Genomic DNA, 72,089 nt, shown 5'->3' with positions numbered 1-72,089 from the left:
ATTTTACCAAACTTGCCTATCTTTATGAGCTTGATATCAGTTTTAACCAATTCTCAGGACCCTTCCCACAAGTTGTTCTTGCCATTCCTTCACTGAGATACTTGGATATTAGGTTCAACAACTTTGCCGGCGACGTTCCTTCGAGCCTTTTCGACCTCAAACTCGACGCTCTTTTCATCAACAATAACAAATTCCAGTTCTCCTTACCACAAAACTTTGGGAACTCACCCGTTTCTGTTATGATATTATCAAACAATGATATAAAGGGTAGTATTCCATCAAGTGTGGCCAAAATGAAGGATACCCTTAATGAGATTATAATATCGAATACGGGGCTAACGGGTCCATTGCCCCAAGAAATAGGGTACTTAGACAAAGTGACAGTGTTTGATGTGAGCTTCAACAGATTGGAGGGAGAACTACCAGGAACCATGCAAGGAATGAAGAGCTTGGAACAATTGGTTTTAAAGCATAACAATTTCTCAGGTGTGGTTCCGACCGGCATTTGTATGTTGCCTAAGTTGAAGCACTTCGATTGTTCAAATAATTACTTCCATGGTCCATTCCCAAAATGTCCCTTCATTAAACGAAAGCACAATCGGGGAAAATGCATGGGTTTCTAGCTGATTCAATACGGATTATTAATATTTATACAAAACAAGTAAAATTTGTTATTGATGTTTATTTTTCTTTGTTGCCACAGTTGAAACTGCTGCTGATAGATATAGTCACATAGATAATATAGGTTGTATTTTTAAAAGGTAAAAACACTTAAAATATAAGCAAGTTTAATTTTCTAAAATATTAAATGATAATGTGATGACAACACCAATATCTTTCTAGAAAAAAAAAATTGTTTTAGCATTGGCGATCGCACAACAAGAAGAACAATATAAAAAGGAAATAATGTGATCAACTAAATGATTCGTAGATTTTATGAACATCCCGCTAGGTAATTAAGGGGTGATGAGTTTGGAAAACTTCAAATAAAATTAGTGATGATCAAACACTATTAATATAATTAATTACAAAATTATTAATTTGATTTCAATTCATATATGTTGATTAAAATAATTTTGCTGTGCAGGTTTTGATTGGGCCGAAAAGAAAAGAAAAGTTGTTGCAAGCCCAAATATGAATTTTACTTTCAGCCTTGGTTAAATTGTTTGGCTGAATCAATATGTTGTTAATGGGCCAGATTCTATTAACATTATTATTAGCCCAATTTAAAGTTTAGTTGGAAACCCAAGGTTTGGTCCGAAACCAATTTTGAGAGAAAACAAATGTTTTGCTTCATGCTTCCAACGGATCTCCTTTTTTTTATCATGTGATGGAATTCAAATTTTATTAAGTGGAGTTAATGCAGACCTTGAAAACATGAGAGAGAAATTATAATTGATTAGATTGATGGCCTTAATGAAGGCACGCTACTCCACAAAAGGGAAGCAAAAGCAACTCATCTTTAATTAATTTGTTCAAATTCATTTGATTGCTTTTCTTTCTAATCTCTCTTCTCTCTTATCTCTCTTCTTCATTCGGTTACTTCACAGAGAAAGCATGGAAGCTATGGCAAGCTACCGAAGAGAAGAAGAAGCAAGCAACAAGACCATTGCAATGATGGCAAGAAAAAGAAAACAAAAAGTATGTTGTGGCTGAGATTTTCACCAAAGGAGGTAAGATTTGGTGAAGTAGGCTCAGCCTCTCCATACAAAAAATGGATGAAGAAGATTTCGGTCAGAGGAAGAAGATCTCAGAGGGATGGCTCGTCTCTGCTTTTGTGTTCACTCATCACAGAAGGTAGCTAGGGTGGCTACGTGAAGGAGGAAGCAAAAGTGGAGCAGGAGGAGCTGTCATACATCAAGAAGCATCAAGGGCTAGGAGTCCTTCTTGGAGTGCAAGTCAAGTTGGATGGCTCGGATTGAGGAAGCTTGGTGTAAAGAGAAGACTCAGAGGTAATTGCATGTTGGTTTTAGCATTCGATTATCTCTCTTCTCTCTCTGGCCGAACCGGTTTTGCATGAAGAAGAAGAAGTTTAGCTTGGTTCATTTGGTTTCAACCATGGAGGCTTCCCCCTCTATATAAGGGAGAACAGCCAGGGCTTGAAGCAAGGAGTAAGAATGCAAGGCACAAAGTTCTCATAGCTACCTAAGCTAACAGAAGTTCTTCTCCTTCAATGTTCTTTATTTTGTAATTTTCTATTTAATTTTGTCTGTCTTGAGTCTCATGAAAAAAGGCAAACAGTAAGGTTTGTAAGAAAAAGCCATAGAGCGGAAAAAGGCAGAGAGTGCAAAATTAAAAGAAAAAGCCATAGATGTCCTTAGAGGTTCTTTGTACATTTGTGTTGTGTTTCATGATTCTGTGGGAATCCCCTTGCAAGTTGGGTTAGCACTTAGCAGTTGAAAGCTTGGTAGTGACCAAGTCAAGTTCAGGATTGGGGTTTAGATTCTGGACTTATTCTGGATAGGAAGGGTAGTTCCTAGGGAGAATTGGTGCTTGTAATCAAGGATGATTATAGTGAAATTCCATCATTGTTGTGATGGAGACTGGATGTAGGCTGCATTGCACTTGGCAGCTAAACCAGGATATATCTTGGTGTGATTCTCTCTCTCTTTCTTCTACTCCATTTCTGTTTCTGCTGCATAGGAGATAAAACTGAAAAATATCTCGTACCGGGTGACGAGATAAAAAGAAAAAGTCTCGTGGCTGGGTACGAGACAAAAATTAAAAAGTCTCCAGAAGTTGTTTCAAGGACCAGCAAGTTTTAATAAGCAAAAAAGTGACTAAGATTCAACCCCCCTTCTCTTAGCCACTGAAAACCATCAATTGGTATCAGAGCTTGGTCTCAAAGAGATCAAGCTTTGCAGCTTGGAGAAAAGATCTAGATGGCAGAAAGTAGTGGCTTAAACCTGGTGTCTTACAACTTGACAGAAGACAGTCAAGCAACAGACCTCCTCTCTTCAATGGAAAAAACTATACCTATTAGAAGGAGAGAATGAAGATCTTTCTACAAGCAGTAGACTACAGGCTCTGGAAGATTATCTTGGAGGGTCCTCAATTTCCAACCACCACAAGTGCTGAAGGAGTAGTCTCTCTTAAACCTGAAGCAAGCTGGACCGAAGAAGACAGAAAGAAGGTGGAGCTCAATGCCAAGGCTATCAACTTGCTCAACTGTGCAATCAGCTTCGAGGAGTACCGATGGGTATCGCGCAGGCTCTTCCTCTTCCGTCGGCGTCACTATGATAACAGGTTAGTAGTAATTCACGGTTTTAGTAAATAGAGGATGTTACTGATCTATTTTTGGTTCATATTATAGGGTTAGGCATTCATACAAGATGCATTTTTTAATTTGTGGATACTACTTTTATGTAATGTTAGCGAGATTGTTATATGAACTGAACTAAATTTTTATATGACATTGATTTATTATGCTTTGCTGGAGAGATATGGTATGCGTTGGTAATTATAGTTGTTAAGAGAATTCGAAACTATGGGATAAAAATAGGATTATAAGTTCGTTTGTATTTTTCTTTCTGGATTTAAATTGGGTTTGAATGTGATCAACTTAAAATTAGATTTGGAAAATAGATAGTTGTTATCCCCGTAAATACGGAGTGATGTTTCGAAGTGCTGAGTAAGAAATAATAGTTGTAATCTCATTAACTTACTGTTATTTCGAATGTGTCTTATGATCAAAATTAATTTGCATGCACCATTCCATTGTTCATATTATATGTATGGTTGTCACTAACTAAATTTATTTGGTTTCATTCAATGTTCCTTGATGTTCATTTGATTAATAGAGATTGCTATTGAATTACTTTATGTCTTATTATTCTTGTACCTTTGATAGTTGATTTAGAAAAATCAAAAGTTGAATCTTAGAAAAAAAATTTATGAATTGATTTTTGGTTTATAATTTAGCGATTAATATGTGCAATTATTTAAATTCTCTAAAAACTGGTATGTCTTCTGAACAAAATTAATTTGCATGCACCACTCCATAGTTCAGATTATATATATGGTTGTCACTAACTAAATTTATTTGGTTTTGTTCAGTGTTTCTTGATGTTCATTTGATTAATAGAGGTTGCTATTGAATTACTTTATCTCTTGTTATTCTTGTGCCTTTGATTTAGAAAAACCAAAAGTTGAATCTTGAAACTTTTTTTTTTCTAAATTGATTTTTGATTTATAATTTAGCAATTAATAGGTGAAATGGTTTAAATTTTCTAAAAATGGGTGTGTCTTCTGATCAAAGTTAATTTTCATGCCTCTATAGTTCAAATTATATGTATGGTTATCACTAACTGAATTTATTTGGTTTAGTTCAGTGTTCTTTGATGTCCAATTGATTAATAGAGGTTGCTGTTGAATTACTTTATGTGATGTTATTCTTGCACCTCTGATTTAGTTAACTTAGAAAAAAAAAATGAAAAGTTGAATCTTAGAATTATTTTTTTCTGAATTGGTGTTGGTTTAATTTATAATTTAGTGATTTATAGCTTCAATGGTCTAAATTATCTAAAAGTATTTGATGTTTCTCTCGGTACTGATAAACCGTTGAGTTTTTTTTTCCTCTCTTTTTACTATGGGGTATTGTTGATTGAGTTGGAATGTGTGTTTAATTTAGTATTAATTGGATGCTTGCATCGAATTTTATTTTCCAGTTAAACTAGTTTGCATTCCCAACTAGCGTCAGAAGCCCCCCACTTTTGGTGTGTTGCTGAAAATTATCTTGCAAAAAATGGGAAAACCAGTACTACATCGTCTACTGTTATGTGCTTCTCTTTTAATTTGTGACTCTATTTCCTTCTTACGATCGCTTCCTATATTGACAGAAATTATTGGAGACAATGTTCTCACCTTGTTACATCGCTGATATGATGAAAGATCTGGCCGAAACAAAGCTAGATGAGGTAGAATCGATGGGACATAATGCTTGATATCATTCTGGATCTTTATAATTCAGCGATTGACCAAGCATTGAATGCCCTCGACAGATGTCCTCAACCTGATGTGCGCCGCAACAATCCAAGGAATAAACATAAGGCGTTCACAACACCAAGCACAAAGAGCATGCTTCGGTGGGCTGGCGTATTACCCAAGAAAAAGACCTACCAATGAGATAAAGATGTGAAGAAGAAAGTTGGATAGAACATTATTGTTTAACTAGTTTTAAGACATTCTTGTTGAGTTATATTTTGTTGCATCTTGATATTTTCCTTGTGTTATATAAATGGACTGTGTCTTTTGGATTCATATGCCTTATTAGTGAGCATTTCTATTATGACCTTTGTGGAATTTTTGAAGTTAACTCCTGGATGTTGTGTCTATTGTGGCTTTGAATCCCCTGTTTGGACATTGTACTGTCTTTTTGCAAAAGATAAACACATGGTTTATTTTAACAGGTTAATGATTGGATGTGGCTTTTATGGATGAGTCTTCCAATAGAGGTGTCTTTGTTGGAAGCTTCTATTTTTAGATCTGTCTTCTATGGATGTTTCTATATATGGATGTGTCTTTTAACGAAGGTATCTTCTAAATTATATGTTTTATGTGGATGTAACTTCTAATGGAGGTGTCTTTTTTAGTTGTGTCTTCTGTGGATGTGTCTTTTAATGAAGGTGTCTTTTTTAGTTGTGTCTTCTTTAAATGTGCCTCTCTATGGATGTGTCCATAAATGGAGGTATCTTATGTGAATGTGTCTTCTGTTTCCTTAAATCGAAGTTCATTTACCATACTTGTGGGAGTTTCTAATGAGACTTTTGTGCAATTTTTTTTGGTAAATCTTCCACAATATATATCATATAACTTGTGCTGATTTAGATCCAAGTTTGATCATAGAAAACTTATAATACTAAAATTAAATTTAAAAAATAATGATATATTCTCAATTAAAAAATGTTTATTAAATCATATACCACAAGAATTGTGTTAAAAAAAGGAAAAATAAAAATTCAAAAACCAAAGGACTTCTTATAAATCCCTAAACAAAACTCTTTTAACTGTTTCCAACCGAGTTTAACAATGACATGAACCTGCCATGTTCCTACGATTCATTCTCCCAAACAGCAGAATTAACCGCTATATTCCAAATGGCTGTTACATCATTTTCCTGAAAAAATCACCACGCAAGAAGTAAATAAATCAAATTGTATCCAAAGTCATCTCAACAAAAGGAACCGAAATTCACTAATGCTAAACACATACTGGGAGTGTATTTTTCTTCTTTCTTTGTATAGATTTATTGATCGATCTGTCCAGTTTAGCTCCAAGCCTCTTCGATCTCGGCTAACCCTTCGTTGCCACCTTTGAAGGACCTCGAATGTGGTCTAGACCAACCTTTGAAGGATCTCTTGTGCCAGCTGCAAGGAATCAAATCGCAATCTTATGTAAGGGATTTTCTCTAGTTGAATTCCAGTGTGATCCGGCAACTACAAATTCATTCAGAAAAAATAACATTCAATGTCGCACATACTTAAAAATTGGTCTCCAATAACTCGTTAGTATTATGACAACAATTAGATACAATTCACACCTCATTACTCAACTCCATACCATTATTCTCCAACTCAATAACGTTAATAGCTTATTCCACTTGAAATTAAAAACACCCTAATAGAGCTAAGCGAATTAAACAAAAAACGTATCACATAAAGATATAAGTATCCACTATTCAACACCCAAAAACACTCTTCCAAAATTGGATGATTCATTGAGAACACCAATGTATAGACAAGCAAAAATCAACTAATTTACATACAAAAATCAAATAGATTATTACGAAATATCAAATAACAAACAAGAGTATCCATGTTAGTACATCAAAAAAAATATAAACAAAGTTCCAAAAAAATATGCAACTTGCATAACAAAAAGAGAAAAAAAACACATCATATATCAAAGTTATACCATCAGACTATCATGAAAAATATCAACACCACTCACTAGTTATACTTCACAAGTTGATGGTTCCATTGACGCAACACTCTCGAACCGCATTCAGCGACAACAACTACACCTTGTTCCTATATATGGAGGTGGAACACTATGGCTCCACGAGAGGGGGTTGTTTAGGGTGTTGCGAATTTAGGGGGGATGTTCGGTGGCACGACGACGGGGCATGCAAGACGACAACGATAACTAGCGTGGGGTTGGGATGCGATTGCGCTGAGTAAGGTTGAGTTTCTTTTTGACAAAACGGGTTGGATTATAAATGGAATCGGGGAGTGGCGATGCGCGTTTGATTGGTCTCTGCAGTGGCACAGCGATGGCGCAAGAACCACGACGGCGACAACACGTGAAGACGGGTCGGGATGCAATTGCGAGATTAGGGTTGAAACCTCCTTGAAACGGACGACGTGAATGTGGCTGTATTTGGCAACCATTTTTTTTCAAATTAGTAATTAATGTTGATCATTAACATATTAAGCATATTATTTTTAATAAAAAATAAATTTCTTTCATGAAAGAGTTATATTGTATGGTTGAAAGGTCGTTATTTTTAGTTTAGGGTTTATGCAACTTGAAAGGTCGTTCAGGATGATTAGGCATTAGGCTATACTTTTTCCTTTTTTATCCTATTTATTATCTTGTATGGTTGTAGTTTGATTGAAATTTTGCCTTTACAAATACTTGAAGTCGCTTAATAAGAAATGATAAACTTTGATTGAAGCTCATGTGGATGTGAAGACCATTGATAATTACACTTCGAGGATCTTTTGCATTGGGTTTACCAAGAGACTTTTAATCAGATGAAATGAACTGCTATGCTCAATCAAAGCCAGATTCATCTAATGTGTTAATTGATATGCCATTAAGTTATATATAGAAAGAACACAGAATAAAGAAGTAGTGCTTGGGCTTCACTTATTTTGTGAATTTCAAATAAAAATACGATAAAGTATTTTTTTATCTTTAAAATTTGTTAAAAATTTTAAAAATATTTGTAAATTTTATTTTATTTCAATTTAGTCTCAAAAATTTTCGATTTGTACCTGTTAGTTTTATGAAAGTAGTTTGAAATTGGTTTAGTGTATTATGGACTTAAATATTATAGTAAGAATAGCAATGATAGTTTTGATGAAGTAGTAGTTTAGAAGAATGGTTTGAGGAATTTGATAGTTATATTATTGATGGGTTAAAGAGAGAGTACAAATACTAGTGAGTATTGATGTGTTTGTTAGTTAGTTACAATGAGCACTACAATGGCCTATTTATAGGCTCCTTAAGTTATTCTAGATAATTTTAAACCTTAAATATTTCTAGATATTAATTTAGATAATTCTATATACTTATCTTAGATATTTATAGTATTTGATATATTTATTTATTTTCTAAACTTCTCCATTATAATATCTAGATATTTAATTTTACAAAAACAAGATCATGATAAATCTAGAGAGTTCTACAAATGTGTAGCATTATTAATACTCCTCCTTGATGTACATTTGTGTAACTCCAAGCATCTCTCGAAATAGTTCGAACTTTGATCTTGGTAGTGTCTTAGTGAATATGTTTGCCAGTTGTTCATCTATATTACAATACTCGATCTTTATCTTTTTCTCCAATATAGATTCTTGTATAAAATGATACTTGATAGCTATATGCTAGGTCCTACTATGATGGATTGGATTGTTTGTCATTATTATTGCTGACTTGCTATCATACAACATAGTTGTTGGTTCTTCTTGTTGTTCACCTATGTCTTCAAATATTTTCCTTAACCATATTGCTTGACTAGTAGCATTTGCAGCAGCAACATACTCGGCTTCAGCAGATGATTGAGCTATAGTTTCTTGTTTCTTTGATGCCCAAGAGAATACTCTAAATCCTAGTGTAAATGCGTATCCAGAAGTGCTTTTTATGTCGTCAATGGATCCTACCCAATTGCTATCAGTGTATCTAAGTAGTTTTGGATTTTCAATAGATTTATAGTGAATGTCATAATCCTTTGTGCCTTGTAGATATCTTAAGATCCTTCTTGTAGCTCCATCGTGCTCCTGACTTGGCTTTTGCACGAATCTTGACAATAGACTTGTTGCATATATAATATCGGGTCTTGTGGTGGTCAGATAAAGGAGGCTTCCAATGAGACTTCTGTATTATGAAGCATCTGCCTTTCCAGGTCCATCTTCTTTTTGTAATTTCTCATTATGGACTAGAGGAGTAGATACTGCTTTGCAATTATTTATCTTGAACCTTTGTAGCAAATTTTGAGTGTGTTTCTTTTGCGAGATGAAAATTTCGTCTTCATCTTGGCTTACCTCAATGCCAAAAAATAATGCATCAATCCTAAGTCAGTCATCTCAAATGTCTTCTTCATTTCTTCTTTGAATTCTCTGATCATGATCTCATTGTTTTCTGTGTAGATAAGATCGTCCACGTACAAGAAAACTATGAGAGTGTTTGAATTACCTTATGTCTTGATATATAGTGTAGGCTCACTTTTACTCCTCCTGAATTTATGATTAATAAAATATTTGTCAATTCGACTGTACCATGCTCACGAAGCTTGCTTGAGTCCATAGAGCACTTTCTTTAGCCTTAGCACCTTGTCTTCATGTCTTTCTACAACAAACCCTTGTGGTTGATCAATGTATACTTCTTCCACCAGTTTTCCATTTAGAAAGGAAGATTTCACGTCCAGTTGATATATCTTCCATTGCTTTTATGCGACTAGTGCAATGAGTGCCCTTATTGTATCCAGGTGAACTACAGGTGCAAATGTCTCTGTGTAATCTATCCCAAGAACTTGTGCATATTCTTTAGCTACGAGCCTTGCCTTATGCTTCTGAATGGATCCATCAGAATTGAGCTTAGTCTTGTATACCCATTTAACTCCAATGACACCTTTATTTGAAGGACGATCTACTAGCTCCCATGTGTTGTTCTTCTCAATCATCTTGATTTCTTCTTCCATTGCATTTCTTCATTCTTCGTGCTTTTCTGCTTCTTCAAAGCTTGTCGGCTCGATCTTGGCAAAATTGCATGTTTCGTATACATCTTGTAGAGGTCTAATTTTTCTTGGAGGAGAATCAATGGTTGCTTCTACTATTGTAGTACTTGTGCTTGCTTCTTTGTAACACCCTACCATACAGAGCTTTACACTTTAAGTCATAAAACAGAGGTGGTGTGGTATTACAACCTCTAAAATAAAATATATACATAATAATATTGAAAAGGATACAGTGTACAAGGAGCCTTGAAAAACGGATAAAGCAAAATTGCAAAATAAAAAGCGCAACGCTCAGGAATCAAGATTACTTGCGTGCGAAGAAATCTAAGTTTCATAAGCATAACTAAATAGAAAGTAGGCATAGAGGGTCAAAAATACAAAATAACAAGCCCCTAACTCAGCCTGCGAAGCTAAGGCTGGTCGGAGAATATTTACATACATATATACATAACCCGAAATCTGAAATAGGTACATAAACCCTAGTTCTCCTTAATCCTCTAAGAGGTACAAAATAAAGTAAGTTGTCGGAGAGTTAAATACATAAGTTTATATACAATTATACACCAAAATAAAGTCCCAGGAACCACTTCGCTGCAGAACTCTAGACGCCTACCGAGGAGCCTCTCAACCTGCATCTAAAAAACAACAATATTGTATGGAATGAGAATCGGGAGTTCTCAGCGTGGTAGAGGTGCCACACACATAAGATATAAGGTCCTGGGAATACCAGAGGCAATCCTAAAATGCTGACACTCAGATTATAAAACTTAAAGAACTAAGTAAAAACCATAAGTCAAGGTGGTTTTCTAGGGATTCCTAACTTAACCAAGTCTTAAGCCTAACTAAATCCCTAACTTCTCTGCCTTTCCTCCGTTCTTCCAACTCTGGTGAATTTACATAGACAAACAAACAGACAGTGGTAAACAAGGATAGAATACAAGTAATATAGATAGCAAGTACAACAATTAACATATCAAATCATTTAGGCAATCCCAATTAATGAATCCCAATTAATGCACAAGCAAGCAATTCAAACAATATACACATGATGTATGCCTGTCCTGTGGCTAATGAGCTCATCTGTCGGTTATACACCCAATCCGACATGTCCTAGTGGTAGCTAACTATTGGACAGTCCCTCTGTACACGAATCCCCAAGCTCAAAAATAAATCATGGGACGGAACCCAAGTTGATATAGGGGAGACAACACCCCAAGCTTAATAATATATATGCATGCCCATTGGGAAACCCGGGGATTAGGTCAATGAATATCTCAATCATATTCAATCATAAATTAGGTTACATCATTTATTCCTTCATTAACTCATATATGCATCTTCGGCATACTCGCAATATTATCGCATCTCGTCAATAAATCGTAATCATTTAATAATCAATCATATTTCCTTATTCTCAATATTGCCTGATTCTCTTAACGGCCTCACACATTATTTTCATCATCTTATTAACTCAAGTGCGCTCTTCTAACCACAAGTTATATTTCTTAAATCTTTTTTCAAACCCAAGTTAACTACTTCTCCATAGCTTAACCTTTTCACCATACTTACAACTAAGGTGTAGGGTCTAAGACAGTAAAAGTAGAGATTTAGAGGTTCAAAATTAAGTTTTAAAACATAAAAATCCACTTTGTTGAAAACCGGGGTCACGCGTACGCGTGGAAGTGCATTACTAAAAGGTCGCGCGTATTCGTGGGCGTACAATTTTCTATGCTCGCGTACGCAAGCACCCTGCTCACGTACGCGAGATACCCAACCCGAATAAGTTGGTCGCGTCGCGTACGCAAGTTATGCAAAACAGCAAAATGCTGAATGCTACAGAATTGTCAACTTTGCACTCTAAACTTCCGACGTGCATAACTTTTTCGTTTAAAATATTTTTCATCCGTTCTTTGAATGGCATAAACTTCACGGACCCAATTTTTATATAAAAGAAGTTTGAAACAATTTGCGAGTCCGGAAGCCAAGTTATAGCCCACCGAAATTTGGCTAAAAATCAGATTTTTCCTCAAAAATACCAAGCTCTATTTTTACCAAATTTTCATTTTCAAACTAAACCACTATCAAACAAAACACTTCCAAAACACCCATAATCAATGCCAAATGCTTATCAACCTTTAATCAATGATTCAACATTTTAAACTATTCAATTCTCAATTCCTCAACTCAATCAAGATTCTCAAACTAATACACTTCAAGTCAATACTCATAAACATTCAACCAATTCATACTCATACCTAACCAATTCTCATTTACTCCATGTCCCGTCAATACACAAATTCATGAGTTTCAACCCCAAGAATTTATAATCAACATAATCTCGTACTCAATCATTAAAGTATCATCATTAAATCACCAATCATCAACCCATTTCAAGACAAATCAATATTTTCATTAAGGTTACTAACTCATAACATACATACATGCTTCAACCTACTTATGGTCATCTAACCTAAGTTTTCATAGAACATTATATATTAAATACGAGAAACCTAAACCATACCTTGGTCGATTTTCCGATAAACTCGGAACACTTCAAGCATTTTTCGCACCGCAAGCTTATCAACACAGCCCCTCACCGAGGAACCTAGCTTCCAAAATCGATCTCAAGCTCTCATATCTTCAAATTAATTCCACTTCTCAACCAATTTCCAATCTAACAACATAATCACCACTATAATTAACATAGAATTCTCTACCTAAACATTTCACAAGGTACTTGAGGAAGCTTACCTTGTCCACATATCAAGTGAGCTAAATCCAACAAAACTCGCAAGCTAACTCAAACCTAAATACCAAAATTAAACAAGATTCAACATGGATACACATTAAATTTCAAAATTGGGAAGGAGAGAATCTGAAACTGGAAAGTGAGTTCCTTACCAAATTGTTGGGTGAGTTTTGTAGAGGATTCTGAGATGAACGCGTGACCACTGACGACTCATCAATCGGAGCTCCGGATCAAAAGTTATTGGGATTTGAAGATTGAGCTAGGTTTTATGCTTGGAAGGGTGTTCTTCCCTTTTGCTGAACCTGTTCAGCGTGTTTGCATGAGTGAGGAGGGAGAGATGAGCTGAGCTCATTAAATTGAGTGAGTTGGTTGGGCCATTGGGCCCACTTTGGATTCGGTTCGACCGATTCGGCTAGTTTGACCCAATTTTGGGCCAAATTCTTTAAAATTAGTGTCAGAATTCTTATTTACTATAAAATTTACATTTCTAATTTCTTTTATTAATATTTAATTTTTTAACTAATTATTCACTAATTTTACGGGGTTTACATTCTTCACGTTCTTGTTCTTCTAATCTTGTAGGTGGTTATTGTGATACTTCAATGCTTCTTTTTTTGACTTTTTCATCTTCCCAATTTCATGAAGCATTTTTGTCAAACTCCACGTCTTGAATGATTATGAGTTTCTTTGTTTGCAAGTTATATACACGATATCCTTTTGATTGTATACAATACCCAAGGAAAATTTCTTTTTCTGTCTTTCCATCGAGCGAGCTTCTTTTCTGTGTAGGAATGTGGACATAACATATACATCCAAAGACTCTTAGATGCTTTGCAAAAGGTTTTTGTCCACTCCATGCTTCGATTGGAGTTTTATTTTCTACTGTCTTAATTGGACAGCGATTTAGTAGGTATATTACTGTGTAAACAGCTTCTGCCCAGAAGATGTTCAGTAGATTTTTCTCCTTGAGGATTGAGCGTGCCATCTCCATTACAGTTCTATTTTTCCTCTCAGATACTCCATTTTGCTCAGGAGCATATCCCACTGTGAGTCGACGCTTGACATCCACTTCTTCACAGAATTTATTAAATTCTTTGGAAGTGTATTCAATTCCTCTGTCGCTACGGAGTACCTTGACGCTATGATCACTTTGTTTTTTCACATGTTGCTTGAACTTCTTCAAGATGCCAAAAATCTCTGACCTTTCACCTAGAAAATATACCCACGTCATCCTAGTATAATCATCGATAAAGAGAATGAAGTACTTGTTGTTACTGAGTGATGGTGTCTTCATCGGTTCACAAACGTCAGTATGAATGGTATGCGAAATTGTTACTCAGATTAGGTTGTAAAATTATTTGTTGTTCGTTCTTTCCCTAACAATGGCGCCAACAACTGGTGCACAGAACCATGGTCCAAACATAACTTCACAACTTCGCACAACTAACCAGCAAGTGCACTGGGTCGTCCAAGTAATAAAACCTTACGTGAGTAAGGGTCGATCCCACGGAGATTGTCGGCTTGAAGCAAGCTATGATCACCTTGTAAATCTCAGTTAGGTAGATATCAAATGGTTATGGAGTTTTCGAATAATAATAGTAAATAAACATAAAATAAAGATAGAAATACTTATGTAAATCATTGGTGAGAATTTCAGATAAGCGTATAGAGATGCTTTCGTTCCTCTGAACCTCTACTTTCCTGCTGTCTTCATCCAATCAGTCTTACTCCTTTCCATGGCAAGCTTTCTGTAAGGGCATCACCGTTGTCAATGGCTACATCCCATCCTCTTGTGAAAAAGGTCCAAATGCTCTGTCACAGCACGGCTAATCATCTGAGGTTCTCGATCATACTGGAATAGGATTCACCCTCCTTTTGCGTCTGTCACTACGCCCAGCACTCGCGAGTTTGAAGTTCGTCACAGCCATCCCTTCCCAGATCCTACTCGGAATACCACAGACAAGGTTTAGACTTTCCGGATCTCAGGAATGGCCATCCATGGGTTCTAACTTATACCACGAAGATACTAATAACTCGGACTCGGTCCTCTGTATTAGATATCTAAGAGATACTCATTCTAGCTTGTTTGCATGTAAAACGGAAGTGTTTGTCAGGCACGCATTCATAATTGAGAATGATGATGAGCGTCACATAATTATCACATTCATCATGTTCTTGGGTGCGAATGGATATCTTAGAAGCGGAATAAGTTGAATTGAATAGAAAACAGTAGTACTTTGCATTAATTCATGAGGAACAGCAGAGCTCCACACCTTAATCTATGGAGTGTAGAAACTCTACCGTTGAAAATACATAAGTGATAATGGTCTAGGCATGGCCGAATGGCCAGCCCCCATGAAAGTCTAAGATAGCATAAAACTGATCAAAGATGTCTAATACAATAGTAAAAAATCCTATTTATACTAAACTAGTTACTAGGGTTTACAGGAGTAAGTAATTGATGCATAAATCCACTTCCGGGGCCCACTTGGTGTGTGCTTGGGCTGAGCTTGAATGTTACACGTGCATAGGCTCTTTCTAGAGTTGAACGCCAGGTTGTAACGTGTTTCTGGCGTTCAACTCTGGTTCGTGACGTGTTTCTGGCGTTTAACTCTAGACTGCAGCATAGAACTGGCGTTCAACGCCCTTTTGCGTCATCTAAACTTGGCCAAAGTATGGACTATTATATATTGGTGGAAAGTCCTGGATGTCTAATTTCCAACGCAATTGGAAGCGCCCCATTTTGAGTTATGTAGCTCCAGAAAATCCACTTTGAGTGCAGGGAGGTCAGAATCCAACAGCATCAGCAGTCCTTCTTCAACCTCTGAATCTGATTTTTGCTCAAGTCCCTCAATTTCAGCCAGAAAATACCTGAAATCATAGAAAAATACACAAACTCATAGTAAAGTCCAGAAATGTGAATTTAACATAAAAACTAATGAAAACATCCCTAAAAGTAACTAGATCCTACTAAAAACATACTAAAAACAATGCCAAAAAGCGTATAAATTATCCGCTCATCACAACACCAAACTTAAATTGTTGCTTGTCCCCAAGTAACTGAAAATCAAATAGGATAAAAAGAAGAGAATATACTATAAATTCCAAACTATCAATGAAACATAGCTCCAATCAGATGAGCGGGACTTGTAGCTTTTTGCCTCTTGAATAGTTTTGGCATCTCACTTTATCCATTGAAGTTCAGAATGATTGGCATCTATAGGAACTCAGAGTTCAGATAGTGTTATTGATTCTCCTAGTTCAGTATGTTGATTCTTGAACACAACTACTTTATGAGTCTTGGCCGTGGCCCTAAGCACTTTGTTTTCCAGTATTACCACCGGATACATAAATGCCACAGACACATAATTGGGTGAACCTTTTCAGATTGTGACTCAGCTTTGCTAAAGTCCCCAATTAAAGGTGTCCAGGGTTCTTAAGCACACTCTTCTTTTGCTTTGGACCTTGACTTTAACCGCTTAGTCTCAAGTTTTCACTTGACACCTTCACGCCACAAGCACATGGTTAGGGACAGCTTAGTTTAGCCGCTTAGGCCAGGATTTTATTCCTTTAGGCCCTCCTATCCACTGATGCTCAAAGCCTTGGGATCCTTTTTATTTACCCTTGCCTTTTGGTTTTAAGGGTTATTGGCTTTTTGCTCTTGCCTTTTGGTTTTAAGAGCTTTTGGCTTTTTCTGCTTGCTTTTTCTCTTTCTTTTTTTTTCGCTATTTTTTTCTATTTTTTTCTGCAAGCTTTGTTCTTTGATTCTTTTTCTTGCTTCAAGAATCATTTTTATGATTTTTCAGATTATCAAATAACATGTCTCTTTGTCATCATTCTTTCAAGAGCCAACATATTTAACATTCATAAACAACAACTTCAAAAGACATATGCATTATTCAAGCATTCATTCAGAAAACAAGAAGCATTGTCACCACATCAATATAATTAAACTAAGTTAAAGGATAAATTCGAAACTCATGTACTTCTTGTTCTTTTGAATTAAAACAGTTTTCATTTAAGAGAGGTGATGGATTCATAGGACATTCATAGCTTTAAGGCAAAGTTACTAAATACTAATGATCATGTAATAAGACACAAACATGGATAAACATTTAACATAAAGAAAAAAAAAACAGAGAATGTAAGAACAAGGAATGAATCCACCTTAGTGATGGTGGCGTTTCCTTCTTGAGGAACCAATGATGTCCTTGAGCTCTTCTATGTCTCTTCCTTGTCTTTGTTGCTCCTCCCTCATTACTCTTTGATCTTCTCTAATTTCATGAAGGATGATGGAGTGCTCTTGATGTTCCACCCTTAGTTGCTCCCAATAATTGTGTGGAGGAAAATGTATCCCCTGAGGTATCTCAGGGATCTCTTGATTTGCAGCCACATGTTCTACCACTGAGCTATATACCCTTGAGATGAATCTTTCCATCTCCCATGACTCGGAGGTGGAACCCTTTGTCTTCCCTTCCCCTTTTCTAGAGGTTTTTCCGGTCTTAGGTGCCATCAATGGTAATGGAAAAATAAAAAGCTTATGCTTTTACCACACCAAACTTAGAATATTGCTCGCCCTCGAGCAAAAGAAGAAAGAATAGAAGAAGAAGAAGAAGAAGAAGATATGGAGGAGATGGATGGATGTGTGTATGGATGTGAGTGGTGAATGGAAAACAGAAGGGATGACCATGAATGGAGAGAGAGAGGGTGAGGTGGGTGGGGATCCTGTGAGATTCACAGATCCTGAGATGATCCTGTGGTGTCCACAGATCCTGAGGTGTCAAGGATTTACATCCCTGCATCCATTAGGCATGTAAAACGCCTTTGCATACAATTTTGGCATTTAAACGCCAAATTGATGCTTGTTCTGGGCGTTCAGCGCCCAGATGCAGCATATTTCTGGCGTTGAACGCCAGCCAGATGCTTGTTTCTGGCGTTCAGCGCCAGCTTTTCTCACTGTGCATTTCTGGCATCTGAACGCCAGGATGCTGCTTGTTTCTGGCGTTCAACGCCAGATGCTCCTTACTGGCGTTTGAACGCCAGTGAACTCCTCCTCCAGGGTGTGCTATTTTTTTATGCTATTTTTTATTTTTCTTCAATTTTTTCAGTTGTTTTTGTGACTCCACATGATCATGAACCTATGAAGACATATAACTAATAAAAATATAATTAAATAAAAATTGGGTTGCCTCCCAACAAGTGCTTCTTTAATGTCAATAGCTTGACAGTGGTCTCTCATGGAGCCTCACAGATGTTCAGAGTATTGTTGAGACTCCCCAACACCAAACTTAGAGTTTGGATATGGGAGTTCAACACCAAACTTAGAGTTTGGTTGTGGCCTCCCAACACCAAACTTAGAGTTTGACTGTGGGGGCTCTGGTTGACTCTGCAGTGGGAGAAGCTTACTGTGCCTCTTTTCCATGTTTACAGAAGGATGTCCTTGAGTTTTAAACACAAGGGAGTCCTCATTCAATTGAAGGACTAGTTCACCTCTGTCAACATCTATCACAGCTCTTGCTGTGGCTAGGAAGGGTCTTCCAAGGATGATGGATTCATCCCCATCCTTCCCAGTATCTAGGATTATGAAATCAGCAGGGATGTAAAGGCCTTTAACCTTTACTAATATGTCCTCTACTTGTCCATAAGCCTGTTTTCTGGAATTGTCTGTCATCTCTAATGAGATTTTAGCAGCTTGTACCTCAAAGATTCCCAGTTTCTCCATTACAGAGAGTGGCATGAGGTTTATTCCTGACCCCAGGTCACATAGAGCCTTCTCAAAGGTCATGGTGCCTATGGTACAAGGTATCAGGAACTTTCCAGGATCCTGTTTCTTCTGAGGCAATCTCAGTTGATCCAATGCATTCAGTTCATTGGTGGACAGGGGAGGTTCATCTCCCCAAGTCTCATTACCAATTATATTGGCATTCAACTTCATGATTGCACCAAGGAACTTGGCAACTTACTCTTCAGTAACATCTTTATTCTCTTCAGAAGAAGAATACTCATCAGAGCTTATGAACGGCGCCAAAAACTTGGTGCACGAAATTGTGATCCCTGAGGTTCAATGGAATCTCTATGGTCTCTAGATGAGCCTCAGATTCCTTTGGTTCCTCAGAGGAAAACTCTTTATTGATCACTGGACGTCCCAGGAGGTCTTCCTCCTTGGGATTCACGTCCTCCCCTTCCTCCTTGGATTCGGCCATGATGTGAAATTATTGTTTCCTATCTTCGGTTTTATTCTCTATTTTTCTAGAAGAGCATGTCCTTCCATAATTTTCTTGTCTTTTTTCTCCTCCTCTTTTATTTAGATTCTAAGACTTTATATTGAGTTTAGATTGAAATGCATTTTCTATTGAATCTTCATTATCTCGACTTGCCAGTCTTTGTTCAAAAGCGTGTAATGAGCTTATTAACTAATGTGCAGAATGATGGAAATGATGGGCCTAATCTACAGCCCACTGTGCAGCCCAACAGGGAACCAGTAGTTGGATTTTATGTTAGTGAAGTCCAAGCAATTGAAAAAGACCCCATATTTGAGTATCAGTCTGAAGAATTACATACCGGCATCTCATCAGAGGATAAAGACACCAGGCGTCACTTTTCTGAATTTGATGATGAATATGCTTTTGGAGAGGGAAGATTTAAATTAGAGACTAGGTTTGCCACCATTGAAAGATTTAAGGAAGTGGTGAAAGATTCATTCATTGCTGAGGTAGGGAGCTACAATGGATTAAGAATGACAGAGAGAAAGTCAAAGTGGTTTGCAAAGATGAGGAGTGTCCTTTCTTAGTGTATTTGTCATACAACAAGACTCTGCAATGTTACCAAGTGAAGACATACAAAGCTGAACACACATGTGATAGGAATTTAGGGAGTAATGCTGCTAATCAGCACTAGATTAGTAACAAGGTTGAAAAGAGGATGAACACTCAACCACACATGACCACAAAAGAAACAAATAATTTTCTTAGAGAAGAAGTTTTATTATGTGTCCATCCGAAAATGGTCTACAGGGCAATAAGGGAGGCAAGGGAGACTATTATGGGTAATGAGCAGGATCAATACACTAATCTCCGGGATTATGCATTTGAGATTTTAAGGAGCAACCCAGGATCAACCTCACGGTTAGAGCTAACCCCAATTCCACAATCTTTCCCTGTCTTTAATAAAATATACATCTACTTAGATGCATGTAAAAGAGGATTCAAGGGTGATTGTAGGCCTTTTTACATCCTGATGGCTATTTTCTTAAGACGTATTATGGGGGTCAGCTTTTAACAACAGTGGCATAGGATGCAAACAACTAATTTTATGTGGTTGCTTATAGTGTTGCAAGGTCTGAGACCAAGGATTCCTACAAGTGGTTTCTAACTCTCCTTCAAGAAGATTTAGGAGATGTAATGACTCATGGTTAGAACTTCATGTCTAATCAATAAAATATAAATTTTATACTGATTGTTAACTTTATATTTTTTCATTTGCAATTTGTATGTAATTCTGATCTGAATAGTACATTAATTGTTAACTCAATGCTCTATATTATTCTATTTGCAATTTGTATGTAAATCTGATTTGAACAACACAATGATTATTAATTTTACATTATCTTTCTTGTTTTAACTATTTGATGCAGGGTTTATTGATTGTTGTAAAATCCAGTTAAACGGCAATTAAATAAGTAATTCATTATGTATGGGCCGACGGAGTCGAAAAATTTAGAATTCATAATTTGAAAATTTAACAGTGATAATTGGATTCAAAGGATTTTTTCATGTAAGAAAAATGTAATTTTCTACGAAAAATGCGTAAAGATGCATACCGATAATTTAACCGGCAGTAGCGGCTTAAACTTTCTGGTACTGCGAGTGAGAAAATAAATTATGAGTCAGAGAAATTAAGGAAATTGAAATTATATTTTAGGGAAGTAAAAATACTTGAAATGCAAAATAAAACGCCAATCTTAAGGGTTTTGGCCTAAAATTGGGCCAACGGGGCAAACCGAGTGAACCAAGTCCAAGTGGGCCCAAGCCCACATATAAATACCCACACTTAGGCCACAACTCAGCATTTCTTCCCCCCCCCCCCCCCATTTTGATGAGCAATATGATTGAGAAGAGAGAAAGGAAGAACACCAAAAACCCTAGCTCTACAAAACTTCAATCCACCATAACTTCTTCTCCGGAGCTCCAGTCGCCGCACCGTTTGTGACCACGCGAAGCCCATCTTTTCCTTTTCAATTCTATCAAAGAAATTTGATAAGCTTTTCCCTCACCAATCTCCATTTTTAGTTTTGGTGTGAAAATCATGTTTTTGGCTTGTGTGTTCATAGAACTTGGTTATTCTTGTATTTAGGGGAGCTCTAGCTTGAGTTCTAACTAGATATCATCACCAATTTTAGTGGATAAATGTAAGAATTAATTTTTCCATGTGTTTACGAAGTTTTATGAAATCCTAGAGTTTTAATATTGTGTATATTATGTGAAAATAGTGTAGATTGAATATTAGAAGCATTGTGTTGATCATTGGTGGTGCTTGAGCTTGCTGGAGGTGATCTTGGAATTTGGACTTGGTAAACTTTAAGTTTGAGAGTTTGGTTTTGACTTCATTAAGGTACAACTTAAATTTCTTTTATATACCATGTAATATGACATGAAATCCTAGGCTAGATACCCCTAGGATAGGATGGAATAGAATAGCTTGTGCTTATGATTAGTTGATTGATGTTGAGGTTGTGTGTGAAGTATGATGAGTATGTATATGATTGAATAGTTATGGGATTATGGGATGAAGGAGTAAATTCTGATTTTTATGAAACTGAATTGGTTTATAATGTGCATATATTATGAATTGTGTATTGATAAAAGTTGGTGCAAGTTTATGTTATGTTGAGAGTGAGACTTTTATGACATTAATGAGTTGATTGGATATGTGTGTTAGTGGAATTGGTATGAAGGATTTTGGTTCTAAATATAGGCTTGAAAACTTTGAATTGGATAATGAATAATTGGAATAGAGGAATTGTCGAGATTGATTGTTGATGAAAAATTTGGGGATTGATAATTGTTTAGGAGTTGGGATAATGAGGTATAAAATGGTTAGGAAAATGATAAATGGGTATTGAGTATGTTTAGAGAGGGTATTGGTTTGGTTTGGATTGTGAACTCTTTGGAAATGAGAAATTTGTCTTTTGACAAAGATGAATTTTTGACCAATTTTGTGGGTCGTAACTCGGTCCATGGACTTGAAAATTTAACAAAACTAGATTTTTATGAAAACTGGTTTAATAATCTTTCCAATGGTTCAAAGATGGTTGAAAAAGGATTTTTGACGAAAAATATATGCGTGTTTGAAAACTAGGTTGAAAAACTGAAATTCTACACTTATCAACCTTTTGGAAAAATCCATATTCATGCGTATGCGGAGGCCATACATACGCGAGAAAGTGGCTCTGTCCAGTATTCATGCGTACTCGGAGGGCATGCGTATGTAGAATTGGCAAGTTTTGTAACCTCGCATACACGGCAGGTGTCTTGCGTACGCAAGACAATACTTCTATTTAGGGTACATGCATGCGTACGCGACTATGCACATTTTCACATTCATGCGTACGCATGAGGCATGCGTATGCATGACTTCCAGTTTTGCAGAAAGTGTATTTTTGTATGTTTAATCATTCTTCGAGCCTTCTAAATCTCTGCAAACCCTATTATGAGTCTAGAGCCAGTGTAATAGAGGGTAGAGGAGTTAGGAAAGAGACTTAACGAGTCAAGACAGTGGATTGAGACTAGAGGGATTATCTGTAATGAGGGTTGCGATGAGAATGATTATGATATTAAGAAGTGATGATGATTGTGTTTATGAATGGAGTTAAATGGAAATTGAAAAGGAAGTCAATAAGGAAATTAACTCAAAATTGGGATATACCTGTTTGCATTTGGGATGTGCAGTGGAGTGACTCCACTTGCTGCAGTAGAATGATTCGACTTGCTCTTGGAGTGATTGAATTACAGTGGATTGAGTCCACTTGCCACAGTAGAGTGCTTCTACTTGCTCCCGGATGTGATTGAATTGCAGTGGAGTAATTCCACTTGTCGCAATGGAGTGATTCCACTTGCCAAATATACCTGTCTGGTAGATGCAGTGGAGTGATTCTACTTGCTCCGGACATGTTGGGTTCTGCTGTATAACCGACAGATGAGACTCATCGGCCATAGAAAAGGCATGCATCATTTGCATTTGTTTGACTTGTTTAGGTTTGCAAATTGTCATGGCTTGCTTAATTGTTTATATATTAATTGACTGTATGCTAATTGCTTTACTTGAATTTACTTGTGTATTACTTGTTTGCCTTGCGTGTGTTTGTATAACTGAGAGGTCCATCATGCTGATGTTGGCTAACACTAAGGGATATTTCTGTTTGATGTTTGGAGGACTATGGAACTTGGAGAGTTGTGGACTTTATGAGAAGGGTGGATTAGTTTAGAATTTGTTATGACAGTTGCTTAATTACAGATTATTGAGAACCTAGGAAGGAACGATCGATGTATGGGAGTTTAACATTGCTTAGAGTGTTCCAATTATCTTATAATGTATTTATTTGGAATTTTTACCATACTGAAAACCCATGAGTCAGAAGTTCTCATTTCGTATATATCCACTGTTTTTCAGATGCAGGTCCTGGTGTTTTGCAATGAGTCAGATTTTGTTTGGAAGATGGTGCACGAAATTGTGATCTCAGGCAACAGCGCCAAAAACTCTGTACGCACGTCTTAATAAATCTTTTTTCATTCACAACTTCGATGCAACTAACCAGCAAGTGCACTGGGTCGTCCAAGTAATAAACCTTACGTGAGTAAGGGTCGATCCCACGGAGATTGTTGGTATGAAGCAAGCTATGGTCATCTTGTAGATCTCAGTCAGGCAGATATCAAATAGTTATGGAGTTTTCGAAAATAAATAATAAATAAACAGAAAATAAAGATAGAAACACTTATGTATATCATTGGTGAGAATTTTAGATAAGCGTATAGAGATGCTTTCGTTCCTCTAAACTTCTGCTTTCCTGCTGTCTTCATCCAATCAGTCTTACTCCTTTCCATGGCTGGCTTTATGTAAAGACATCACCATTGTCAATGGCTACTTTTCATCCTCTCTGTGAAAATGGTCCGATGCGCTGTCACTGCATGGCTAATCATCTGGAGGCATCACCGTAGTCAATGGCTGCATCCTATCCTCTTGTGAAAATGGTCCAAATGCTCTGTCACAGCATGGCTAATCATCTGAGGTTCTCGATCATACTGGAATAGGATTCACCCTCCTTTTGCGTCTGTCACTACGCCCAGCACTCGCGAGTTTGAAGTTCGTCACAGTCATTCAATCCCAGAGTCCTACTCGGAATACCACAGACAAGGTTTAGGCTTTCCGGACTCTCATGAATGCCGCCATCAATCTAGCTTATACCACGAAGATTCTGACTAAGAGATCCAAGAGATACTCATTCAATCTAAGGTGGAACGGAAGTGGTTGTCAGGCACACGTTCGTGGGGGAATGATGATGATTGTCACGTTCATCACATTCATATTGAAGTGCGAATGAATATCTTAGAAGCAGAATAAGTTGAATTGAATAGAAAAACAGTAGTACTTTGCATTAATCTTTGAGAAACAGCAGAGCTCCACACCTTAATCTATGGAGTGTAGAAACTCTACCGTTAAAAATACATAAGTGAAAGGTTCAGGCATGGCCGAATAGCCAGCCCCCAAAACGTGATCACAGGATCAAAAATACAATCCAGGATGAAAATACAATAGTAAAAAGTCCTATTTATACTAAACTAGCTACTAGGGTTTACAGAAGTAAGTAATTGATGCATAAATCCACTTCCGGGGCCCACTTGGTGTGTGCTTGGGCTGAGCATGAAGTCTACACGTGCAGAGGCTCTTTCTGGAGTTGAACGCCAGGTTGTAACGTGTTTCTGGCGTTCAACTCTGGTTCGTGACGTGTTTCTGGCGTTTAACTCCAGACTGCAGTGTAGAACTGGCGTTCAACGCCCTTTTGCGTCGTCTAAACTTTGAGCAAAGTATGGACTATTAGATATTGCTGGAAAGCCCTAGATGTCTACTTTCCAACGCAATTAGAAGCGCACCATTTTGAGTTTTGTAGCTCCAGAAAATCCACTTTGAGTGCAGGGAGGTCAGAATCCAACAGCATCAGCAGTCCTTCTTCTACCTCTGAATCTGATTTTTGCTCAAGTCCCTCAATTTTAGCCAGAAAATACCTGAAATCACAGAAAAACACACAAACTCATAGTAAAGTCCAAAAATGTGAATTTAACATAAAAACTAATAAAAACATCCCTAAAAGTAACTAGATTCTACTAAAAACAATGCCAAAAAGCGTATAAATTATCCGCTCATCACAACACCAAACTTAAATTATTGCTTGTCCCCAAGCAACTGAAAATCAAATAGGATAAAAAGAAGAGAATATACTATAAATTCCAAACTATCAATGAAACATAGCTCCAATCCGATGAGCGGGACTTGTAGCTTTTTGCCTCTTGAATAGTTTTGGCATCTCTCTTTATCCATTGAGGTTCAGAATGATTGGCATCTATAGGAACTCAGAGTTCAGATAGTGTTATTGATTCTCCTAGTTCAGTATGTTGATTCTTGAACATAGCTAATTTATGAGTCTTGGCCGTGGCCCTAAGCACTTTGTTTTCCAGTATTACCACCGGATACATAAATGCCACAGACACATAATTGGGTGAACCTTTTCAGATTGTGACTCAGCTTTGCTAAAGTCCCCAATTAGAGGTGTCCAGGGTTCTTAAGCACACTCTTCTTTTGCTTTGGACCTTGACTTTAACCGCTCAGTCTCAAGTTTTCACTTGACACCTTCACGCCACAAGCACATGGTTAGGGACAGCTTGGTTTAGCCGCTTAGGCCAGGATTTTATTCCTTTAGGCCCTCCTATCCACTGATGCTCAAAGCCTTGGGATCCTTTTTATTTACCCTTGCCTTTTGGTTTTAAGGGTTCTTGGATTTTTGCTCTTGCCTCTTGGTTTTAAGAGCTTTTGGCTTTTTCTGCTTGCTTTTTCTCTCTTTTTTTGCTATTTTTTTTCCTGCAAGCTTTGTTCTTTGCTGCTTTTTCTTGCTTCAAGAATCATTTTTATGATTTTTCAGATTATCAAATAACATGTCTCCTTGTCATCATTCTTTTAAGAGCCAACATATTTAACATTCTTAAACAACAACTTCAAAATACATATGCACTGTTCAAGTATTCATTCAGAAAACAAGAAGCATTGTCACCACATCAATATAATTAAACTAAGTTCAAGGATAAATTCGAAACTCATGTACTTCTTGTTCTTTTGAATTAAAACATTTTTCATTTAAGAGAGGTGATGGATTCATAGGACATTCATAACTTTAAGACAAAGTTACTAAATACTAATGATCATGTAATAAGACACAAACTTAGATAAGCACTTAACATAGAAAATGAAAAACAGAGAATTTAAGAACAAGGAATGAGTCCACCTTAGTGATGGTGGCGTTTTCTTCTTGAGGAACCAATGATGTCCTTGAGCTCTTCTATGTCTCTTCCTTGCCTTTGTGGCTTGATCCCTAGTGATTTTTGGTATTTCTATCCTCAGTTGCTTCCAATAATTATGTGGAGGGAAGTGCATCCCCTGAGGTATCTCAGGGATCTCTTGATTTGTAGCCACATGTTCTACCACTGAGCTATAGACCCTTGAGATTAATCTTTCCATCTCCTATGACTCGGAGGTGGAAGCCTTTGTCTTCCCTTCCCCTTTTCTAGAGGTTTCTCCGATTTTAGGTGCCATCAATGGTAATGGAAAAACAAAAAGCTTATGCTTTTACCACACCAAACTTAGAATGTTGCTCGCCCTCGAGCAAAAGAAGAAAGAATAGAAGAAGAAGAAGAAGAAGATATGGAGGAGATGGAGGGATGTGTGTATGGATGTAAGTGGTGAATGGAAAACAGAATGGATGACCATGAATTGAGAGAGAGAGGGTGAGGTGGGTGGGGATCCTGTGAGATTCACAGATCCTGAGATGATCCTGTGGTGTCCACAGATCCTGAGGTGTCAAGGATTTACATCCCTGCACCCATTAGGCACGTAAAATGCTTTTGCATGCAATTCTGGCGTTGAACGCCAGCCAGATGCTTGTTTCTGGCGTTCAGCGCCAGCTCTTCTTCACTGTGCATTTCTAGCGTCTGAACGCCAGGATGCTGCTTGTTTCTGGCATTCAACGCCAGAAACATGCTCTGTTCTGGCATTGAACGCCAGCCAGATGCTCCTTACTGGCGTTTAAACGCCAGTAAGATCCTCCTCCAGGGTGTGATTTTTCTTCTGCTGTTTTTGATTCCGTTTTCAATTTTTATATTTATTTTGTGACTCCACATGATCATGAACCTAATAAAACATGAAAAGAACAACTAAATTAAAATAAAATTAGATAAATAAAAATTGGGTTGCCTCCCAACAAGCGCTTCTTTAATGTCAATAGCTTGACAGTGGGCTCTCATGGAGCCTCACAGATGTTCAGAGCATTGTTGAGACTCCCCAACACCAAACTTAGAGTTTGGATATGGGAGTTCAACACCAAACTTAGAGTTTGGTTGTGGCCTCCCAACACCAAACTTAGAGTTTGACTGTGGGGGCTCTGGTTGACTCTGTTTTGAGAGAAGCTTACTGTACCTCTTTTCCATGTTTACAGAAGGATAACCTTGAGTTGTAAACACAAGGGAGTCCTCATTCAATTGAAGGACTAATTCATCTCTGTCAACATCAATCACAGCTCTTGCTGTGGCTAGGAAGGGTCTTCCAAGGATGATGGATTCATCCTCATCCTTCCCAGTATCTAGGATTATGAAATCAGCAGGGATGTAAAGGCCTTCAACCTTTACTAATATGTCCTCTACTTGTCCATAAGCCTGTTTTCTGGAATTGTCTGCGATCTCTAATGAGATTTTAGCAGCTTGTACCTCAAAGATTCCCAGTTTCTCCATTACAGAGAGTGGCATGAGGTTTATTCCTGACCCAAGATCACATAGAGCTTTCTCAAAGGTCATGGTGCCTATGGTACAAGGTATTAGGAACTTTTCAGGATCCTGTTTCTTCTGAGGCAATCTCAGTTGATCCAATGCATTTAGTTCATTGGTGAACAGGGGGAGGTTCATCTTCCCAAGTCTCATTACCAAATAAATTGGCATTCAGCTTTATGATTGCACCAAGGAACTTGGCAACTTGCTCTTCAGTAACATCTTCATTCTCTTCAGAAGAAGAATACTCATCAGAGCTCATGAATGGCATAAGGAGGTTCAATGGAATCTCTATGGTCTCTAGATGAGCCCCCAGAGTCCTTTGGTTCCTCAGAGGGAAACTCCTTATTGATCACTGGACATCCCAGGAGGTCTTCCTCCTTGGGATTCACGTCTTTCTCCTCTCTTGTGGGTTTGGCCATGATGGTCAATTCAATGGCCTTGCACTCTCCTTTTGGATTCTCTTCTGTATTGCTTGGGAGAGTATTAGGAGGGGTTTAAGTGATTCTTTTACTCAGCTGGCCCACTTGTGCTTCCAAATTTCTAATGGAGGACCTTGTTTCATTCATGAAACTCACAGTGGCCTTAGATAGATCAGAGACTAAGTTTGCTAAATTAGAGGTATTTTGTTCAGAGTTCTCTATCTGTTGCTGAGTAGATGATGGAAAAGGCTTGCTATTGCTAAACCTGTTTCTTCCACCATTATTAAAGCCTTGTTGAGGCTTTTGTTGATCTTTCCATGAGAGATTTGGGTGATTTCTCCATGAGGGATTATAGGTGTTTCCATATGGTTCACCCATGTAATTCACCTCTGCTATTGCAGGGTTCTCAGGATCATAAGCTTCTTCTTCAGAAGATACCTCTTGAGTACTGTTGGATGCAGCTTGCATTCCATTCAGACTCTGAGAAATCATATTGACTTGCTGAGTCAATATTTTATTCTGAGCCAATATAGCATTCAGAGTATCAATTTCAAGAACTCCCTTCTTCTGAGGCGTCCCATTACTCATAGGATTCCTCTCAGAAGTGTACATGAACTGGTTATTAGCAACCATGTCAATGAGTTCTTGAGCTTCTGCAGGCGTTTTCTTTAGGTGAATGGATCCACCTGCAGAAGTATCCAATGACATCTTAGCTAATTCAGACAGACCATCATAGAATATATCCAGGATGGTCCATTCTGAAAGCAAGTCAGAAGGACACTTTTTGGTCAGTTCCTTGTATCTCTCCCAAGCTTCATAGAGGGATTCACCTTCTTTCTGTCTGAAGGTTTGAACATCCACTCTAAGCTTGCTCAGCTTTTGAGGAGGAAAGAACTTGGCTAAGAAAGCCGTGACTAGCTTATCCCAAGAGTTCAGGCTATCTTTAGGTTGAGAGTCCAACCACACTCTAGCTCTGTCTCTTACAGCAAAAGGGAAAAGCATGAGCCTGTAGACTTCAGGATCTACTCCATTAGTCATAACAGTATCACAGATCTGCAAGAATTCAGTTAAGAACTGAAAAGGATCTTCAGATGGAAGTCCATGAAACTTGCAGTTTTGCTGCATCAGAGAAACTAATTGAGGTTTCAGCTCAAAATTGTTTGCTCCAATGGTAGGGATGGAGATGCTTCTTCCATGTAAATTGGAATTAGGTGCAGTAAAGTCACCAAGCATCCTCCTTGCATTATTATTATTTTCGGCTGCCATCTCCTCTTCTTGTTCGAAAATTTCTGAAAGGTGCTTGCTGGACTGTTGTAATTTAGCTTCTCTTAGTTTCCTCTTCAGAGTCCTTTCAGGTTCTGGATCTGCTTCAACAAGAATATTCTTGTCTTTGCTCCTGCTCATATGAAAAAGAGGGAACAGAAAAATAATAATAGGGATCCTTTTTACCACAGTATAGAGGTCCCTGTGTGAGTAGAAGAAAAGAAGGAGAAAAGAATGTAATGTAAGGAAAGAAACACAAGGGTGAGGAGAGCAGAGATGTGAGATGAAGAGAAGTGTTAGTAGATGAATAAATAAATAGAAGGAGATGAGAGAGAAAGAGAATTTTCGAAAATTATTTTTGAAAAATGGTTAGTAATTTTTGAAAATTAAAAGAAGAAATAAATTAAAATTGAATTTTGAAACAATTAGTTAATTAAAAAGAATTTTTGAAAAAGAGGGGGATATTTTTGAAAATTAGAGAGAGAGAGTTAGTTAGGTAGTTTTGAAAAAGATAAGAAACAAACAAAAAGTTAGTTAGTTAGTTGAAACAAATTTTGAAAATTAATTTTGAAAAGATAAGAAGATAGGAAGTTAGAAAAGATATTTTAAAATCAAATTTTTGAAAAAGATATGATTTTGAAAAAGATAAGATAAAAAGATATTTTTGAAAAGATATGATTGAAATTAGTTTTAAAAAAGATTTGATTTTTAAAATTACAATTAATGACTTGATTCACAAGAAATCATAAGATATGATTCTGGAATTTAAAGTTTGAATCTTTCTTAGCAAGCAAGTAACAAACTTGAAATTTTTGAATCAAAACATTAATTGATGATGTGATTTTCGAAAATATGATATAAAATTAAGAAAAAGAATTTGAAAATATTTTGAAAAAGATTTTTGAAATTTTCAAAAATAATAATAAAAAATGGAAAAGATATGATTTTTGAAAAAGATAAGATTTTTAAATTGAAAATTTGATTTGACTCATAAGAAACAACTAGATTTTAAAAATTTTTGAAAAAGTCAACTCAAATTTTCGAATTTTATGAGAGAAAAGAGGGAAAGATATTTTTTTTTGAATTTTTATGATGAGAGAGAAAAACATGAAAATGATGCAATGCATGAAAATTTTTAGATCAAAACAATGAATGCATGCAAGGATGCTATGAATGTCAATATGAACACCAAGAACACTTTAAAGATCAAGATGAACACCAAGAACTTATTTTTGAAAAATTTTTTATGCAAAGAAAACATGCAAGACACCAAACTTAGAAATCTTTAATGCTTAGACACTAAGAATTCAAGAATGCATATGAAAAACACCATACAACACAAAACAATATAATATGAAGATCAATCAAGAAGGTTTATCAAGAACAACTTGAAGATCATGATGAATGCAATGCATGAATACAATTTTCGAAAAATGCAAGATGAGTATGCAATTGACACCAAACTTAAAAATTGACTCAAGACTCAAACAAGAAACACAAAATATTTTTTATTTTTTTGATTTTCTAATTTTTTTGGTATTTTTCGAAAATTAATGTGAAAAAGAAAAATAAGGATTCCAAAATTTTTAATATGAATTCCAGGAATCCTGTACTCTTAGTCTAAAGCTCCAATCTGAGGGTTAGGCATGGCTTAATAGCCAGCCAAGCTTTAGAAGTAAATTAGGTGGATCAAGAACAGCAGCAGGTGGATTAGCAAAAGCTGATATTCAAATTAACTTGCCTCTATGCTGATGGTTGGAAGCCCATATCCTAAAAGAATTAGGCATGGCTTTACAGCCAGTCAGGCTTCAACATACTTCATGAAACACTAGAATTCATTCTTAAAAAAATTTAGAATAATTTTCGAAAACAGATGAGAAATTTTTGAAAGATTTTTGAAAATTTTTTTGAATTTTTTTTTTAATACAAAATAAGAAGAAAATTACCTAATCTGAGCAACATGATGAACCGTCAGTTGTCCAAACTCGAACAATCCCCGACAACGGCGCCAAAAACTTGGTGCACGAAATTGTGATCTCAGGCAACGGCGCCAAAAACTATGTACGCACGTCTTAATAAATCATTTTTCATTCACAACTTCGATGCAACTAACCAGCAAGTGCACTGGGTCGTCCAAGTAATAAACCTTACGTGAGTAAGGGTTGATCCCACGGAGATTGTTGGTATGAAGCAAGCTATGGTCATCTTGTAGATCTCAGTCAGGCAGATATCAAATAGTTATAGAGTTTTCGAAAATAAATAATAGATAAACAGAAAATAAAGATAGAAACACTTATGTATATCATTAGTGAGAATTTCAGATAAGCGTATAGAGATGCTTTCGTTCCTCTGAACTTCTGCTTTCCTGCTGTCTTCATCCAATCAGTCTTACTCCTTTCCATGGCTGGCTTTATGTAAAGACATCACCATTGTCAATGGCTACTTTTCATCCTCTCTGTGAAAATGGTCCGATGCGCTGTCACTGCATGGCTAATCATCTGGAGGCATCACCGTGGTCAATGGCTGCATCCTATCCTCTTGTGAAAATGGTCCAAATACTCTGTCACAGCACGGCTAATCATCTGAGGTTCTCGATCATACTGGAATAGGATTCACCCTCCTTTTGTGTCTGTCACTACGCCCAACACTCGCGAGTTTGAAGTTCGTCACAGTCATTCAATCCCAGAGTCCTACTCGGAATACCACAGACAAGGTTTAGACTTTCCGGACTCTCATGAATGCCGCCATCAATCTAGCTTATACCACGAAGATTCTGACTAAGAGATCCAAGAGATACTCATTCAATCTAAGGTGGAACGAAAGTGGTTGTCAGGCGCGCGTTCGTGGGGGAATGATGATGACTGTGACGTTCATCGCACTTCAATGAATATCTTAGAAGCGGAATAAGTTGAATTGAATAGAAAAACAGTAGTACTTTGCATTAATCTTTGAGGAACAGCAGAGCTCCACACCTTAATCTATGGAGTGTAGAAACTCTACCGTTAAAAATACATAAGTGAAAGGTTCAGGCATGGCCGAATGGCCAGCCCCCAAAACGTGATCACAGGATCAAAAATACAATCCAGGATGAAAATACAATAGTAAAAAGTCCTATTTATACTAAACTAGCTACTAGGGTTTACAGAAGTAAGTAATTGATGCATAAATCCACTTCCGGTGCCCACTTGGTGTGTGCTTGGGCTGAGCATGAAGTCTACACGTGCAGAGGCTCTTTCTAGAGTTGAACGCCAAGTTGTAACGTGTTTCTGGCATTCAACTCTGGTTCGTGACGTGTTTCTGGCGTTTAACTCCAGACTGCAGCATAGAACTGGCGTTCAACGCCCTTTTGCGTCATCTAAACTTAGGCAAAGTATGGACTATTATATATTTCTGGAAAGACCTGGATGTCTACTTTCCAACACAATTGAAAGCATGCCATTTTGAGTTCTGTAGCTTCAGAAAATCCACTTTGAGTGCAGGGAGGTCAGAATCCAACAGCATCAGCAGTCCTTCTTCTACATCTAAATCTGATTTTTGCTCAAGTCCCTCAATTTCAGCCAGAAAATACCTGAAATCACAGAAAAATACACAAACTCATAGTAAAGTCCAGAAATGTGAATTTAACATAAAAACTAATAAAAATATCCCTAAAAGTAACTAGATCCTACTAAAAACATACTAAAAATAATGCCAAAAGCGTATAAATTATCCGCTCATCAGAAGACGACGAATCTTACCTTGATATCTGTCTTGTATTTTGTTTAGATTTCTCTCCCTTTGATTTTGAACAACTTATTGATGTGTATACATATATATATTTCTTTTGTAAACTTTGCCTATAGAGGCTTTCATGTCTTTGGGAGAGTTAGGATTGTCATCAATTGTTTTTAAATTCTGTAACCCTAACCGGCCTAAACTTCGCAGGTCATGACTAGCTGCTATTTATATATATATATATATATATATATATATATATATATATATATATATATATATATATATATATATGTTTATCTATATTTTGTCATTACTCTACTCTACCTTTGAGTTTTATTTCACTCCATTTCATGAACGTGTTATGTTTCTGATACGTGCATGTTTCTGCTTGCAATTTTCTTTTATTCCTTTTCAAACTTCTCGTTTTAATAATTTCTTCTAATTACATATACATAACTCCACCTTGAATAGTACCACCTTATTATCATTGACTTATGACTCGAGTATAAGGATTTGGATATTAGGGTGTTACACCTGCTTTGAAGGAGGTGATGACAAATGCGCATCATCGCAATTGCGTGTTGCATATTTGGAAGAATTTCATCAACTGATTCAAAGACTTGTATATCAAAAAGATCGTCTGGGAGTGTACTAGGTGCACTACTCAACCCGAATTCAAGGAATGTACGGAGAAGTTGAAAGGAGTCAATCAAGGTGCATGGGAATACTTAAAAAAGTTTAAGCCATCTACATGGGTCAAAGCTTATTTCTCCCATGGTCAAAAGCTAGACAACCTCACAAACAACATATGTGAGGTCTTTAATGCAAAGATCGTAAACTACAGAAGCAAGCCCATTCTCATAATGTGTGAGGAGATTAAGTGTTATCTGATGAGGAGAATGGTGAATCATAGGCGACTGCTAGATAACTATTCTGGTAGGTTTGCACCAGTTCAGCAAAAGAGGATGGAAATACTTATCAAGATTAGCACCAAATGGACGGCAGAATGGACTGGTGACAATGATAGGAAGAGGTTTGAGGTGAGTCGCAAAGCAATGAGGGTGGACATAGATCTCATCAACCATAGCTGGTCACGCAACATATGGCAGTTGACTGGTATTTATATACTAATATTTCTACAATTAAATGTTTATTACTATTACTTTATTTTTATCTTAATGTGCTTTGAATTTATCATTCCATTGTTGTTTTAAGGATGCCTTGCTACCATGCAATTGCTTCCATTAAAAAGAGACATGATTCGCCACAAGATTATGTGCATCCCTGGCTATGTATGGAGTCAATTCATAGGACTTATGTGCATTGCATTAAACTTATGCCAAGCGAAGAGTACTGGCCAAGGTCTGAATTGACAAAGCCAGATCCACCCATTATCAAGAGACCAATCGAACGTCCGAAGGTGACAAACTGAAGAAGTCAAAAAGATCTAGCTGAGCCATTCATGCAAGGTGACAAACTGAAGAAGTCATTTAGTGTAACTTGCAACAAGTGTGGTGAAAAAGGCCACAACTACAAAATATGCAAAGGAGCCCCATCCAACCCTGATTGGAAGCCGAAGACAAAGTAGGCGAAGAAAAAGGATGCTAACACTTCTCAATCTCTGGTGGTACTTCCACTATCACAGTCAGCTCCCCCATTAGATGTAAGTTGAAAATTCACTTGTAGGACATTATCTATATATATAACAATCAAGGCACTCATGACATTATAAATATGATTGTATGCATCTTGTAGGGTCAAGATACTCATAGTAGCCAGGTTGACAATCCAACTTCCAAGCAAGAAGTTTCCACTGTAATGAAGACTTTTTTTTTTCAATTTGTTTTTTGAATATGTAACATATTGATGCATGACTTATGTCTGTGAGCTAAGTATATTTGTTTTGACAAATATAAAGCAGGTCCAGAATATGGTGGCCCCAAGTCACCTGAACCCTGTACTAGGTCCAACAACAACAAGGACTACACTTGTAGTAGCACCACCAAGACCAATACTAACTCCATATACACCAGGGGCCCCTACTTTGCACACTCTATTTAGGCCTCCTGCCAAAGCTCCATCCGTGTCCCTAAAAAGAGCTCAGTTGAATCCTTCCAAGTCCAGGCCAAAGCAGAAAGTCTTCAGGCTTCCTGCTCTACTTGGCCAAGGTCTACTCCTATCCAACTCTCAGCCTGCAGCACAGACTCATTCCACCATAAACAACAAGTGCATCAGCATCTAACGAGACATTGGCAGTAGCAACTCTTGCTACAACAAGGTTGTTGAAATTTATTCCCAATCCATCATCCAATAATGCAAAGTGAAGAATTGTGTCTTTGTGTTTGTTTAGGTTTAATGTGTTTTTTTATAATGGTTTATGGAAAACTTGAGAACTATTCTTTTATGGTACTTGTTTTGTGTTGGTTCATTTTAGTCAAAGTAAACTTGTTAAATGGTACCATGTGATTTAGCCATATACATTGTTGGCAAACTTGTTTGTTCTTTTAGAGTTATAGATCTTATCCTTTAAATTTGACAACTTTAATTTTAGTTCCTAAACAATTGAGAGTCTATTATTATCAGAAATTTCATTGCATTTTCCACAGACACTACAAAATCCAGGGACTATGAATATCTTAAATGGCATTAATCATTACAGCACATATTAGGAAAAAAAACCTACTCTGTATTGCCATTTTTTCATTTCAGACACTATTCAATTACTACACTTTATAACAACACACAAAGCAACTATAACAACATAAATGCACCATCTAATTATTATTTTTTTTCATCTCTAAAGTAACATTCCTCTTCTCCAAACTATTGATTCTATTTTCTAGCTCATGTGTCCTATGATGCTCTTCAACATTTTCTATATTCTTCTCTCCTATGATCCTTGTATTAGAGCTCCCGAGTCTCGCATTGTATTCATGAAGCTAGACAAAAATCTTGCAATACGGTTCTCTTACCTACACAGTGTACCACACAGTTCGAAAATCATATAATATTCCAGGTGAAGAATTGTGCACAACCAATAAATTTCTTTACTTAACTTATAGAATAGGCACTCAAAGAAGACTCTGTTAGGGTTCTTGTTAGTCTTCGACATGAACATGATTGCATAAACTCCACAAAAGTACTTAGGGGAGATGCCGCCATCTTTCTCATCTCTAGCATGCAACACAAACGGACTCGAGCTCGTTGTGGACAGTTCTTGTCTTCCTCCTCCTCCTCCACTTCTCCTTGAACTCGAGGATACATCATCACCGGCCATGAACAGTTTCAAAGACCCCATTTTCGTTCACCCTTTTATAGGATTAAGGTTACATTTTGAACGACGTCGTTTTTGGCGTGGGAGACTATTTTGTCCCTTAACCATTTTGCACATCCACGTGGCACACCATAACGGCCACATCAGCAGAACAGAGTCCATGTCAAATATCTCTGTTAGGTCTCACAAGCTCAGTTGAACATAAGGATATAAATGTCTTGGTTTTGAGAAGCTCAGGAACGTAAATGTATTTTCTAATCCTCAGGAACCTAAATGTCTGTGTGGCAAAAGGTCAGAAACCTATTTGTCCTTTTCTCAAGTTTTTAACATGCTCATGTATCATATCTCTGGATGGTCAAAATTGAAGTAGACAAAAGACCTGCTTCATAGGCAATAACCTGTATCAGAAAGTACATGCTAACCATTAGCTTGGTTCAAGTGAGGCTAATGTTAAAACTCACACTTTAGGTTGGACAGAATTGTCTCCATAACTCGCTTCTAAGTAAAAGTTAAAGTTTACAAACCCATACAAACATGTACGTACGTACATTAACCTTTACGTGTCATCTTAGAAGTTATAACACGGGCACGACTGAGACAAATGTACTAAAATATAGAATCAAACTAAATAAAATGCAAGTATATCGAAATAAGTATACCTCGCGTCTCGGCATCTCCTATAACTGATTTTATAGAGTTTATATTTAAAAATTTATATAGTGAAAAGTACAATTAAATAAAGAATAAAAATATTTTACTAAATTAATAAGAAAATCTTCACTATAAAGAGTTAAGCTCTATTTTGATTCATGAGGTTGGGGGTTGCACTGATTTAGTTTCTGACTTTTTAATTGCTACATTTTAGTCGTTTAAGGATTTGAACAATACTAAAATATTACACTCTCCCTTTTGAACAATACTAATTGTTCAAACCCTCAAATGACGTTGTTTAATGTCTTCTTTAATGCTAAAAGGAGTATGGCGTCGTTTTAATATGTCCATCGTGATAAGGCTTAACAAAAAATACACAAGAGATTACATTAGTTCACTTTTTTTAATCTATGAGGTCAAGTTGTAACAATTAAAAAGTCAGAGACTAAGTTAGTGCAACTCATCAATCTAAGAAATCAAAATAAAAATTAACTCCCCTTATAACATTATCCTTATTATTATTTTAAAAAAACGTTGATTTGTCAATCAACCCGAGATAATTGACCATTCGTTAAAGCATGCAAGATCTTAAGTTCATTAATATCACACACAACAAATTACCAAAATACCGACCTCACAATACAAATCCAAAAGTTAAGAACAACTATCAAATAAAGAAATGGATTCCCCTTTGCAGATTGTAACTTTATGTAAAATACGAGGTAAAAAAAAAGGGCAAAAAACAGAAATAAGCCAAGGGAGAAAATAATTTACGTGAATAAGCCAAAACGAAAACTGCTTTATGAATCTACCAACGCAGTTTATATGTAGTTCGAACCAGTTTGGTTCGAACTCCATTTCTACATAATTCGAACCAGCTTGGTTCGAATTACACAGAAACACACGCACACACTAATTCGAACCAGCTTGGTTCGAATTACACACAGTAATTCATGGTATAATTCGAATTATGCTGTTAAAAAATTAATAATTTATTAAAAAAATTTATTAAAAAATTAATAATTTAAAAATTAAAAAATATATATTTTTATTTCATACGTTAAAAAAAGCTAACAAAATATTTAATTACGAGACTTCTTTAAAATATTAATGAGCTATCAATTCGAATTCCATACAATACTTTTCTGTCCATTTTTAATAGTTCATGAATATTTTTTAATAAATTTTTTTAATAAATTTTTTTAAATTATACTACAAAAAATATTTTATCCTATGCAAAACAATTTAAAAAAAATGGCTTAAAAAATGTTAGGAGTACTATAAAAATTTGTAATGTTATAATAACTTAGGTAAATACATGCATGTACTCAAATTTTAAATAAAATATTCTACATAGTCAATAATAATTTAGAAATAAAAGAAAATATTTTATTTCATACAAAATAATTAAAAAATAAATTTTATTCTATACAAAATAATTTTAAAAAATGGCTTAAAAGATGTTATGAGTACTATAAAAGTTTGTAATATTCTAGTGATTCAGGTAAATACATGATAAAAATATTCATGAGCTATCAAGAATGGGAAGAAGAGTATTGTATAGAATTCGAATTGCTCACCATATAATTTGAATCAGAGTAATTCGAACTTCCATATGCGTAATTCGAATCATGTAATATCTCACCATATAATTTAAATAATTTTATTAAAAAATTATCATGAATATTTTTTAATAAATTTATTTAAATTATACCATAAAAAAATATTTTATTCTATGCAAAATAATTTAAAAAATGGCTTAAAAGATGTTAGAAGTACTATAAAAATTTATAATGTCCTAATGACTTAAGACATTAAAGAAATACTCCACATAGTCACTAATAATTTAGAAATTAAAGAAAAAATATTTTTATCATGTATTTACCTAAATCACTAGAATATTACAAACTTTTATAGTACTCATAACATCTTTTAAGCCATTTTTTAAAATTATTTTGTATAGAATAAAATATATTTTTTAATTATTTTGTATGGAATAAAATATTTTCTTTCATTTCTAAATTATTATTGACTATGTAAAGTATTTTATTTAAAATTTGAGTACATGCATGTATTTACCTAAGTTATTATAACATTACAAATTTTTATAGTACTCCTAACATTTTTTAAGCCATTTTTTTAAATTGTTTTGCATAGGATAAAATATTTTTTGTAGTATAATTTAAAAAAATTTATTAAAAAAATTTATTAAAAAATATTCATGAACTATTAAAAATGGACAGAAAAGTATTGTATGGAATTCGAATTGATAGCTCATTAATATTTTAAAGAAGTCTCATAATTAAATATTTTGTTAGCTTTTTTTTAACGTATGAAATAAAATATATATTTTTTAATTTTTAAATTATTAAATTTTTTAATAATTTTTTTTAATAAATTATTAATTTTTTAACAGCATAATTCGAATTATACCATGAATTATTGTGTGTGTAATTCGAATCAAGCTGGTTCGAATTATGTGTGTGCGTGTGTAATTCGAACCAAGCTGATTCGAATTATGTAGAAATGGAGTTCGAACCAAGCTGATTCGAACTACATATAAACGTGCATTGGTGGATTCATGAAGCAATTTTCGTTTTGGGTTATTCACGTAAATTATTTTCTCCATTGGCTTATTTTTGTTTTTTACCCTAAAAAAAATGACACAGACTGAATGTTATAATCCTGGTTCTAAATATTAGATTGGACTAATCGGTCGAACCAAAAATTGGTGATGAAAACGGTCCGGCCAGTGCTTAAAACCGTTAAATCAAAAATTGCTTGAAAACTGTTGAATCGACAAAGAACCGACCGGTTCTTATAAATGACGTCGTTTCGATTTTTGAAAAAATAAAAAAAAACAATCCAACGCGCAACGTGTCACCCACCTCCTTCCCCCAACACCCCCCCTTCGTGACTCATTCAAAATCAGAAAAGCAAAGCTTCAAAGTTCAAAAATTAGGGTTCTAAGTTCCACTGCTGCCGCAAGGAGTGAGCCATTGCCGCCGTCCGTCGAGCTTCCGCCGCAACCCTCTCCAACCCCTGTTCGCTCTCAAACTCACCAATCGCAGGCACGTAGCTTACTCCTCGAGCGTCCGTCATGTTGCCGTCGTGCTAGCCGTTGTCTTCATATGCTCTCTGCTCGCCGTTATGCGCTTTCTTTAAAGAAAAAAGAAACCCGTTCTCCTTCCCCTCGAGCAGCGCACCGCAGGTTCCCCACTTCTCATCCTCCTCAGTCAGATACAGGTATACAGCCCCCCACCCCCAAAACACAAACCCAAGTTTACTCCCCCACCGCCGCAAGGAACTCACTCAGTGCCGCCGTCCGTTGCGCTCAAACACCACCGTGTCTTCGTCCGGTCGTCTGTGGCTCCGCGCTTCTTCCTCATTCAACAATTGGTGCGTCTTCCTCGAGCTCACGAAGGCAATGGCTTCATTTTTTTTAAAAAAATTCGTTCTCGGTTTTTTTATCTTTGCTCAGAACATTGATTCAATGATTTTTTTTTGAGATTCTGCTAGAATATTAATTTTTTTGGGATTCTATTAATGCTACTCAGATTGAAATTTAAATCATTAATTAGCTCTGCTCCTCCTGTGCTATATTATACGGTTTTCTTGTTTTGGATTGAATCATTAAATAATTAATTGATTTAGTTCAGTTAATCTTTGGTAAAATTACGCCGATTTAGTTCACTGCTTAACCTTGTTAACCTTGCTTTAGTTCTCAAGTTGCTTGTGGCTTCAATTGAAAGGGATTGTGAATTTTGGTTTAAGCTGTGATTGAAGTTTCCTTCGTTTGGGTGTTCTTCACTTTCCCAGGGAAGCTTAGCCTTTGATTCTTTGAGCATACACGTTCAAGTTACTGTTCTCAGCAATGGTAATTCTTAGATATTTCTTTCTTTGTTGCTTTGTTTTAAATGTTTCTATAGGTGTTGTGTTGTTACTGTGTTTTAAATGTTTCTTCGATTCTTTGTTGTGTTGTTGATGTGTTGTCTTTCTTTTTCTTGAATGCTTGTATTGATTTGCTGTTCGAGGACCTGCACACCGACTTGAATTCTTGCAATGAAGCTTTCCATGTTAAAACTGTTTTTGCATACAAAATGAATGTGATTTGATCATTTCTAATTGATATAACTTATTGTAGGATGAGCTAGAGATTACTTTGAAGCTGTTGGAAAGGAAAGGAGGTTATTAAGCAATTGGAGAGATGGCAGTGCTTATAGTGCCTTTTTTTTCCTGTTAATCATTGTGCTGAACTTGTTAAAATTGATTTGAAAACTGTTAATTTTTGTTAAAGCATGTTAATTATTGTGCTGATTTTGTTAATCTTAGTTAAATATAGTTCATTTTTGTTAATCTTAGTGTGTTTATTTATATTTTATTTATTATTTTATTATAAAACGGTTATTCTAGTTGAACCACAGTTAAACTAGTTGGACCAATAAACCAATAAACCAGTCACTAGAATAGTTCGATAATCGATCCGATTTTCAGAATCTTGAATATAATACCGCATTAGTAGAATTATCAAAACTGAGCACAAATGTCAAAATCTTCAAAGATAAACAATGTCGTCCCCAACAATACTTCAAAATAAATACTATCTGTAGCCTAACAATATGTAATAACCATATGAAAGTTGCTGAACCGGCCGGTTCTAATAAAACGACGCCGTTTTTTTTTTAAAAAAAAAAAGAAAAACTAGAGATTCGTGACCTCTCCCCCGTCTTCCCCCAATCATTGGTGCACCCCCTGGCCCTCTCTGAAGCAAAGCAAAATCCTAGCTTCTTCCTTGCCGCCGCCGTTCCCAGGTTCTTAGTGCCGCCGCTTCTTCCTCTTCCCCCTGTCCGGAACCCAGGTAACTCGGCACGTCGTCCCCATCTTCCCTGGCTTCTCTGTTCGTGGCTTGGAGCAGCTCGCCGTCGGGTCGCCACTTGCCATCGTCTCGCCGGTTACCGTCCGTGTCTCCGTTGAAGGTTAGTGGCCCTGCTTTCACTTCTTCGCCTCCGCTTCTTCCTTTTAATTTCTGAATGCTCGGCCTTCTTCATTTTAAGTTCTGAAATTTTTGTTCTAATTTTCTTGTAATGGTTTGTGTTTGCTGGTTGCTGATGACTGAAATTTTTGTTCAAATTTACTGATGGCTCTATTTTAGTGTGTTGTAATTGATGGTTGTTGTGAAATTTTAGTTCAAATTTACTGATGGCTCTGTTTTAGTGTGTTGTAATTGCTGATTGCTGATGGCTGTGAATTTTTTTTTTAAAAATTTACTGATGGCTCTGTTTTGTAATTGCTAGTTGCTGATGACTTTGAAATTTTTGTTCAAATTTACTGATGGCTCTGTTTTGGAATGTTTTATAATGTACTAATGTTTGTTGTTGTTTTGCAATTTGTAATTGCTGGTTGCTGGTTGCTGGTTGCAGGGAACAGATGAAAACCACTGAATTTCTGCAACAAAAGAAGAGGGAAAAATGAGGTTAGCGCTTAGAGCTTAGGGCATTGAAGGATTGGATGAAAAAGATGAAACTTTTGGAACCTTTGGTTTGTGGGTATGTGAGTTGGAAAGGGATTGAATTGGGACTGAGGAAAAATTGGGATTTGGCGATGAATCGGTACATAAAATTGGTACCAAATTTGTTAGTAACAACTCTTTTGGGGAGTTCTACTATTTGAAGTTGAAATTATGTTTTTTGTGGCCATCTTCTTCTCATGCTATTAAATTATATAATTACTCATCATATTCCAGTTAGATTTTGTGGCCACTGGATGTGCTAAAACATTTACAGTGATACTACTACCATGCCTTCTCTGTTCAACTTCACTAGTTAGTAGATACCTTTTCATGTTATTATTACTCAACATTTGTAAATAATTGTAATTTAAACAGGATTTTATTGAACTGTAAATTATATTTAATTGATTGTTTTGGGAGACTAAAGGGTTAAACTTCTTACTTCTTAGCTTAGTTGATGTATGTAGTTAGTTATAATAATTTTGACAGCTTTATGTTATGTAACTCTGCAACTTTCTTTTAGTTTATGTGAAAACCGCTCTCACGTTTGGTTTATTCATCGTTTCTTAGAATATACGTTTAGAATTTTTTGGTTTTACTTGCTTTGAATCTGATGTGGAATTACTGTATTGAGAGGATTAAAGTTTTGTTTTCTAAAACCAACCAAAAGAGTAGTAGTGTTATAGTTTTTCGATCTTAAGGATTTTATGAGAATATTGTGTTTGACCGTAGTAGGAATAATAATTATTCAAAACCATTCAAAGTTTTGAGTTTGTATTTTTGATAAGATCATATATAGATTTAGTTGATGATATCTTATGTAGTGTTTTAAATTTTGAAAGATACGTTTTATTAAGTGTTTATTTATAATTTATTTATTATTTTATTCTAAAACAATTTTTTGGTTGAACCACCAATTGGACTAATAAACCAATAATTAGAATGGTTTGATGATCCATCCGATTCTCAGAACCTTGGTAATAACAGATTATAGATTTAAGCACGCACACCCTTGAGGCTAACCATGCGCGATGATACATCACCATGCGGTCCCCTCAATGAGGAACCACCTTGAGTCCTGCCTGAACCTCCATATGCAGAATCTTGATACCGACCAGATCCACGTCCTGCTCGGTCCCTTGAATATCCAACCCCACCTGCTTGGCCTAAAGCCAATGGCCTTCCACCTCCACTACCATATCGCCCACCACCTTGTCTTGTCTGAGAACCCAAGTCCTGCCACCTGCCACTCCCAGTGTTGTTTCCACCAGCAGCAGCAGCAGCATAATCCTGGCCATCCCTACGCCTCATAGGAAGATCCAATCCACCACCACCTATCGTTGCCTCCATTGCTCTTTCATTACTCTCGGCAAGGATGGATAACTTCTCTGTTAACTGGAATGCCAATGCCTGCAACCTAGAGTGCTCCACATCCTGGAAAATAATGCAGCCAGTTGGCTGGTCCCAGCTTGCATGAAGCTCTTCATTGATCATCATCCTACTAACAATGCTATGAGTATGAGCAACAGAGAGATCAAAAATTTTTGTGAGTTGATCAAGGCTCAAAGAATCATAAGATGATGAGAACGTAAAGAGATATGTCCTCAATGCCTCCTCCTTGATCTTATCTTTCAGCATTGCAAGTACAGTATCTCTGTTTCTAACAAACTTCCAAACGTCAAGAGACACAATGATGTCATAAGCCTTGTTGAAGTCTCCTTTGGTAAGAGCCCTTGTGGCAGCCATAACATGGTCTCTGACATTTTCAGGTGGACCAGTAAACGTTTGCTTGTCACTCACCTCAAGTAAGCGGCGGAAGTTCTTACTAATGACTTTGCGCTTTGCATCATGAACATTGGCTGCCATATTGGGAACTTCAAGAAGCATAGCGGTTGTAAGATGCACTGCCTCCAGGAGCTCAAGATTTATGTGCATATGATATGGCATCTGACGCCTTCTTTCCAACCTTTCCTGGAAAAGGGGGAAATAGGGTATGATGTCAAGTATAACTATCGAAGTTCTACAAATAAATAAATAAATGATGCCTCGGGAAATTAGGAAAAAAACCTACAACAATTTGCAAATATGAGTTTTTGAAAGATATAACGCAAGCAAATCATGCATAGACAACAATGTCGAAGTGTCAAGCAAAAATGAAAAGCACTCATTGAAGTAGTTTAAAAATTAAGCAGTTCTACTTTTAAATAAATAACTAAGAATTATTCCTCACAAAACAACTTGCACATTTATTTTGGGGAGTGGGCTTGAACAAATATTTGTTTCCCATGTGAAGTTTTGGCAGACTTATGCAAACACATTATGCAGTGCAAAATAATAGTTCAATAAAAAAATGGAACATAATATTTTGCAGCTGAAAATAATCAGTTCTGCTTCTGAATAAGGAACTACAGAGCTCTATTTTTAACACCAAAAAAAAAAAAAAAAAAAAAAAAAAAAAAAAAAAAAGAAAACTAAATAAGCCATCTGCAGAAAATAAAGAGGGGGTAGATTGGGACCTGTTCTGGGGTCTTTTCATGATAACGACTCTGTGACACACCTTGTGCAAGCAACTCCTTCACCCTTCCACCAGAATAAAGTTCAGATAAACAGCCATGTGCTTCGGAAATCAACCCAAGCCGAAAAGCACATAGACCCAACTGTGCCATAGCCCTGTTAAACAGTATCTGTGTTGATATGTCCATATGCTGAACGCTGTCTTGCAAGTGGCTCATGAGCAGCAGATCACGGGATATTGAGAACTCGTCAAGAAGAGCATGGTGGTATATGTCACAAAGCATTGCCCGTGCTTTAGTGCGCTCATCACCATACTTGTATATCAGGGTAACCAATATGTCCATTAGAGTCCTGCTGTTCTCAGGGAAGGTAGGTTTGCGGGGCACAAGCTCAGGAGTAGCAATAAATGGGGTGGGAATTCTTGTATCCTCAAACCCTTTCTCCTCACCAGCCCCTTCATTATCCCCATCTTCAGCCAGCTCGGCCAATTTTTTCATTGCAACATAAACCTCCTGTGGTTTGTAGTAAACGAGTTCAACCCTCCTCAAGGCCACCTTAGAAGCAGCTTTGAAATCTCCAACCCTTTCAAGGTATTCCTGGACATTCTGAGCAAGAACAAGAAATATTGGCTCATCCCTGAGTCTCTCAACATACTCACGAGTATGTGGATCTATGCACTGCAAACTCTTGAAAAACTCGGCATCTATTCTTTCCAAGAAAGCGACCAAGTTTCCCCAAATGCGAATTGGTCCATTATGGTCAGGGCCCTTCTGTGTTTCATTCTCATCTGGCTCCACGGCATCATCAACAACTATGTTAGGGTATTGCACTAAAATGTCAAGAATGACCAGCAAGTTATGCACACATTTTTTCCAAACATTAATGGGCATGTGCCCACTTAGGCCAGGGTTAACATCAAACTGGGCAGATACCACACTAAAAAGGATCTCCAACTTCTGTGCAGGTGTTTTAGCAACTTTTGTAAGGAAAGTAAGCTGCTCAACCTGCTCAAACCTTCCAGTTCCCTTCCTGCCCCTTGCTGCCACAACCTCCTTGAATTTCTTGTTGACGGTGTCCCAAGTGATCTCACTAGGGTCTTTCATGAATTGCCTATCCATAAGTCTGTCTCTCTTGCTAAGTTTTTGGTCCCAGGGTCCCTCACCAGCATCGACCTTTTCATCTTCATAGTGAGAGACTTCAGAATCTGATTTCAGGTCATCTCTTCCCTTAAGCTGATCCGGCTCGATAATCTCACCATCACTCTCATACTCTTCCTCAGATTCCTCCTCTTCTTTCTCCTCCTCACTCTCAGGGCTCTCCCTGCATTTGTTAATCAGTTCCTCATATTGCTTATTGTTCTTCTTCAACTTCTGCTTCATCGAGTTCAAAGCCTTAGCATTGCTACTACTCATCTTCTTTTTGGCATCCTTATTGGCTAAAGCCTGAGCCAAAAAGTCTTCCAACATCACCAGGGCCTTGATGTAGAGACTGGGGACCTTCTCAGACTCGGTAACACGCATGACCTTCTCAAGCTGCTTGTTGATCTTATCAAAGCTCTCCTGCAAGCTCACCCAATCATTGATCTTCATGGCATTCTTCATCTGATCAACGGTAGAAGCCATCTCCTCGAATCGCTTATCCTTTGCCGACCGGACAACCCGCCTCTGGCTATCCGAGTCATCACTGTCACTCACCTCAGTTGTCAAATACCTCGTATTGGCAGCGGGACCGACTTCACCAGCCGTCGTCTCTTCAACCTCATCAAAGTCACTGCTTTCTTCCTCAGAATCGCTCGCACCCTAGTATTATAAAAAAAAATAACATAAGAAACGGAGTGTTCTTCAATCCCATGAAATTACAAATTAAACCAACGAGGCACTGAAATTCGAAACAAACCTGGGTCCAAAATCTTGACGCCATCGTTTGTCAAAAGCTCTAGAAAAACGAATCTATTAGAAAACAATGAAGAAAATCGATATATGCATGCAGGCTTCTGTATGTGTCCGCACACTCAGAGGAAAAGAAAGAAGTGTTTACGGAATTTATACAATACTCGGATATTTATAACTGCGAAAATAGATTGGCGGGAAAAAAAAGAAGAGAAATTGAAAAATTAAAAGTGAAAGGATACACAAACCTGAGAAATCGGGGGCAGATTAGGGTTTTGCTGGTTGATGGATTTCTGCCGCTGAAGCTCGACACAGTCGATAGTGTGGGTTGGCGGAATTCAGAAAAAATGAACAGATTACAAAGATAATTTGATTTGAGAATAAGATTTGATTGCGAAGTAGGATGACACTCTCGTATCGAGTGTTTTTTTTTTGTATTTATCTATTCTATCTGTTCTATTATATAACAATTGAATTTCTAGACCTAATGATAAAGATAACGTGACATATTTATATTTTTTAATTTATTTTTTTAATTCTTTAAATATAATTCATTATAATAAATTAATTATATTAATTAATTAATTTAATTTAATATTTAAATATCACACAATTTATTATAATTTATATTAATCAATTTATTATAATTTATTATATCAATTATTTTAATTTATTAATTTATAAAGTATATAATAACATAGAGGATTTGTTACTTATTTTAATTAAATACAATAAATACAGATTAATTTAGTTAAAAGATATTCTCTTATGTTTTTTATTTGTTTTTTTAATTCATTAAATTCAATTAATTATAATAAATTAATTATATCAATTAATTAATTCAATCAACTATTTCTTAATTTATTTTTTTAAATTTAATAAATCAAATAAAATCAATTATACTAGTTATTTGTATCGACTAATTGATTTGATTAATTTTTAAAAATACTTTTATTCAATTTATTTTATTTATTTAAATACATGAATTATAATTAATTAATTATTTAATTTTATTAGGATAAATATATCAAATTCTATTCTAAATATAAAAATACAAACTTTTATTCCTTCTATTTTTATTTTACCATTATAAAAGACCATATATACTTGAAGAAAATATCATTTGTTTATCAATTACTCTTTCGTTGAGTAGTTTTTATGACAATTTTTTCTTCTTACGAGGCGTCGTCGTAAGAAGGCAACCATCGTGGACACAAACCACCACACCCTCCAACTCCCGTTAACTGAGTGCTCATCATTCGAAACTATATATGATATGTTAGTGTTTTGTCGATTTTTAGCAAATCGATGGTGGTTCGATTCTAATGGTCTGGGAGCGAAACCAACTCCTCTTTTCCAGGTACCAATTTTCTATAAGTGCATCAAAGTGTCTTCGATTAGACAGGTATTGAAATAACAAGTTAATAAAAATTTGTAAAAGGATAAAAGAAGTTAAAGACAATAAATTCAAAAAGTAAATTAACTGAAATCGGAAAAGGTTTGCATTGAAATTTAAAGAAAGCAATAAAGGTGTCTTAGATTGGGTCAAAGGACTTTTAGCAAGAAAATTAAAGATGCTAGAATTTAAATTGCATTCGAAAGTTAAATCATTATTTGAAACATAAATTTGCTTAAAAAGTAAAGTTTACAGAAAGATAAATTGAAAAGATAAAGACATGTGGAAGGAACCCTACAGATAATTGACTCGAAGCAGACTCAGAAAGTCTTTGGGGATGTGAGTGTGCGTGAGTAATTTCTGAAGCAAAGTTCCAACCATTATTTCTTAAAACTTTCTAATATTTATAGTCTACATCTGTAACTAATTATTAATTACATGGTGCTGTCTTGTATGCGCACTCCCTAGTAACCGTTCCTGCTTTTTTACTAATAAAACGTTACCCATCAATTCCTCACGTGGTGAAAGCCTTCAACTTCTTTATCTATGTAACTGTTCGATCCTCTACTCTAGCACCTATTCGATTTCTTACCCAAGCACATGTTCGACTATGCTAGTTCGATTCAGTAAGGTATTCGAATCGAGTCCGTGTTAAGTAACTTTCGATTAATGCTTGCACGTGCGCCCTTTTCGACCTTTGTTCTCACCCTAACATCTCCTCAATATCTCGAATTAGCTCATCCTAGTCGAAAATATTTTTCGACTAACAAATTGCCCCTAAGATTAATGTGTTTTCTTTCGAAACCACTTCTTGGAAAGTAAAACACTTAATCCTAATTCAAATAATCTCTTGAATCAGTAATAATTACCATTTAACTTTCATTAATACTGACCCGTTCGACACGTTTCTCGTGACTTGCGCTTTCTATCTCCACCACTTCGCCTTCTTCGCAAAGTTACCTCTTTTCTCTTTAAACTCCTTCTACGATAACGGCTACAGTAAAACTTCCTTTAAATTCGACACTTCCGTCTTTGTTAGACTTTCTCGAACCTTTAATCTCTCGACTTCTCTTGCATCTATTTTTCTTACACAACCTTTATTCTCCAATCTTGACTTCTTTTTGCTCTACAATGGCTGCTTCTTCATCTCAAGCTGCTGCCTTAGACAAAGACAAAGGCCCCGTGGTGGCACCACCAGCTCCACCAGCTCTTATAGTAACTTTGTTGCTCATCATATGGGTAAGGAGGGCACTGCTGTTACAGACGATGAGCATGTAGCCTTTCTATTTTATTGGCTAAATGCAATCATTTTCTACTCCCGAAGTGTCCAGATGTCAGATTTTTCTTCCTCTGGCTGCTCTACTTCATGAAGTAAATAATCTTAATTTGGCCAAGCTTCTTCTAGGACATATCTTCAAAGAGCTTGGTCAATTTGTAAATTGTCTTCGAAATAATTATTTGATCAGTATAGTTGGCCCTCTCTGGCTTATGCATTTTAATTTTGATTCACCAAACAATGATATTGCTTTAAATACTTACCATTAATCGAGTTGATTACATTTTCCGATTCAATATCTTTGATTTGGTATGTATTTCCTGAATATAATCCTATCACTTGGAAGAGACCTTCCCAATTGTGGGATCATTCGCTAAGAAATCTCGGTTTCTTTTCCATTGGTAAAATAACTTTCAAAACCAACTCGTCTATACTGAAGCACTTTTCTCTTATTCGACGATTATAATTTCGAGCAACACTCTCTTTTTGTCGAATCATATTCTCAAGCGCCAATATTCGTTCTGAATCCAATTCATTCAACTCATCAAACATTGCATTCCAGTAATCATCAACTGGCAAATCGTTCTGCTTTGACACTCTCAAAGTATTCAGATTAATTTCCAATGGAAGCATAGCATCATGACCATACACTAGGGCTGGAAGTGAGCCGAGCTGAGCCGAGCTAGACCAAGCTCAAGCTCGGCTCATGAAAATTGAGCTTGGCTCACGGCTCGACTCATTAACTATCGAGCTTATTTCTTAAGCTCAAGCTCAGCTCACCAAAAGCTCACGAGCTGGCTTGAGCTCATGAGCCGGCTCAAATAAGAGAAACATAAATATATAATTTATAATTTTATATCAATAAATTATAACTCATATTTTTAAAAATATTTGAAAAGATCAATTTTATATATTGTTTATCTATCAATAAATTATAATTTTTTTATTTATGTCCTATATTAAAATTATATGTAAAAAATAAATATAAATATTAAATAATTAAGATTGTTATATATATATATATATATATATATATATATATATAATCGAGCCAGCTCACGAGCTAATGAGCTGAGCTTATCCAAGCTCAAGCTCGGCTCATTTAATTTATGAGCTCAATTTCAGGCTCAAGCTTGGCTCACCAGCTCACGAGCTTAGCTTATCGAGCTGTTAACGAGTCGAGCTCGAGCTGGCTCATGAGCTGGCTTGACTCACTTCCAGCCCTACCATACACCAATTTATAAGGCGATGTACCTGTCGATCCTCTTGGTGAATTTCGATAAGCTCATAGTACCTGACTCAACGTTTCATGCCAAGTTCAAGGTCTATTTCCGATTTGTTTCTTAATCAAACTTATCAAAATTTTATTCGCTGCTTCAACTTGCCCATTAGCCTATGCATAGTAAGGGGTTGAGGTAACCATATTGATACTTCTCGAAGCTGCGAAATTTTTAATTCGCTGACCAGTAAACATAGTCCCTTGATCAGTACTTAATGTTTGAGGAATCCCAAATCTATGGATTATATGTTCCTCAATAAAGTCAATTATTTCATTTTGACCAACTTCTATTAGAGGAACTGCTTCAACCCACTTTGTGAAATAATCAATTGCAACCAAAATAAATTTATGATGTTTCGATGAAGGAGGGTGAATCAAACCAATTAGATCCAAAGCCCAACCTCTAAATAGCCATGGTTTTATAATCGAATGGCAACTCAGATGCTGGGATCTGTTGTATCGAACCATGCTTTTGACACTCCTGACATGCCTTTGCATATTCAATACAATCTTTGATCATAGTTGGCCAATACACATGAGTGCGATATAACACCCATTTCATCTTCTTCCCAGCCTGATGGGCACCACATATCCCTTTATGGACTTCACCCAAAGCAATATTTTGATAATCTTGGCCTAAACATCTTGACAAACTTCCATCGATTCCTTTCTTATACAACTCATCAGCCATTAAGACAAAATTTATTGCTTGTAATTTTATCTTTCTATCTGCTGGAATGCTAGGATTCTTTAAATACTCAGCAACAGGCTTTCTCCAATCATTATCTTCCCATTCATCTATACACAAAACTTCCCTTTCATTCGCAGGGACTAAAATTTGATGGATACTAGCTAACTTTCTTAAAGTTTCTGGACCGATTCTATATCTCAGAGCAATTTAGGCTAACTCATTAGCAATTTCATTATGAACCCTTGGGATGTGAACCAAAGAAACTTTTCGAAAAGAATTTAACAACTCCCAAGCTGTTGCTAAATATTTCTGCAACTTTTCATTATTGCATTTAAATTTCTTCGATAACTGCTTTAAAATTAACTGAGAATCCCCAAGTATTTGGACTTCCAAAGCCCTTTTACTGATTAATATTTCGAGACACGGAATTAAAGCTTCATACTCTGCCACATTATTCGAGCAGGGATATTTTAACTCAAACAAAAATTCTGATGGAATCCCTTCTGGTGAGATAATAAAAATTCCAACCCCTGCACCATCTTTATGCTTCGATCCATCAAAATACAACTTCCAATAATCGACTTCTATGTCGATTACGTGTGCCCCCTGGTCATTCAGATTGTTCGAATTATCAACAAGAAAATCTGCAATGACCTGGCCTTTTACAGCCCTAGCAGGGACATATTGTAAATCAAACTCCGTCAATGCGAGCATCCATTTTCCTAAACGACCTCGTAACATCGGGAAACTTAACATATATTTGATGAGATCAGTTTGTGCTACAACTTTTACCGATTTGGCAACCACATAACACTTTAACTTCATACAAGCATAGTACAAAGATAAACACAATTTTTCTATCGGGAAATACCTTGTCTCGATATCAGTTAGCACTCGACTAAGGTAATAAACTGCCCGCTCATTCCCATTCTCATCATCTTGGGCTAACATACACCCAATAGTGTTCATAGATGCTGCAATGTATAATTTTAAGGGCTCATGTGGATGAATGTTCACCATAATCGGAGCCTTAGATAAATAAGCCTTAATTGAATCGAATGCTAATTGGTGTTCATTTGTCCATTCGAACTGTGAGTCATTCTTTAGTTTCACTAAAGGTGCAAACACTCGAGTTTGTCAGAAAGATTCGAAATGAACCTTCTAAGGTAATTCACCTTTCCTAGGAAGGACTGTACTTCTTTTTTCGATTTAGGCGCAGACAACGCTAATATTGCATCGACCTTATTTTTATCGATTGAAATTCCTTTTTTATGAACAACAAAACCTAGGAAGTTTCCAGCCGACACACCAAAAGCACATTTTAAAGGATTCATCTTTAATACCTTTTTCCTCATGGTGACAAAGGCTTTTCTTAAGTGATCAATATGTTGATTCATCGAAATTGATTTGACCATCACGTCATCGATATATACCTCCATAAATTTCCCAATAAACTCATGGAATATAGCATTCATTGCTCGCTGATAAGTTGCACCAGCATTTTTCAAACCAAAAGGCATGACCACCCATTCATAAGTGCCTAATGCCCCTGGGCAATGAAAAGCAATTTTAGACATGTCATCTTCTGCAATAAAGATTTGGCTATATCCTGAATAATCGTCCATAAAACTTAAAATTTTATTTCCTGCTACAAAATCAATCATCATATCTGCAATTGGCATAAAATACTCATCCTTTGGGGTTGCATTGTTCAAATATCAAAAATCAAGGCATACTCTTAGCTTTCCATTTTTCTTCATTACAGGCACAACATTCGAAACCCATTCGACATAGCATGCAGTTCAAATGAACCTCACTTTAATTAACCGCTCTATTTCTTTCTTAATCTTTTGATTAATTTCTGGAGCAAAACGACGAGGGGTTTGCTTCACAAGTCGAGCATTTAGTTTCAATGCTAATCGATGTTCTACAAGAGAACGATCGAGACCAGGCATCTCATGATAATCCCAAGCAAAACAATCTTTAAATTCATGTAAAAGATGAAAAAGTTCAGTTCGAAATGGATCAACATGATCTTTACAAATATATGTAATTCGAACATCATCAGGAGTCCCTAAATTAATTTCTTCTAAGGGATCTTGAGATTCAAATCCTTGGAAATAATTATCATTTTTCACTGAATATTTTTCGAAACCCAACAATTCTAAATCATAGATGCAATTGAAAGAGAAATCAACAGATTCCTCAGAAAATAGAATATACTGGATTATTTACTAGATTAATATCAACTTGATTTTCAACACAATTTGCCTCTGCTATTAAATTAGCAGTTTGTCTTAAAACATCACTTGCATTACATGAAGAAGAAAACTAAAACCATGACAAAACTCGATAGAAGGCATCGAGTTACTACCACTACTTAAAAGACTTGCATTCCTAAATGATTTCACTTCATCAGAGGAACCACTTTTATTTTCTACAGAAAGAGAATTACTTAAATAATTATATAAAGTTACCAGGTAGTCTGAAACATCCTGACCCTGGTCCATCGAGCAAGCCTCCAGTAACCCTTAAGAGAGACAATCCCAGCCAGTCGGACTCACATTCAATTGTGGGTAACGTAACTTCACCGTCAGACCTTCCGAGGACAAGTAATAACCTTCGCAATTGTAAGAGTTCAGCGTCCTGTCAACAGTCAAAGGCTTTAATTTTAGATTATACATCCTGAAATCGACATGCAGTTGCTCGACATTAAGATTTAAATCTGCCTTAACAATCTCAGGTTTGCCATCTTCTGTCCAAAGAAGGATGCTTTGATGCACAGTCGAAGGTACCGCTCCAATACCATGGATCCAATCTCACCCCAACAAAGCATTATAACTTGCTTTTGACGGTACCACCACGAACACAGTATTTCGTTCGGATGATCCAACCTTTACTCCCAAAGTAACAAGTCATTTTGCTGGCATCGAAGTACCACTAAAGTCTGTCACCGCAATGTTAGTAGGGACCAGATCATCAGGATGCTTTTCCACCTTCATTAGCATTCTTTCTGGCAAGAGACTTATTGCTGCTCCTCCATCGATCAGAACCTTATTTACTTTAATTCCACTTAAAATAGCAGTGATATGGAGTGGGCGGAGATGGAATTTCTGCTTTTCATTAGGCCTTAGAAACTCGGTTCATCCTCATATCGGATGAAGGAGAAAGCTTCTTCGGCTTTCATGTCATAATCTTCCTCTGGGTTACCTTCATATTTCCCCAGATATTCAGTTGGAATAATTGAAATTATTCCAACCATTTCGTCATCCCCTTCCTCAAAGTATTCTTCATCCAAATCAACTTCCTTGCCTTTGTCGACCCCCGAGGAATGAGCTATTGCCTTGCCTTTCTCCATCTTTGCAGGAGATGGAATCCCCTTCGGGCACGTCTCTCCATCAGAAGAAAAGACAATTCGGGAATGAACGGAAGGCGTTGCCCCCTTGTTTACGTCTGCCTGAGGCTTTTTATTTTGATTGAGATTTTTCTACCCCTACCCCTGGGGTATCCCCTGGCTCTACCACAGAAATAAAGATACTGATTTCGAGGAGGTCCTCGATGTCCCCACTAAGGGTTTCATCGATACAGAGTATCTCGATTATGGAATTCCTGACAATTCTGAATCCATTGTACACTTATAGCCTGAGACCGGCTTAAAGGTACAACCACATTTTGTTGAGGGTTCTTAGAGCTTTGACCCTCTATACGTCGAATCGGCTGCCTCAGACGAGCTTGCTCTTCTCTATGAGCTAACTCCTTCTTCATCCTCTCCTTCTCGAAAATTGTTGCAGCTTCAACATCGAATACAGCATTACATCATGGACATAACGACACATCCCTATCTTTAATCTTTGGATGTACCAAGAAATCTAGCAGGCCATCTCCTGCTCGAGGATACACAGATCGGACTTGTGACTCAAAATCATCCAAAGCCACATCAAAGTCATAAGACGTACCAACCATATTCACTCTGAAATATGGTTCAACGAAACTAGCATCCGCATCAAAAGGATCAACATCCACTTTCATTTCCTTCTTTCCATCATCAAACTTCAAACGTCCTTCCATTATAGCTTCTTGAATTAAGTCCCTGAAACGAACGCAGCTGTTAGTCGAATGACTGTTTGCTTGGTGAAATTTACAATAAGGTTTCCCTTTCAAATCTTTAACCAAAAGTAAAGTTCTACCCTCAGGTAGAATTAATTTTTTATCTTTAAGCAACACATCGAAAATCTGATCAGATTTCAAAATATCAAAACTATATTTCTTTCCACTTTTCTGTTTTAAATCATTCGACTTTTCATTATTAGGAAGCTTTTTAAGTAACGAACAAACATACGGAGAGCCCTTTTTAAGTTCGGCCAAATCAATCTCTGTTTTGAAATCGAGTTCCTCCTCTGAGGACTCCATAGTTACATAAGCAACTTTCTCTTTTCGAGTAAACGGTTTACTCTTTGATTTTTGCTCATTCATATATTTCTCCTTTTCTTTTTTCATGAGTTCAGTCTGATAGATCTTTTCAGCTAGATGGGCTAAATCAGGGATATGCACATTAAGTAACTTTCGACGCATATAAAATCCTAGCCCCACAATTGCTGTTTTCACCACTTCACTCTCGGGTAATGACACATAACATCTGCTTCTAGCATTTTTTAAACGTATCATATAATCATCAATGATTTCACCATCGTAACGTTTCAAAGCAACTAGATCAGTAACTGCCACATTCATTTCTCCCCGATAAAATTGGGCATGAAAAGTAGTTTCCAACTGATGCCATGTCGTTATCGAATTTGGTCTGAGATTTGAAAACCAAGTAAACGCATTCTTCGTTAATAAAGAAGGAAAAAAATTCATTTTCAAATTCTCATCATTGGCTAAATTTCCAATCTCAACCAAATATCGAGTGACATGTTCAGTGGTTGACTCTCCAACTTTTCCTGCAAATTTTGTGATTATCTTCGGGTTTTTCACCCCCCCTTGGCACTTCAGCCATTTGAACAATTTTAAGGAAAGCAGACACAAAATGAGGTTGATTCAAAAAACCAACATTTAGACTAACCCAATTAAGTACTTCTTCCACAATTCTTGTAACTTGATAACGTTCACCACCATGATTAGCACGTAATCTGGCTAGAACCTCATCAGCATCTTGACAACGGAAAACTATATGAGGATTTTCTCTATTCAAAACATTGTTCCCATTTTGAAAAATATTTTCGAATCTTTCATTATTTCCCCTGGCATCATGCCTCTCACCTTCCTCATAATCTACGATTCGAGCAATTCTTTCGACTTGTCTAGCAAGGTGTTCGAATTTCGATTCATGATCAGCCATCATAGGATTTAGAATTGTGGTCATTTGTTGATCAACAAGTTGACTAAGTCATGATGACTTTCCTCTACATGCTATCAATATACTGCCATCGAATTAGCAGCATTCGATGTAGAGCCCACATTATAATCACGAGAATACTCGGAATGTTGTTGTGGGTTTTGAGAATTATTCCCTCTATTTACACTCCACCATCGAACGGGAGGAACAAAACTACCCACCAGTGGAGTATAACCGGGAGGAAGGCCATAAGGGGGCCAACCGGTAGTTATTGGAGGTGGTGACAAATTACCACGTGGACGAATATTACGTCCAACATTTCTAGTCTGCACAGTAGTAACCACTATGCTTTCACTTCCAATTACACCTTCTGAACGTGAAGTCACGTCCGCAGATTGCACAATTACTGGTATGTTATCATTGGTGGAAGAACCACCATTCACATTCGATAATTCATCAACCATGTGAATGATCTTCCCACTTCTCAATCGCATACACCAAATGACACCAAAAACTATTTGACACACTTCAATTTAAAACTGCTCCACTGGGCGTGCCAATTTGTTTTATCGATATTTAGCAAATCGATGGTGGTTCGATTCTAATGGTTTGGGAGCGAAACCAACTCCTCTTTTGCAGGTACCAGTTTTCTATAAGTGCATCAAAGTGTCTTCGATTAGACAGGTATTGAAATAACAAGTTAATAAAAATTTGTAAAAGGATAAAAGAAGTTAAAGACAATAAATTCGAAAAGTAAATTAACTGAAATCGGAAATGGTTTGTATTGAAATTTAAAGAAAGCAATAAAGGTGCCTTGGACAGGGTCAAAGGGATTTTAGCAAGGAAATTAAAGATGCTGGAATTTAAATTGCATTCGAAAGTTAAATCATTGCTTGAAACATAAATTTGCTTAAAAAGTAAAGTTTACAGAAAGATAAATTGAAAAGATAAAGACATAAGGAAGGAACCCTACAGATAATTGACTCGAAGTAGACTCAGAAAGTCTCTGAGGATGTGAGTATGTGTGAGTAATTTCTGAAGCAAAGTTCCAACACTTATTCCCTTAAACTTTCTAATATTTATAGTCTACATTTGTAACTGATTATTAATTACATGGTGTTGTCTTGTATGCGCACTCCCTAGTAACCGTTCCCACTTTTTTGCTAATAAAACGTTACCCATCAATTCCTCACGTGGTGAAAGCCTTCAACTTCTCCATCTATGTAACCGTTCGATCCTCTACTCTAGCACCTATTCGATTTCTTACCTAAGTACCTGTTCGACTATGCTAGTTCGATTCAGTAAGGTATTCGAATCGAGTCCGTGTCGAGTAACTTTCGATTAATGCTTGCACGTGCGCCCTTTTCGACCTTTGTTCTCACCCTAACATCTCCTCAATATCTCGAATTAGCTCATCCTAGTCGAAAATATTTTTTGACTAACAGTTAGTCATGAAGCATTCATAGACCATAGTGTTATCATCATGTATGCATAAATAAAAAAAGTTTCGTATTTGAACTTACTCAAGTCATTTATCTATTTGTGTGGTATATTGTAGTATAAAATTATTTTCAATTTGTGTTGTACAATAATATTATGGTCTAATTTAAGCTTTTACTTTAGAACTGTATTATGATTTTATCTCATCATTTTTTCTTAAATATTAAGTTGATGTATTTTTATTTATTATTATTGAAACGGATGTGATATGAAATTTATATAAAAAAAAAAACTCTCATACTCAATTTATTTTATTGTAGTCTTCTATCTCTTCTATTTTTTATTTTCTTCTTATTCATTTTATTTATTTTTAAATATCACACAATTTATTATAATTTATATCAATTAATTATAATTCATAATATCGGTTATTTTAATTCATTAATTTATAATATGCATAATAAAATAGATAATTTGTTACTTATAACGTTAATTCTTCTAAAATCTAAATTTAGATATAATTATATTTTTACTTTTTGTTTTGATCAAATTATTAATAATGACTAATAATTAACCACTCATACTTTTAATCAAAGTGTTTGGATGATTTTTTTATTTATTAATATTAATTATTGATTTTTTTTGTAAATAAATTGTATTATAATTTTATATTAGTTCATAATTGATTAACCATTAATGTTCATGAAGATATGTTACTCTAAATTTTATATTTTACAAATATTTTATTTAAATATAATTTTTTAAACATAATCTATTATTTTTAATAATATCATACTTTTATTTTTTTAATTCTAAATGAATATTTTATCGAATACTAATTAAAGTCATCTTTCCATTTGCTTTTACTAATCTATTATCTAACTATTATATAAAATTAAAATCATATTAATGTATTTACTATTAAAGTTGGTTTGGCTTTTTATTTAGAGTGCTTTTCAATTCTTTTTAGTCTAATCTATCAAAACTATTCAATTATGAATAGTCACTTCTATCTTATTTTATATTATTAACTAATTAAAATTACTAAAATTTAATAATATAATTCTATTTTATATTTTTATATTTAGTTCGATCCATCTAAACTATATAATAATCACTTCAATTTTTATATTTTATAATGTAATACTAAATACATCTATTCTATTATATAAAAATCGTGTTTTTGCATTTAATGATAAAGTTAACGTGGCATTTTTTTAGAGTGTTTCCTAATTTATTTCTTTTAACTACTCATTAAATAAAATTCATTACAATAAATTAATTATATCAACTAATTGATTTGATTAGATATTTTAGTATCATACAATTTAATATTATGTATATCAATTAATTGAATATAATAAATATAAATTAATTTAGTTAGAAGTTCATTATTTTATAGTCTTCTATATATATATAAACATTCTTATATATGTTATAAAAATATGATTTGATTTCATTAACTTGCCAATTTTTTTTTGAAAAATCTAAAGCCAAAGTACAAAAATATATTTATAGATATTTATTTAACTAAAAAATGTAATATTTTTTGCCATAAAAAGATGTACCTAGCTCACTATTAGAATTATTTAGATGGATAAGTAATAGTGAATATAGAATTATTTAGGATGGATAGAACTAAGTACATCTTTTTATTGAAAATACAAATTTAAAAATATTATATTCAATTCTCAATAGTCAACCTCTAATTGAACCATTGTATGTTCAAAAGATTTTTTAATAAATGAAATCATTTTAGGTATATAATTTTTTTAAAATTTAATTAATTCAAAATATTTATTGTCGTTGATTAAAAAAATAAATTAAAATGACAATTTAATATTTTTGTACCCTTAAAATATTATTTATTTATTTTTCTAGCATTTTTTATCATCCAATGATCACATTAATATAATTTAATTCAATAAAATTATTTATCATCATTTGATTGAATAAAAATTCTATTTTATCTAAAAATTTTAGAATTTCTCTCAACCTCAAGATTTTATGTGCATATCTGAATGTTGTTTCTCTGATTACTTTAATGATCTGGTCTGTCTCATATATTAGTTATGAAATTACCGCAACTTTTATCACATTAGTGTCGTAATGAAACCACGATGATCGCCATACTAAAATATTCAACCACATAGATCAAATTTGGATGAGAAAAATTCATAAATTACATGCAAAAATGATCTCATGCATGCCTATTTTTAACTGGTCTAACTTGAATAAAAATTCTATTTTATTCGGTGACAAACTCACAACGGCAACGCTCGGGCTCATAGCAACAATGACTAAGTGATGAGTCAGAGAGAGGGGAATTTACCTAGAGAAAAGGGACTCGACAGGAGAAAGGTGGCGACGGGCTCAACAACGACGGTAACGGGATAAGCAGCGACGATGACATGAGTTGTGAAGGAAGATGGGAGCTGTGAAGGGGTAAGCGGTGATGGGCTTAACAACGACGATGATGGGAAATATGAGGTTTTTTGTGAAGAAGTCGAGAAGAAGAAGATTTTGGGTGAGGATGACCGGGTATCTCTGGCATCACTATAGAGTATGGACTCAAGTTGTGAATCATTGAATCTGTGATGTGAGGCAAATCCTAATTTCTAAAAAAATGTTTATATGTATATATCCGAGGCGAGTACACCCTAAACCCGATCATGTGCCCTGCCCTGAGCAAAATCTGTCCCGACACGAGTCAAGTTATTACCTGCCCAACCGTGTATGGATGGGTCGGGTACCCACGTATTCGGATACTCCTGCCAAGTCTAACCACGTATTGATACTCCATTTATTAAAGGTTTACCATTATCCAATAGATTGCTACCACGTAAGGCGATATTCTAACTCTTAATAGTTGTTTAAGCGGATGAGTGAGATGACCACTTAACAAACTCAAATTGATCAAGACAAATACTAATTATTTTAATAGTTTAATATTAAAAATCCTGAAAGTTTAGTTTTAATTATAACTTTGTAAAATATTTATAATAATAATTACTATATATATTTAATTTATTTAATTTTTTAATAAATTTTTTTATATAATTTTATGTATTATCCCGTACAGGATACGGGAACATACACTAGTTAAATTGATAAAAACAAAATTTAGTAAAATTTTTTTTTTTAATATATTTGATAAATTTTTTATTTTAAAAGTAAAAATATTAGAAAAATAAAAAAATATTTTTTTGAGAAATTATATTTTATATTTTTTTAAAAGATTTTTGTTCTTAAAAAAAATTATTTTTCACATAATAAATGAACAAAAAAGTATTTTTATCTTATTTTATCCAAATATAATTGATAAATAAAAAATTTTTTACATAAAATATCCAAATATAAAATTATTTTTATTTTAGTAAAAAAATTTTTTAAAAAAATATCATTTAAAAAAAGAATTTTTTCGAAAATGACGCCCAAACAAATCTTGAGAAGGATAAAGAAAAATAAAATTTTATTTTGCTGATATTCATTTTAGACAAAAAAAATGAGATTCATTCTAAATTTTGCAGCTTTTTTTTTAATATTTATTATGTTTAAATTTTTTCCATTTTAAATTTATTATTAGTGTATTTTTTGTATTCTGTACTGAATAATACATAAAATTATATAAAAAATTAATAAAAAATATATAGTAATTATTATTATAAATATTTTACAAAGTTATAATTAAATAAAATTTTAAGAATTTTTAATATTAAAAATAATTAATATTTATCTTAACTAATTTGAGTTTGTTAAGTGGTCATTTCACTGCTTCACTTAAGCAAGTATTAAGAGTTTGAATCTCGTCTTGCGTGCGTAGTAATTCAGTAGCTAGCGATTGATCATTAATATACAAAATATATGGTTAGACTTCATAGGAGTACCAAAACACGCGAGTACCCAACCCGTCTCTGCCTAGTTAGGACGGGTAATAACCCGACCTGAGGTGGGGGTGGCTTTCGTTCGGGGCGAGTGTTCAAGCGATGCATGACGGGGTCGGGTTTAGGGTGTACCCTCTCTAGAGTATATACATAGAAACACTTTTTAGAGATTAGGATTTGTCTCACATCACATATTCGTTAATTCATAGTCTCAGTCCATTCTCCATAGCCATGCCAGAGAGACCCAATCATCTTCAACCAAAGTCTTCTTCTTCTCAACTTCTCCGTAGAAAACTTCACAGTTCCTGTTGTCTCGCCACTGAACCCAACATCGTCGCTACTGAGCCCATCACCGTCTACCTTCACAGCTCTTGTCGTCGCCGCTGCTGAGCCCATCACCATCGTAGTCCGTCGCTACCTTCTTGCTGAGCCCCATTCCTCTAGATAAATTCCTTAAACCCGTCGCCGCCTGCACGTCGCAGTCTCTCTCTCTATCTCAATTCATAATAAATGAATCTACATTTTATTGAATATGTACTTAGTAAAATTGTGAATTTATGTTGTAATTTTGTTAGTGAAGTTGTGAATTTATATTGCAATTTTGTTTATATACGTGCAGTGGATCTAATCCACATTTCACTTATTTCTATCCGTAGTATGTACTAATATTTTTCATGATTGATTCTAAGATTATTTTATATAAAAATAAATATGTTCCATGATTGATTCTTTATTGAAGTGTGCATGTTCTCATTACCTAAAGTTCATTTTGTATTTTTCATTTTAAATCGTTATCGACTTTGGGTTTTAATTACTGATGTTGGCATGTTACAATAGCTTATATATGTTGATTGAGAATTAGGGCTTTTGTGATTTTGCTTGATTTATATTTGTGCAATGGGTCTAATTGCTGATGTTGCAATAGTTTGCTCAATTTCTTCGATAGGTGCTTCATATATGATTTGTTTAATTTTTTAATATAGGTGCTTTAAGATTATTTCATATCTAGTAATATTAGAGAAGACATACAAAACAATAGTGCTACTCCTAATAATATTGAGATTGAAATTCAGAGTAATGCTAATCCACTTTATGTTAAATTTGTAGTGATCAGATATTATTTTTTTTTTAATTTCATATTATTTGACATTATATAAATTTTAATGTTTGTATTTTAATTTATGTATGAATTTTAATTTTTTTAATCTTAATTTATGTATGAATATATAAAATTTAAAGTGTTATTTAATTGTTATAGGGCGGATAGGGTTGGGGAGGGTACCCGCAGGAAAGGGTTAGGGAACAGCATTCTACTATCCGCAAGCATAGGTGGGGCAAGTAGTTGAAAAATTTAAAAAAGGCAGAGCGGTACGGGGTTAGGTAGGGCCAAAACCCGCCCACTGCCAATCCTATACGTGGTGGATTAGCTTTTGACTTTTTTAGTTAGAAAATATCGTAGAAAAAAATAGTAGTTGTTTTTAAATTAGAATAAATTTATCATTGATAGCAATATTTATGGAGATTTATTTTTGTTGAAATTTACATGCGACAATTTTATTTGTTAGTATCATATTCATTATTCAAGTCAAAATAATATGATCAAATTCTTTAAGTTTGCAAACTTATAGACTTATGCCATTACAAAAGCTATTAAGTTGGTTAAATTCTTTGATAACATTACTGAAATACCATCGTTGAGTATTAGTTTATAGGAAGAGAAATCAATAACAATTTTTGTTATTCAATATATAATTTATCTATTGTAAAATAAATTATTATTTGCTGAATTAGTAAATATATTTTCTTCTAATTTCTTACACCATTTTATTTGACAATGTTCTCATGCAGTACACGGAATAATTAATAAAAATATATGAAGATTTTATTAAAAAAATAAATAAATATATATAATAATTAGTACTATAAATATTTTATAAAGTTATAATTAAAATCATAGGTTAATAATTTTTAATGTTAAATATATTAAAAATAATTAGTATTTATTTTAACTAATTTGAATTGGTTGAGTGGTCATCTCACTCACCCATTTAAAGAAGTATTAGGGTTTCAAATCTCGCCTTGTGTATGTAATAACTTATTGGCTGGCGATAGACCCTTAATAAATGAAACTTCAATCCGTGATGGATTATTTCTCAGCTTGTTGAGTTAAAAAATACGGTGAAAAATAGTATTTGTCTTTAAAGTAGAACAATTCTCATTGATAGCAATACTTGTAGAGATTTATCTTTGTTGAAATTTAAATGTGACAACTTTAATTTGTTAGTATCATATTCACTCATGAAGTCAAAACAATATGATCAACGTTGTTACCGGTTAATATTTCACATTTTATGACATGATTTTTAAGTTTCCAAACTTATATACTTATGTCACTATAAAAGTTGTTAGATTGATTAATATTCATTAGTAATATTACTAAAACACTATTGATGGGTATTAGTTTATGTGAAAAGAACCCTAATAACTTTGATTATTCAATATATAATTTATTCTATTAGAAAATAAATTATTATTCCTAGATTGATAAATGTAATTTCTCCCATTTTTATACCAATTTATTTGGCAATAATTACCATTAAAGAAAAACTAATGATTACATTATTTTGTAATATGATGTACAAAATAATTATTCTAATAAATAAGATAAAATTAAAAATAATTTTTTTACACAAATTTAAATTTTACTTTAGAATTGATTAACAACTCACTTTTTTTAATTTTAATAACAAAAACAAAAATAGTTAGCTGTAAAAATTTGGTATTTAATAATTTTAATCATTTAAATTTTAATTCGCAAAAATTAGTTAGAAATTAATTATATTTAATAATTTTAATCATTTAAATTTCAATTCGCAAAAATTAGTTAGAAATTAATTATAACTGAACAATCGATTATATATATATTTGATAGAATTAATGTATAATTTATTGATAATTAATTTATTATCCAAATTTGTTTTATAAATATTGTAATATGTAAAAATAATAATCATATTTTTTTATTATTATTTGAAAATTGTTCATAAATTTTTTATTATGTAATTAACTTAATTAATAACCTATATATATATATATATATATATATATATATATATATTATTGTTTCTACCAAAAAGATCATATTTATACTATTTATATATATTTTTTAATAGTAATAAATAAATAAATATTTATACTATTATATTTATTGTTTTAGATAATGGCTTAAGTTGTATGTTAAATAATATAAATTATATTTTTTATTAAATTCATTAAATTTACCTATATTAAGAGAAAAAAAAATTATGTAATAAATCATATGTTATAAAAATTAGTTGATTTACACATAAATTTACTTTATTAAAAATAAAAAATAATTTATCATATATGATAATTCTTGATATATCTAGTATCATGTATCTATTAGGATAATCTATTTTAATCATATGAATTATTATTATTATTATTATTATTATTATTATTATTATTATTATTATTATTATTATTCACTTTCTCATTACGTTAGCGAATAATATTTAAGACTAAAAAATAAAAAAATATAATTATAATTTTTTTAGTTTGATTAAAAAATTTTTATAAACATATCCAACTTTATATATACTAAATATAATAATATTTAATAGTATAGTATTTATTACAATAATGACTAAAAACATTAACATAAGTGAGCAAGATTAACCTAGGGAGGAGTGTTAGGGGGTCAGCAAGTTTTGTAATTTGTAGCCATCAATTAGTCATTATTGGTGTTTTTAATGGTGTCAGATTTCATCAAATGGTATAGAATTACTCGCTTTTATTTTGCTGGTTAAGTGTTGGTCAGATTTTAATAAAAGTGCTGCCCCCTAGACTTTTTCTTAACCAAGGTCCATTGCTAAAATTTCAAATTCGAATCAGATTCATTATCTTGAGACTCAATACAGATGAAATTCATGTGTCCCATCTCAAATCGGCTCAAATTGAATTTCTGTTGTTAGTTATAGATGATAATATATAGATATTCGTGTGGGCATGACAGACTTCCTTCTTGTTTTAAAAAATATCCTCCGTCCCTTCTCTATCTTCGTCGCAAGTCCTTATTTAACTATCCTCTTAGGGAATGCAAATACCCGCAGTTATATAGATATTCTTTGAATTTTTTTAAAAAATTAACAAAAAAAGTCATAATATAATAATTATAAAATAATCAATTCAATATAATTTAACACAATTCATAATATATTTATTATGAAAAATAACATTTCAAAATTAAAGACATGAGGAGTGTTAATAGCAAATGAGAACTTAAAATTATATGTAAGCAAATTAAAATAATGTATTTAATGTGATTTGCAAGAAAAAATTTTCGTTATTCAAGTATAATATATGTTTTATTATTTTATACAAAATAATATTAGTTTTAATTTATATATATTATAATTATTAGGTATTAAAAATAAACAGTATTTATATTATTAGTATTTTTTTGTCCTTCCTCAACTCTAACCGTGATTAGGTCTAAAAGCTCGTCCATCTCATTAGAAACAAATATAATCTAATAAGTTTCTATCTAATAGTGTTATATATTTGGATAAACATAGAAGAATTAATTGTGGCGAGTTAATGGTATGTATTTAGTCACCACAAGAATGTTTTTACATAAAATTATCAATCAATTGTGTATAACTTCTGATAAAAATAATATATTTATGAATGTTGTTTATTAGGTAAAAGATAACAAATTGACAAAAAAAATTATTACAACGGGTATATTCATTTTAATAAATATTCTTCTATCCAATACTATAAAAAATACACTGGTCACCCTAATTACTACAGATCTAACTTCAGAATGCTTAAATTGAGTCATTTCTAGGCTATGGTTTTTCATCAAACAAATAATCAATGAAAATTCATATCCATGCATTCTCATTTTGAGTATATTTATACATAAAAGAAATTATACATAAATAAAAAAAAGAAGAGTTGAAATAGTAAGAGCGATAAAAATGATGATTTTTAAAGCAACTTTAATGTGATCAATTTTAGGAATCAATTTTAACTTGTATAGTAAATGAACTAATTTAAAATTAAAACTTGTATTGGATATCATTTTTGAAACGATACTGGTATCGATAAGGAGATACGTATTATTTTAAAAAGAGAAAAGTGAAATGTTGCCACTTGTTTAAATCCATCCATTAAATAAACCCTAGTGCCACTTGTTTAAATCCATCCATTAAATAAACCCTAGTGATATTACTGTAACATTGTAACGTTGTTTTGTTGTAACATTGTAATAAAGACTCAATTATAATTTACTCAAATAAATTAGATGTATTTTTTTATACCCTGTATTTTATTACTTTATTTTTTATTATTTGATCAATTTGATAGAAAAATAGATCCAAATCAATTTAATGTAATTTTTTTAATTATTTGTAAAATTTTATTTTTTCTCCCAATCTAAGTATGGTACATACTTATTAATTTTGTAATTTTATATTTTATGTTAGTTAAATTTTCACAATTTAATTAAATTTATTTAAAATAATAAAAAATATTTAAAATTTAAATTAAAATGAATCTAAGTATTGGAGTGAAAATTTTTATATTAAGTTCAAATCAAGTCTTATGATATATAGTCCACAAAATATTTGTGTGGCATTTTGTGGAACCTAAAATAAAATATAATTAATACCAAATATTAGAGATGCTCTTATAGGTTTGTCTGGCTATCCATATATAAAAGATCAGAAGATCATGATTATCTAATAAAATTAATTTGTATTTATTATATTTAATTTAAATAAGTAAGAAATCATCTTATTTTAGTTTGGTCATTAATTCACATCATTTGAATTTGACTCAATAAATATGATTTGATTTGATTTAATATGATTATTAATTGAAAATATCTCAATCACTTATTTTATTCATAAATTTATTATTTTAATGACTAATAAATTAATCAAATTAATTAATTAATATACATAATTAGTATAATTAATTTGGTTTAATAAATTAAAAGAAATAAATTAAAAAATACAACCAGAATATTAACAAAAATTAAAAATACTATCAAAATAAATTGATATAGATTATAATAAATTGTGTGATATTTAAGTACCTAATTAAATCAATTAGTTGATATAATTAATTTATCGTAGTAAATTATATTTAATAAGCTAAAAACATAAATCGAAAAACACTACAGAAACATACCACATCAGCTCCATCATTAAATGTAGAAACCCAATTTTTATATAATATAATAGATAATAGATGTTTTAGTTTAAATTATACACAATTGTTAAAATTGTCAATTAATTTATTATCATCTTCTCAAATTTTAGTTTAATGTTTTTCATTTTACATTTAAAATTTTTTCTATGCTTCAAATTCAAGTTTGTTTTATATATTGTAAATAACTTACCACTAAAATATTAAGGACTTGTTTGGGTAGACTTTTATCAAAAAAAATATTATACTATATATCCAAGTCTTTTTTATGAACTAAGTCTAATCAAATTATACAATAAGATTTGAAATAATGTTAGTCATAACTGATTTTTTTATTATGTTAGACCAATTTGATAAAAATATTTAGATGTGTAACATTATTTTTTTAAGTGATGTCTTTTTAAATATTTAAAAAAATAAAATAATTTTATATTTTGATATTTTATATAAAAATATCTTTTTATTTAATAATTATGTTTGGGTACAATAATATAAAAATATTTATTTATTTATTATGTTAAAACTATTTTTTGTAAAATAAAAAACCTTTTAAAAAAATATAAATTATAATTTTTAAAAAATAATTTTTTTATTTTTTTAATATTTTTATTTTTACGAATAAAATTTTACCAAATACATGAAAAAAATATTTTTTATTAAAAAATTATTTTTTTAATAATTTAATAACACCCAAATAAATACTAAAGATTAACTCTATTAACTTTTATATTATTAGTTTTCTTCTAGTATCCTTTGAAATATACTATAATAATGTTATAGCCATATATTATTATTATAGTTTAATTAAAAATTATCTTAATAATTTATAATTAAAAATATAATATGAAATTAAAGTCTTTTTTCTTTTTCGAAAAAAAAAGATAAATGAGATTGAACAATGTAACATAAATTATTTTTTATATGGATATATATATGGTGTTTTTGTTGAATATTGTTATTTGGAGTGTTTTGCAAAAATGTGAAGTTGCAAAAATACTGATACAAGAAGCACTTTGTGTGTTAAATGTGCCGAAATTTTGCGCAGAACTCAGCAGATATTCGCCATGTGTCAAGTAGAGGACAATACGCATTCTGTGTAACACCCTAATTATCCTAAATCTTACCTCATGCCATAAAGCAAAGGATAATTAAAGGTTGCGAATAAATTCTAAGGCTTATATAATAATAATATATATATATATAGAACAAAATAATAATTCTAAAAGCCCGATAAAAGAATAAGCTCAAAACAGAGTTTCAAAAGCGCAAACATTCACAAGAAGTTAAAAACATAAAGGTACAAGGTATAGATACAAGATAATAAGGCGTACGTAGATATAAGAGTATAATAATCATAAGATACTAGTCTCAGCCCATGGAGTTTAAGCCGACTAGTTATATACAGACATACAAAGTTTTGAAAGTTAAAACAGTATACAACATATCTCTCTCAAAGTAAGCCTCTAAGGCAAAATATAATACAAAAGTGAGAGTACTAAGTAAAATATCGAAAATGACTCCAAAATAGGATCAAGATCCTCCGCTCTGTCACCATCACGTAACTCATCAAGGTAGGTTACGACTTGCATCTGAAAAACAACAACAGAATATGGTATGAGAACCGGAGGTTCTCAGTATGGTAACAGTGCCCAGTAATGTAAGATATAAGATTTTGGGATGCCAGAGGCAATCATAGAACTTCATATCAATCATAGTATTCAAACTTATAAAACAGATAAACAAATCCTTAAACAGGTCATCTAACTTAGGGGATTTCTAATATAAAATTTACACCCTGTCCCACAGCTTTCACCAGCCTAACCTCTATGCGATCCCATCACCACCGCCTTTCGAACCTCCTTAATCCCAGTAAAAAATACAAGTAATTCATACAAGTAAAGCACAAGTAATGATCATGTATGACAAGTAAGGCAAGAAGCAATTAAACATGTTATACAATTAGGCAAACAATGCAAGTCGGAAAAGCAAACAAACATATAGAATATGCACACGAAGAATGCATGTCCTATTTGGCTGTGATATCACATTGTCGGTTCAACTACAAACCCAACACATTCCCATGGAAATGTCGCATTTCGGTCACGAATAAAAGTGGGATGCCCCCGCCCCCCACAGATATAGTGCCGGACACACTCTTGTGATCCAAAAGGATGCGAGCGGGATACTCTGCCACAGACCTCACATCTCAACGTAAGCAGGATAAACCAACTGTACTTATGCCGCCGCCGCGACCTCGATAAGCGGGATTAACTAACCGTCCTTGTTTAGGCATGGCAAAAATCCCCGGCAGGACGGGTACCCGCGGGGATTTACCCACCAGAGGACAGGTATGTGGGATAATTTTTACCTGCGGAGACGGGGGACGGGGGTAAAGGTCCCCGCCCCGTGGAGACCCGTTAAATCCCTGTGTATATGAAAAGACAAAAATGCCCTTGGTATATATATAATATGTGATTCATTGTTGTGAAACCCTAGCTGTCACTTTACTGCTTCAGAGTTCAAAGACAGACTCCTCTCCTCCTCTTCACTCCTCACTGTGAAACCATCAGTCTCGTCTCCTCTCCTCTCCTTCTCCAACATCATCGACTGCCGACCGCTGACCGCCGCGTCTCCTCTCCTCTCCTTCTCGAACATCGACGACTGCCGACCGCTGACAGTCTCCTCTCCTCTCCTTCTTGTCTCCTTTCCTCAGCGCCGCCTCCCAACCCTTGAGTGACTCGGTCGCTCACTGCAGCTCTCGATCTCACTGTCACGGCCACATCGTCCTTTCCTCGTCGCTGGTCTTAGGTTCTTCACTGGTCTGCCCCTTTTCTCAGCGGGTAAGTCAATCTTGTGGCTTTGGAATTTATGTTTCCGAGTTCTGAATTTTTTTATTCTGATTTCTATTTAGGGTTGATTTGATTCTGAATTTCTGATTTAGGGTAATTAGGTTTAGAGTTCTGAATTTTCTGATTATGATTTCTATTTAAGGTTGATTTGATTCTGAATTTTTGATTTAGGGTAATTAGATTTAAAGTTCTGAATTTCTGATTCTGATTTCTATTTTGGTATTTTGATTTTTTTATAATTTTTTGGTGATCATTACCGGGTCAATGTGATTTTTGAATCTAAAAAGTTTGCAACGTTCATCTGGGTTTGATATCGACATGCAATATTTCCAATTTAAAAAATATTTAGAAAATTTATGAATTCCAAAAATGTTATTTACCATTGAAACGATCAGAACAAAATTTTATTAAGATAAAAAAAAATTTGTTGTACATTATCTGACAGCTTCAACTTTTCAATGAGCCACAAAATTGGTCCCTGATTATTACTTAATAATAACATATATATTTATTGATTTTCTAATTCCGTTGATTTCCTTTGAACCATGCTTAAAGAATATTCATCCATCTCTTCAGTTACATGATAACATGAATAGCAATTGTTAATTATCTAACAGCTTCAATTTTTCAATGAGCCACAAAATTGGTCCCTGATTATTACCTAATAATAACA

The 72,089-nt window shown here is 34.3% G+C and overlaps 2 protein-coding genes, 1 long non-coding RNA gene, 1 other non-coding gene and 1 pseudogene across 4 annotated transcripts; 3 read left to right on the top strand and 2 right to left on the bottom strand.

The window, feature by feature from the left end:
• LOC107640307 (leucine-rich repeat extensin-like protein 6 pseudogene) overlaps positions 1-623 on the top strand; it is a 1,008-nt pseudogene extending 385 nt beyond the window's left edge.
• Positions 624-28,975: 28,352 nt separating this feature from the next.
• LOC148563538 (small nucleolar RNA R71) lies at positions 28,976-29,079 on the top strand. Its single transcript, XR_015884954.1, has one exon. It is a non-coding gene; the product is annotated as a small nucleolar RNA R71 (small nucleolar RNA).
• Positions 29,080-39,986: 10,907 nt separating this feature from the next.
• Positions 39,987-43,066, top strand: LOC148563537 (uncharacterized). Its single transcript, XR_015883254.1, has 3 exons — positions 39,987-40,991; positions 41,259-42,090; positions 42,535-43,066. It is a non-coding gene; the product is annotated as an uncharacterized LOC148563537 (long non-coding RNA).
• Positions 43,067-43,456: 390 nt separating this feature from the next.
• LOC107643239 (eukaryotic translation initiation factor 3 subunit C-like) lies at positions 43,457-47,444 on the bottom strand. Its single transcript, XM_088486578.1, has 4 exons — positions 47,275-47,444; positions 47,034-47,072; positions 45,140-46,936; positions 43,457-44,594 (listed from the first exon to the last, which is right to left on the bottom strand). Exons 2-4 carry the CDS (start codon positions 47,055-47,057, stop codon positions 43,620-43,622), a joined length of 2,796 nt encoding a protein of 931 aa, XP_088342704.1. The 5' UTR covers positions 47,058-47,072; positions 47,275-47,444; the 3' UTR covers positions 43,457-43,619.
• A 3,936-nt stretch (positions 47,445-51,380) lies between these two features.
• LOC148563536 (uncharacterized) lies at positions 51,381-54,676 on the bottom strand. Its single transcript, XM_088486845.1, has 5 exons — positions 54,607-54,676; positions 54,268-54,423; positions 53,012-53,277; positions 52,111-52,487; positions 51,381-51,858 (listed from the first exon to the last, which is right to left on the bottom strand). Exons 1-5 carry the CDS (start codon positions 54,674-54,676, stop codon positions 51,381-51,383), a joined length of 1,347 nt encoding a protein of 448 aa, XP_088342971.1.
• Positions 54,677-72,089: the final 17,413 nt, after the last annotated feature.

This window comes from Arachis ipaensis, chromosome B5 (genome assembly GCF_059453495.1).
Source record: "Arachis ipaensis isolate K30076 ecotype BB chromosome B5, ASM5945349v1, whole genome shotgun sequence".
NCBI classification, from domain to species: domain Eukaryota; kingdom Viridiplantae; phylum Streptophyta; class Magnoliopsida; order Fabales; family Fabaceae; genus Arachis; species Arachis ipaensis.
Note: the sequence above shows the minus strand (reverse complement) of the source record. Positions and strands in the feature narration are given on the sequence as shown.

Bases quoted from the DNA above. Each gene is read 5' to 3' on its own strand.
- LOC107643239 (XM_088486578.1), bottom strand. From the start codon at position 47,057: ATGGCGTCAAGATTTTGGACCCAG. The intron at 46,937-47,033 runs GTTTGTTTCGAA...TTATAATACTAG, and splicing joins CGTCAAGATTTTGGACCCAG to GGTGCGAGCGATTCTGAGGA. The intron at 44,595-45,139 runs GTCCCAATCTAC...CCCCTTTTCCAG, and splicing joins ATGAAAAGACCCCAGAACAG to GAAAGGTTGGAAAGAAGGCG.
- LOC148563536 (XM_088486845.1), bottom strand. From the start codon at position 54,676: ATGCTAATGAAGGTGGAAAAGCATCCTGATGATCTGGTCCCTACTAAC. The intron at 54,424-54,606 runs GTACTTCGATGC...TTCTTTGGACAG, and splicing joins TGCGGTGACAGACTTTAGTG to AAGATGGCAAACCTGAGATT. The intron at 52,488-53,011 runs GTATTAAAGATG...GCTTGTATGAAG, and splicing joins TTGTCACCATGAGGAAAAAG to TTAAAGTGTTATGTGGTTGC.